At 40.4% G+C, this 72089-nt stretch overlaps 1 protein-coding gene across 2 annotated transcripts; it reads right to left on the bottom strand.

Annotated features, from left to right (window-relative positions):
* Positions 1-15328: 15328 nt before the first annotated feature.
* Positions 15329-29468, bottom strand: LOC6569207 (runt-related transcription factor 3). Of its 2 annotated transcripts, none has more exons than XM_043216109.1 (5): positions 28771-29468; positions 22306-22419; positions 21164-21280; positions 17001-17198; positions 15329-16415 (listed from the first exon to the last, which is right to left on the bottom strand). In XM_043216109.1, exons 1-5 carry the CDS (start codon positions 29339-29341, stop codon positions 15445-15447), a joined length of 1971 nt encoding a protein of 656 aa, XP_043072044.1. In that variant the 5' UTR covers positions 29342-29468; the 3' UTR covers positions 15329-15444. The 2 variants fall into 2 exon arrangements, with proteins under 2 accessions (XP_043072044.1, XP_001995484.2); XM_001995448.2 differs by having other exon boundaries at positions 21164-21265.
* Between the last annotated feature and the right edge of the window lie 42621 nt (positions 29469-72089).

Here is a 72089-nt window from a genome sequence, read left to right as displayed (position 1 = left end):
GGTGTTGAGGGTGTGCGGGGTGTTTGCTGGTTTGAGGGTGTTACTCATGCCGCCAATCGCAGGCGCCAATCGCGACAGCAATTGAAGAAATTAATCAAAGCACCAAAGTTGAGCCAGCAAAATGATTTATGTGCGAGAAAATAACTTGGACATAAAGGTAACAAATACTTTGATAATCATAAATCACAACACGACCCGGCACACATGTAGTGTGTTGAGGGGTTGTGGGGGGGCAAAGGTGTAGAGGTGGAGGTGACGAGGTGTCTGATTGGGGGAGCTGCAAACCGCACACTGGACCGTAAGAAAGATAAATGATATTAAATATGGTAGCTGGAGATGTTGCCAACCAGCACACAGCATCAGATACCCAAAGTCCAAGTTGTTGTTGCTTATATGTATAATGTGTGAAACATATCATTTCATTTCGATGCGTTCAGCAAGAGGCCAAACAAATTGCCTATTGAATGATTAAAAGCCAGTACAGACCGAACTATAGCTGAAGCCAAGCCCTAGTCAAAGGACGTCGCTGAAGGACTACAGGACTCCAGGGCTAGAGGACCGAGCGTATCTCGCAGGAGTGGCATCGCCTTTCATTTCGTATTCGCGTCCGTCCACCATAAATCATCGAGCCTGGGCTCGAGAGTTGCTGCTGCCGGGGCTCGGGGCGGGGCTGCCTCGGCAACATATGAATTAGAAATTGTTACAAGTTTCTCAATATGGGGGGAGGAGGCGGCGTAGGAGGTGCAGCTGGAGAAGGAGGTGGTTCAGATACGGCTATGGACTTGGATGCGAAGGCGGCTGTGGTTTCGGCAGTTTTGGAGCGTGCTGTCAACGCCGCTGTCGCAGTCAGCACGTGTTGACGTGCATGAAATTCTTACGGTAAAGGATTTCATTACATTTCGTGTTGTCTCGTTTCGTTTCATTTGCCCTTTGCCGCACGGCCGAGTCGCCAAGTCAACCACCAGGTCCAAGTTCGAATCCAAGTCGTATTCCTCCCCAGTCCCAATCCCAATCCCAGTCCCAGTCCCAGTTCCATTGCCAACCCGTCATCGCATTGCCTCACGTAGAAGTTGGCCTAAGCGCCTCTGGCATTTGCCCTTAATTTTCAGAGCCACTTTGCCACTGCGACTCCTTCTGCTCGTTTTGAATTTTTGGTCTCTCTCAGTGTTTATTAGTCTACGTTTGGCGGCTGCTTCTCTTGGCCATAAATCCTGCAACGTGTCTTGCATTCAATTTCACGTTTCCCTTTCGGTTTTTACTATATTTCAACATTTGTTGTTGTTGTCGGTTTCGCATGTCAAGTCGGTTGATTACTCGTCTTTAAGTACCAACACTTTCTCTCTAATCCTCGCTTTTTTGTCTCTCTCTTTCCCTTTTTCTTACTCAGTTCCTTTTTCTTTTTAAAGCTCTTTCCTTTTCCTTTGCTGCTTTTCAAACAATAAAGCGCCACACTTTTAATTCGCGTTAGCGTAATCTATATCCCAGCAATTTTCTCTTTTATAGCAGCGTCAATTAATAGTAAAATGCTAAGCAGACTTTAACTTATTTGCAAAAAATACTCCTTAGCGAAAAAATAATCCTTAAATAGTTGGCAATTGAAACTCTGAATCGAGAGAACTGAGTTGAAGTCAGTATAAGATTAGAGCTCAATATTATTATTGATTATATAAGTTATGCATATGATATTTAAAGTTTTCGATTGAAAGATTGTGTCAATCATCATATATTCAGAGGAGAGTATTGCTGAATCGGGCAATTTTGATTACATCGTACTTCCTTAAAATATTTTTGATGACTCTGAATGAATATTTATGTAAGCCATCCCAAAAAGTTGATTGATTTAAAGAATACTGTCTATGAGGGACCAGATAATGGGTAACATTGAGCACATCATGTTTCATTTTGTTTGTGTTTTATGCAACTGAAATCAATTTCGGGGCCTTAGCAACAATGAGTTCAAACCGAAAAGCGGAAATGAGCTTGAAAAAGAAAATATTAGAAGGACGACCGCGGCGACATTTTAAACGTGACTTGTTGACTTTGGCCCTTTCCAGCGACTTCCTTCCCCTACCCAGCCCTTCCCCCATTCCACTGTTGATGCCCACCACCCGAAGGATTCTGACTGAACGCCTGAAGCAATGTACAATATTTGGTTCGCATTTCTCCTACTTATTTGGTTTTCATTCTGGCCGGAAGCAGGCGGCATGCCGGAGGCGCCTCTGTATACCCTGTACGTTAATTCCAGTTGGGTTATATTATTGACAAGTTAGTTAACGATTGATTCAAATGAGATTAAAATACAGTTATTTCAATCCATCAATCCATAAAATAAGGAAAAATTGATGTTTGCTTAGATCCAGGGTATCTTGACATTCATTCCCCACGATTGTACAAATGTGCGCTAGTTGCTGTACGGCATTCTTTTTCTCTTTCTGTTAGCGATTTTACCGCCAACACAAGATTTAATTAAACCAAAGACTTGATTTATGAACGAAAGGATTCGATGTCCGCACTGGCTTTTCAAGTGCAGATCGAGGGGTTGACTGCAGCAGTTGAAAAATGTCGAGCAAATGGGGCGCACGGGTTACGGCACTGAAACAGTAGATACAGTAGCAAACAGTAGCAAACAGCAAAAGCAGATGCAGAACCAGAACCAGTAACAGACGCAGAAACGGAAACAGAAGCGAAGCAAGTGCGCTTAGTTCGCATTGTTGTTGTAATAATGATTTGGCTAACAGAGGCGGGTCTTGGGTTGAGTGGAGAGATGGGAGTGGATGGGAGGGATGGGGAGTAGAGTTGTCGCCTGGTATGTATATTTGTATGTGTGCATGTATGTATGTATGTGGCAGTAGTACAACAGCTGAACGGGCCGTTAAAAGCGTTCTCAGCTTAATACACATAAAGTATTGTTTTGCAGAGCTTCAACTCATACCCAAACCCAAACCCAAACCGAAACTCCAGAGCACCCTCTCAGACGTAGTATTCTTGTCCACGTTGTCGCTGGCAACATTTTCTATTGTTTTAACCCTTTTCTTTTTCTATATATGTATATATTTATGCTGCCAAAGGCATACAGAGGAAAGGGTAGCTACATTTGTGGGCTTTACATGGCATCGACTTAAAAAAAGAAAATTGAATTGAATTTTGCAATTGAGAAATTGTGAAATGTGTAACTTTAACTTTAACTTGAACTTTCATAACTACCAACCTGAATAAGACAACTATTTTATTAAAGCCCAGCAAGTAGCACAGCATTTTCTAATAGAATTTTGTGGCACGCTTCTGTTTAAGATTTCTTATGATTTCTTATTGTTTGATGACCTCTTTTTATAATTTCAATTTCTTATAATACGCTCCTGCTCAACTTTATAAGAGAGTTCCTAATGCTACAAAAGGCCAACATATAAGTATTGCATCTATGTATTTTGAACTTTAAATTAATTTGGTTTAATAATTTATTTAGGTTTTCCTTTTTTTCTTGATTATTAAAGATTGCTGTCATGCGAATTATTTTAATAATGTATAATACAATGGCTCAACCGTATCGAGTTCTGCATATTCTTCGATTTGCTGCCTGTGGATTTGATTGTTAATTATTTAGCCTTTTGTGTCCAAAACTCTGCAAACGTTGTTCAAGTTGTTGGTTTACAGCTGTTGCCATGGCAGTGTGCAGTTTATTAATTTCAGTGCTAAATATTACAAGCAGTCAGTTGAGTTTTGATTTTTGTTTAGCCGAGAGCCACAAATCTGATCTATGTACGACTAATAATTGGGTTAGGGGATTTGTTGGCTCGCTTTGTGGAATGCCTACAGTGGACTGCAAAAATGAACACAGCTCTGGTCAGTTGATTGCATACAACATACAACACTAACAACAACAACAACAACTACTCCTACAACAACTACAACAACCAAGTCTGTACATTTCTCATAAACTTTTCCATTTTAACCACCGGCGGCTTCGACGTCAGCAGCAGTAAAAACTTTATAAGTAAATCCAGTCAACAGCCGCGGCTATAGCCATACCCATAGCCAACTTCTAGTCCAGCCTCCCTGGTCCCGCCTCCTCCCCCTTATGCTTTGACCACCCCTGTTGTCCCAACGCTTATTGTTTACCACAACCTCAGTTTTTGCTAATTTTGAGTATTGCCATCGTAAATCTTTTCATTAAGAAAACTTTGCATAAGTTTTTGCCGCTTGCTGTTGTTGTTGTTGTTGGCGTTGTTGCTTTTGCCTTCATCATAAGCTCACATCCCCCGCCACCCCGCCCGTCACTACCGCTTGGCCATTTCTTTTTGCCCAGCCATCTTTTTGTCGGCGTGTTTTCGTTATTAGTCTGATTAATTTGGCTCTTTTCATAAATTGCCAACAGCATCCTAGCCACAGTTTGCTTAACCACCCCGCAGCGACCCCCAAGCCAAAAGAGATACGTCCTCAGACTCAGCTCCATTACAAAGCAAGTGAAGAAGTTGACTCTCTGTGGCACAACGAAGATTCAACACACTTGTAAGCATAAGCCAACATTTCAGGTATACAAAATATGTCTGTACGTGCTTAGAGGGTTATAAAGACCAAGGACAATTCAGGAAATGTAATTCGTGAATGTTGCCCGGCTGCTGAGTAAGCTGCTTCAGGAAACAATGTTACCCCTTGTGGCAAGTGTATGCCAAAAGCCAGCGGAAACTCAGCTGCGAACCTTTTTCAACTTTTGGACGTTGCTGCTTGTTGTTATTGTTATTGATGTTGTTGTTGTTGCTACTGTTGTTGCGTGAAGAGGCAAACTCTTCAGAGAACCACATCATACATTATCCTAATAAAGGATAATTCATTAGTATTTGAACTTTTTGGCATTTTTTGAAGTCTTTTGGCTGACGGGTCCGAGAGCCATTTTAATTGCTGACGCTTTTGGCCTTGCTGTTCAAGTGCTGCTGCTGCTACTGCTGCTCCTGCTTCTTCTTCTCCATTGTCCTCACCATTATTATCATCAGCTTCTTGCTCTTTTTGAAACATTTGATTTCAGCAGTTTTTGTTTGAATTGTTGCTGTTGTTGCTGGCTGTAATTTTTGTCTTTTCGTATTTTGTTCTTTTTTTTCTTTTCTGTTTTTATATTTGGAAGCTGGCTTGCGTCTATTAAAAATTCCGCAGTGTTTCAATTTTACTGGAGTCCGGATATTTCACGAATGTTTATTAATAAAAATTTCATAAAATCAATAAAAACGGCGGCTGCAACACGATGAGGGCTGCGACGGACCAAGTGCGGGAAGCGCAGGGGCAGGAGTCGGGGTCGGGGCTGGACGCGAGACAAGTGAAGCTAAAGCTAAAGCTACTTGCCGAGTGTGCGGAAATTTGGCAGAGCGAACTTTAAGCTGCTTTGGCTTTATGGTCGTCTTTCAATCTCGTAGTTTCATTAGTGCGCCAACCACTAGCAACCGCTTACCCTATTCCCCGCCACCACCCCTGCCACCCTTAAAACAATCTGTGGCACTCTGAAAAATGGCGTCGTCGTCGCACTTAAGCCAAAAGGTAAAGTGGAAAAGTGTAAAGACAGCGCACAAAGTGTATGTGGTATCTTATTTTAAGCTGTCAGCTGAACCCATCCAACCAACAACCACACCACCCACCCGCACCACCCGTCACTCATTATGCGCTCTGGCATCCGCTGCCTTAGCCTGACATATATTAGTATGGATTTTTAATGGATTTAACGTTAAACTAATGTCGCAGCCTTTCTACTCCCAAGTAAAGTACTACTACAACCATGTGGATGGGTAATGCCGTATATCTGTATGTGTATGTGTGTCTGTTTGTGTGTTTGCTTGCCAAAAACTAACGTTCGCCTGTGGACGGACATATTGTCGGCGGTTAGCGACTTGAAAGGCGATTCGTTTCAACTTGGCAAACTATTAATTTTACTGCTATGCAAACTGAATGCTCGCTGCTGTCTGGCGTAGTTAAGCTAAGACGCTTACTCATTTTTGAATCCATAATTAATTGGTTCTGCAAGTTCTATTAAATAAATAAAATGCAGCATATTCAAATTTTCCATCGAGCCGCAATGTTAAGCAAATCGAAGAAAAATCTGTTTGATCAGTTCAAAATGAAATTGCCTGTTTTCCAGTACCTGTTTCCAGTGCTACCAAAACAATCTCAAACCCAATTCCAGTACGCTCTCCGGCTCTCCGACACTCTGGAGCTACATCTATTGCCTGCCTGCTCGCACGCACGTGCAGCCGGGCATATGCCGAACATTTTCTTGAATAAATGTTGCGGTTAACCACAACTTATAATTGGTTGAAATGCCTTGCGCTCGAATAGAGATGAGGCGACTCTCATTGTGAATGGCTGTGTGTGTGTTTGTGTAACTTACCCTTAAAATAGTTGTATGTGTGCGTGCATATGTGGGGGAAATAATGGCGATATTGTTTGACAATCAGCTATCAGTTCCTTTGCAAATATTCGCAAAAAATAGAAACATAAAAATAAACTTGAGCATTTTTATGTGCAATTGAAAGCGGCGCAAAGCTTTCGAGCTGGCGCCATCTGTTGTCTTGGTGCCACAACAGTGCTTACAAAAAAAAGAAGAAAAATATAACTGGCAAGCAAAATAAAAATTTCGCCAAGCGACGCCAAAGTTGCCGCCTTGGCCAACGTCTTTGACTTGAAGCGCCAAGACACAAATGGGTCGCGACCCTCGGTGAAAGGGGGGTGAATGTCTAAATTAAAAGTTATGCGCAGACGCGCCAAATACTCTACACACACACACACACAGTCTCAGAAATGGGCAACCCTCAACATTTTTGAAAGTGATTTTTTTCCAGCGCTTTTCTTGAGCCAAGAAAAGTTAAGAAAACTTTCCAAGCTTTTCTGTTGCGGCTACTTATGAAAATTGCTAGGTGTTTTCTTTTTTTATTTTGTTGTTTTTTGTTTTCCAACACGCAGGCCAATAGATGGCGCCAGGCGTGCAGTAAGCGGCGCGTCGAAAAGTGCAACGAGCCACAAATGTTTGCTAATAAATAAACATGCGTAATGAAAACTAATGAATAATGTAATCATTTTCCATTTTCTAATTTTGATATTTTAATTAAAATGATTTGCAACTCGTAAAAACCGCAAAACGATTTCAAATCATTCTGCCCGCGTCCCCAAAATGTATTCAAATCATATCATATACACACGCACACATGCATCGCTGCTGCTGCCATTTTGTTTTAAAATGATCGCATTTATTTCGCAATTGCCAAAAATCAAAATCATTTTTGCTGCCATCGTCGCGGCTGCAGCTGCCAAAAACATGCCCAAAAACAATATTTGTTTTTGGCGTATCAGTGTATGTGTGTGCGTGTGTGTGTGTGTGTGTGTGTGTGTGTGCGTGTATGGGTTAACCTTTTATGTGGTAAGCGAAACGAGTTTCGCTTTTTGTACGTTTAGGTAGCTGGAGTGGTCAGCGCTTTGAATGTTTAACTGTTCGAATGCTTATGGCCGACAATCATAGAAATATGCTTAATATAAGGAATATTATAATAATGCACTCAGCGCATTTTATTAAACATGAAATATGATTTTCGCCGCCAGACGAAAATAATATTTGCATGCAAAAAATTGATGTTGTGCCACATCGCACATACATATGCACAATCCATATATTTCCAACAAACCTATATAAATGCATTCATATCTGAAGCCTTAGTTCATGAAATTAAAAATCTTTAGCATATACATACATATATTGTATCCAGGCCAATTTGTCCACAGTCAAAACTGATATGTTTATTAAAAGCAATACATTTCTAATCATGTTCTGAACTTTAAATGAATAATATGTTAAATAAAGTAACACGATTTTCTAGCAATATTCATTGAAATATTCATTCTATACTGAGACCAAAACACACATGTCAATTGCAGCAAATCACAACTCATAAGTCAGACGTTGAACTGAGTTTCCAAATGTCGTTTGCCGATCCTTCCGCAGAAAGGCGACTTAAGCTCAAAAATTCAACATGGCTTACAAAGAATTTTTAAGAGCCTGTCAATAGCATAATATGACTTTCTCAAGAAAACTGACACCATTGTCCGCCTTTAAAATGTGCATGTGCCACTAATGTAGGCAGCAATGCCAATATATAGGCAATTAAAAATAAATTCAAATTATCCAAAAACACAGGGTTTTTTTAAATCCGTGAACGTAAACACATTTTTGGTACTAGCTTCATATCTCGATTAACACGGTTTTAGTTGTGTGTTGTCCAAGAACCTAAAGTGAGGACTACCTGTACTTACTTTCCGTTTAAGGGACGCATCGTCTCTTCAATCTGTCAAACACGCGATTGTGCTATCGGTGAGATATCGTTATATAATGTTATCTGGATGGGATAACGTCATTACAAACATGAATGGATATTTTTTATTTTATTTTGTAGCTTAACTCACTATCTTGCATATTCTATGTGCACTTGTCGCACACCAGTTCTAATTCGCTATCCGTCCAAACAAACATGCAGCTGTGCAAATGCAATCAATTTAGTAGCAAATTGCGTAATTCGACTTCAATACACATTTGCGTTTATTGCGCCTAACTAAAATGTAGCCAAAGTGTCGCCTAGGTGTGTGAGTGAGTCTGTGTGGGTTTTTATATGTGTGTGTGTGTGTGTGTCTGGTGTATTTGTGATTTTCGTATGTAGTCGTGCATTAAAATTAATTAGATTCGAGGCAGTAATTCCAGCGACAACCGCACGAATTAATTGATTCAAATCAATATTCGGCATTTCGGGCCATGCTCGAAAAACTAACCATAAACCGAGCCAGCAGTCCACCAAATAAGGTGACGCCCAACGCACAACTCTCTCTATGGCCAGCATCCAATATCCAACACACATCCACATCAGCTGCATCATTCGCATCAGCAGCGCCAGACGCACAGGCACAGGCACAGGCAGAGGCAGAGTCAGAGTCAGAGTCAGAGGCAGCGTCAGTGGTGGCCACACTAACAAACCATATTGAAAACGTGTTCCAATCGTTGAGAGAGTTCGGTTTGATTTGTCTGACAGTTTTAGCCACTGCCACCCACTCCTGCCACTTCTCTTCCCCCCTCACCAGTTTACAGTCCCTCTACATTTGCCGAGCGGACCGCAGTTCTCTTGTGTCGCGTTTATCTGTCTTGTACAATATTGCAATGCCAACACGGAAAACAAATGCGGCCGATGATTGCCTGTCCACTGGTCAAGGAGTGTGTGAATTGGGCTGTAGATGATTTAAAGAAACAGGAATCGTGCAATTGCAATACATTTCAGTTAATTGATAACGATTTTATAAGGTGCTGTCTGTGTGCGATAAAATGAAACAATCAATTCTTCAATTCAATGTGCAGACTAGGACAATGTTGGTGTATTTTTAGGTAGGACATATTATAATATCCTATACATTTAATTATAAACGTAATTACTCAGGCATAGCTGCAAGAGTTGTTACAAAATGAACATATCATTATATGTTAGCGAAAATTGTATAGACAATAGGGAAAAGAGTCAATATCGATGTTTCGATTAGTAATCTTTGGGAAATGATTACTTTTATACTGTCTTAAAAATAGTGTTGCCAATAGGATTTGCCTCTTTTCAATACGCTTACTGCATTTTACAACACTTGTCACTCATAAAATGTTTGGCAGTTCGCTGCTTGTCATTTTTTTCGAGTGTCGAGAAGTGTCGAGAAAACCCAGTCAACTCCACGAAAATTGCAAAGCAACAAAATGGACGGTAACAAAACTAATCATTTATTGGTGGATATTGATCAAATCTATCCATTTAATCCCGTAAATTTTGTGCCGCAAGGCTTTAATCACGTCAACGTGACTGAGCCGCTGAAAATTTTCCCATCATTCGATTGGGGTCCAGCTCCAGACCTGAGACGTATCACGGTATATTTGTTCTACTTAATAATACGCAGAAGATACCAGGCTTCATATTGCCAAAAACGTACTCGTGGCCACAACTAGGCAAATGCAAGCAAGGCAAAAAATAAAAAGGGAAGTCATTTCATTCAACATCTGGTGAGTACTTCTGATGTGCTTTTATTTTTGCAGTTAAATAACCACATACTTATATTTTCAGTTGCTCATTAAAAAAATACCAATGCATTTCATAAGCGCTATAATAATCTGTCATAGCCAAAATAATAACAAACAATCAAGAACGCTCTAGTCGACTGAACTGATCTACGATATACCCTCCAATAGAAAAAAAGGGCAAACTGTAAAAACTAAATATTTCCTAATAATAAAAATATTTCTGAAAAAATAATAGAAAAAAAACTTGTGTGGCTTATTGAAGTTTTCGAGTTTATCTTGAAATTTTGCAGCAAGGAGAATGTAAATGCTTAGCTTAGCTTCTAATATCAATATATTAATTAATTACTTGAGCCTGCTTCTTGCTTCAAATTCCAAGATACTTAAACTAAAATAATTTAATAATAATACTAATAATAAAAATATTAAAAATAAAAAGAATATAATACGAGGGGGAGAACAATGCATTGATTAAAGGACACAGAAGAAGCTCAGCAATGACAGTATCAGCTGGAGAAGCAGCAAGTAATGCACAAATAATTGGAGCTTTGAGCTCACTCATTCAATTGTATTTTTTTTTCTTCCTGGTACTGTCGGAAGCCGCGTGTGTGGAATCGGAACCGTGTGAATCTGCGAGCTGTGAGCTGCGAACTGTTAACTGTTCACTGCGATTGCTGGCGGGGTGGCTGTCAAAGCGCGAATGCCAAAAATGCAACGCCAGCGAAACGGAAATGTAGAAAAACAATAAAAACCACAGCAAAGAATGCTTTCCATACCTTTTAGCGAGCACATTGCCCCACTCACTTGGCCCCACTCTGTGTGTGCGAGGTGATTGCATGTGTATGTGGCGAGGTGCAAATATGTAGCAGCCGTTAAATATTTGCGCGTCGAGAGTAACGCCAACTGATTTCCAAATGTATAGCACAGAGCGAGAGAGAGAGGGAGAGGGAGAGGGGGAGAGAGAGAGATCCGCCACATAATTTGTGCCGACCAAAATCACTGCAATATTTTGTTGGGCATTCACCTGCATCAGCGGGCCATTTGAGTGCCATTCAAGTTTTCTTTTCATTTGCATTGTTGTTGCTGTTGAATGTTGTTTGCGGCTTGTGGGCTTACAAGTATTTTTAATTTTTCTTTTTTTTTTTGTGCCTTCTGTTATTTTTGTTGCTTTGTTGGTTGGTGTTGTTGTTGCTTGCCAGTCAGTTAGTCAGTTCGGCTGCGTCAATGAATTTTGTGGAAATTTCTGAGGGGCTGGGTTGAGATTGGGGTTCGGAGTGAGTACACTCCATACATAAACAAGTTAAATATATTAGCACATAATTAAAAAGTTTGTTTTGCTGCCTCTCAAGTTGGCGGTGGGGTTGGAATTTTTGTTATAGGTGTTGCTAATTAAGCCAGCGTCAGGGTTCTTCCGCCAAGAAACACACACGCCCATATGAGTGGCTGTAATTGGTATCATAATAAACTGTATACACTCATTCTCACACACACACACACACTCGCACACACATCACTTGCATAATTGAGACACAAGGTCTCAGCAGATGAAGCGACTCAAACGAGATGATTGTCGTCCTGATGACTGGAGAGCTTGGGGGTTGTTTTGCTAAATTCTCAAAGGTCTCATTTATGAATATGTCAGGTGTATTTTCGTACACATTTCGGCAGCCCATTGCTGATTACTATACTCGTTTTGTTTCATGTATTCATCTTTATTATTAATAAGTGTAATTTGTAAAGTTTTTACAAAAAAAAATATTCAAAAACAGCTGCTTATCAGCCTGCTTTAAGGATTACCTTAATTAAAGCAATGAAAAATCGGTTAATATGGCCCTAATACCAAATTTTAATTTAATTTCGCTAAGTGTAAATGTATATAAAAATCTAACATTTTATTAAATAATTCAGTCATTTTGGTTTATAAGCCCTTATACCCTTTTGAAATGTGTTACAGGATATATAAATGAATCTTACTGTATGACAACAAAGAACAAGCATGTTAGCATTTGGCTAGCCATTAATTCAGCGCAGTTCAACTCAGGCACACAGTCAGTCACTCATTCAATCAGTCAATGCGGTTGCCAAGGAACTCCTTGTTGCTCATATGAATAATGTTAATATGCGAGGCACGATAGAGACGGACGGGGCAAAGAGACCAAGCTGAAAGAGGGAAATATGCTTGAAATGGTTTCCTAGTCTCAATGAAGCTTTGCTGCTCGGCAGTATGTGTGGGAGTGTTTGTTTGAAATGTTATCAAACGACGCCAGTAACGGGTACAATTTTTTAATTTAGTAACCCCCATATACACACGCACATACTTATACTCACATCCAGTTAACGCATTTATGCGGGAGGGGGAGTAAAAAATGTTGCCGTTGCATACTTCAGGGCGCCGCCTGACTGCTAATTTGCTATGCAAAACATCTTCGGAATTCTTATAAGTACGCACAAATGAAATAATTAAAAGCTGCACCAGACAGAAATAAAGTAAAATCACAAGTCCGGAATATGGAGTACGGCGTATGGGGCATGTAGCGCAAAATATGTGCTCTGTGAACATTTTTCCTATCGAACTCTAATTAAGCTCCCTTTCTGGCTGCTGGCTGCTGGCTGCCAGCTAACTAACCTTTTGCGGTTATAGCCAGTTGGCTACCATTTTGGCTCTATTTCTACTTATTCCACTTTGTTCAGCTGTGGCTCATCCCTCGCCATGCTTGTGCTCCGCATTTTTATGGACTTTTAAAGTCGGGCGGTAGTTGAAGATATAAACGGGAACTGGTATCGTATGCCATATGCCATATGCCATATGCCATTGTCTGGCGCGCTGGTCGTCGCAGTCCTGCTGGTTGGTTTGCAGCTTAATTGGATGCCACAATGTGAAATAAATTGAGCAGAAAATTACGTAGCCCGCCAATCTAAACCACAGCTAGACGCTGCTCACCGTTCACGATATAATTTTACCTTTGCCAATTGTCCCCATTGTGTTGTAAAAAGAGGCAAGTAATTGCTATGGTACACCTTTCGATTTCTATGGAGGCATTCCATGATTCCAACTCTTCTCGATTTCTACGTTTCGCCATTTTAATTCATAAATTCATTCATTTAGCGTCTTGGAAGTAACTTTTTGATTGACATTTGATTATCACTGCGAATGTGAGAAGCTTCTAATCTCAATATATTCCTCAATATTTGTATAATCTCTCCAACATACCACATAAAGTACACAATTGAATAGAATAGTTAGTTTTTTAATTTCCATAATTATTTTATTAATTTATTTGTTTAATTAAATTGTAGATCTTTTTGGTTTTTTATTCGTTTTTTTACTATTGGTTTGAAATCTCTTGCTTGAAATCAAATTTTGCATTACACACGTTTATTTCAATTAAATACATAGAAATGTAACTGCACATATGCATTATGCATATGCAAAATTCAAATTCTTTGAGCTGATTTGACATTCTTTGCCTTTTTATACACATAGTTTTTGGTTGTTTCCTTTTTGTTTTGGTATACATCAATTACATATACTTTACGATCAGTTTTAAATATTATATGCATTTATTTTAAACTTTTAGAAAAAAAATGTGCTACTGGACATTTGCAAATGAACAGATCTCTAAAACTAATACCACTCTATAGTGGCTCGTATGCGGCGAATGTTGCTTTAATTATTTTAACTTTTTATTATTAGTTTTTCATTGACATCTTTTAAAAATTCGCTATACAGTTCCGGGTGTAGGTGTCTGTGTGTGTGTGTGTGTGTATATGTGTGTGTTAACTATTGAAACTTACATTTCTGTAGAGCCTGAATTCTATATAGCTGTGATGAATCTGACTGTAATGGGATTCATGAGCAATTGCTAAGCTGAACAGCTTTCCTCTGATAAGCTAGGTGTTTAGTAGATTAGAGTGAATTCTTTGCTAACATCATCATCATTATTTTCCACTTAGTCGTTATTCTGAAACTTTTAGCAAATACACTTTGCACATGCTGGAATTCACTTATTTGGTAACCATTTATAAACTATTAAAAAAAAGGTATTACACTTATTTATATTATAGTTTAAATTGTTGAGCTTTTGCACTCAAGTATGATATAATTGTGTTTATTGAGTATGTATACATTTATTTAATAGTATTTAGCTTACATTGCACAGATTTATACACATTTAAAGTACATACACGCATATCAAAGCACATGAAATGAACAGTAAACAAATTCACGAACATGGATTACGGTTTAGGAACTCATATACAACGGCTCTTCGTATACTCTCTCAATCACCCCCTCAACTTCCTTCCCATTTCCTTCTACTCAGTATGTTACACTTGTGAAACTACTAATACATCCAAACAATACAAAAAAAAAAAAATATATATATATATTAAAAAAAAACCAATGGAGAATAAGAATAATAAGAAAATAAATTCTAAAATTCGTATATTATAAACATTGAGAACTACATCAAAAATTGTCATTGTTCCTATTAGATACTTGTGTTCCTAGCGATTGCTTCAAATTCGCGTTGCTTTCTATAATTCGTAATGTGTTTTGGATGTTATATTTACGAGGGTTTTAGTTACTTTTGTTTTGTTGTTTATATGACTATCTTGCGTAGTTTAATGGCTCGGGCATACCGCGGGCCTGGGACTGCTGCTCCCCTTGAGGGTCGAACAGACCCAATACTGTCTAATAGAATGCAGTTGCATCTTTGCACTACACACGAATAGTTAAAAATATCTATACATATATACATATATATATATGTATATATATATATATATATATATGTTAATGTCGCAAAAGTTGTTCTCAACCCACTAAATTTCGTGACGATCTCGTTATGCAATCGTGCGTTTTCTAAATCGTTGCGAAACCGAAGCGAATGCCAATTTTAAAAATGTATTCGCACCATCCATTTGCTAGTTGAGTAATTTATAGCTGCTTTTTCCTTTTTCCTTTAACCATTTTAGTTTTTTGGTTTTCCATTTGACTATACTTGTACGCTATACATACATAGAGTGATTTTCCTTTCTTGTTTTTATTTTTTTTAATAGTTATATACTGGTTTGGAGCCTTGCAGAGATGCAATAAATTCTACTAAGATTTTCGTCGTTTCCTCATCATTGGCATTAAAAAAAAAATGTTTCGCATAGCCTATAATAGTATGTACAGAAATTTACACTCAGTATCCCATGCCCCCACATCCATCGTCACCCCCACACATATCCCCACCTAAATCCCTCTTCCCATTCCCGTTCCCATGCCCATTATCAATACCAATATCTTGGATCTGCTCGTGCTGCTTCTCCGCCGCTTGCCCCTCGAGTTGCTCCTGACACTAAAGGACTGCGGATCCGCACCACAGAACCTGACCTCAATATGGCCTCCAGACGCTGCCCCCATTGTCAGTTGGGTTGTGGTGACCGCGATGGGCAGCGAGCGCGGCCACCTGACGATTGGTGTTCCCATCCTCAATGTTCCTCACCGACGCACCGCAGTTGCCGATCAGCGTGAGATCACCCGGATGCGCCACACCCCCGCCAGCCATTATATTATGCTGCTGCCGCACACCCACATTGCTGATGTGATCCATCACGCTTTGTAGTTCCCCATGCACCGAGGAGTTGGGCGACGCATGCGCCGGTAATGTGTGCGAGTGGAATCCGTGCGCCGACTGATTTGCAGCGGTATACAGCTGCGAGTAGAGCAGGCTGGCGGGCAGAACCGGATACAGTGATCCATTGCAGCCGGCGGTTGTCGCACCGGCACCACCACCATGACCACCAGCGACGCCGACGCCTACGCCACCGCCATAGGCCGAGGCAGACGCATGCTGGGCCTGATTGACAATGCCCGGAAAGTTCTGATTGGTGCCCAGCATGCCGGGATTGCCAGCGCCCGCGGATGCCACCGATGAGGCAACGCTGCCAGCAACGGCAGCACTGCCACTGCCATTGGCTGCACCACCATTTGTTGCACCGCCGCCACTGCCGCTGCCCAAATTTGGTGTATTAGTTGATAGCAGATCCTCCTGCACCGGCGACTCAGCCTGCGAGCTGTCGCTCAGGCTGCGCGGCCCGTTCTGGCTGGAATGTACATTGTACTCGTTGCTGGCATTGGTGTGATATCGTGGCACCAATATCGAGTTACCACCGCCTCCGCTCCCAGCACCCGCTGCACTTCCAGCGGTTGCCCCGCTGCCGGCGCTCGCTCCATTCACCGTCGATGTGATGGACGTCTGTCCGCTGGCGCCCAACAAGCTATGATGCGACATTTGGCCACTGGTAGATCCAACCAGGCTGCTCAGATGCTGATCCAAGTCACTGGCCGTCGAGTCGGGCAGCACTGTGACAAATCACACAAAAAGACAAATGCAATAATAATATATATATGATCTGCACTTTATAAGACACGTTATCGCATTTAGCTCAGTTGAGAGATAGTCTAAAAACAATCTATAGAATAGGCAAATAAATGCAGTTCAAAATTTAGTATTTTATTAGCCGGATTCCTTAATATTTCGCAATATTTCGTGAGAATTGCAAAATTACCGAAAAAATACCCAAATAATAAGGCACAAATATACAAATCAATTTAATTTCCATTTTGCTATCAGTGTTCAATTTTAATAAATTATACATAAATAAATAAAATTAATATATATAGATATATATATATATATATATAGACATATATATATATATAGACATATATATATATATATATAAAATTAATATATAAGTTAATAACTACGGTCAGAAAAACTTTTTGGTCAAAAACAAAGCTTAACAAAAATGGTTAAAAAATAAATTTAAGAAGGATTTCATTTTTATAGTAGTGAAAACTATTTTCAATTATCGTCTCTCATTCTCATGAAAAACTATCTCTGTCTGATTGTTGAAATTGAAACAGAATTTGTGTAGTACTTACTTGGCACACAGTCGCGATTGGTGGCACCGCCAAAGTCCTGATTGTTGCTCTGATCGTTTGAAGAACAGGTGAAGCCCAACGCCGGATTGTTAAACTGCGCTGAAGTGGGCGTGGTGCACGAGGACAGTCCGCTGCTGGCCAAGTAGGGTGAGTAGGCAGAGGCCGCCGATCCGTAGCCCCAATGCGTATTGCTGGCACCTAAACCAAATTGGGACATATCTTTGTTGTTGGTATCGTTTTGGAATCGATTTTTGTTATTGGTTTGTTTTTATGTTTCATATATGTTTCAGTTAGTTAGTTAGTTGATGTGTGTCAGTGAGATGAGATGAGAGTAAAAAAAACAAAGAGAAGAGCGTGATAAAAACTAGAATATTCAGCAGATGAAATATACGGCATGTGTGCATAACTGAAAGGCGCAAACCAAATAGATAGCGATAGTCACTGTGTGAGTGATCAGAGCAAATTGAATGTAAAAGAAATCAAATGTAACAAACAATTATTTGAAAGCGATTCGAAACGGTTCACAAACTATGCCCCATTTCGTTTCGCAACACTGCGTCAATTATCGTCAATAAGTGGACAATACCCATATCCCTCCCCCTCGCAACACCTTATCTACGGCAACGGCCATGTTACGCGTCTACGGCTGGCAAATTTATGGCACATGTGGGCTACTAATTGGAGCCCCATCATGGCCATTATGCGGGACTTCACCATCGGAGCTGGGCATAAAAATTACAAACAAATCTGATGCGACGAACAGCGACCCAAAAATGCTTTCAATGTAAGCGTAACGCGGGAAGCGGTTGATCCCCCAAAATCACAATGTTAGGCTCAAGTAGGGAGTGGCTGGGGACGGGAGGGTAGAGGAAGAGAGTGGGGGGGGGGGGGTGAGGAGGGCAACGGACCTCGGTTGAAGTACAGACCACCAGTGCGGGTCCTGACTCATGCACAGATAATTAGGCTTAATTAATAGCCCATTCGGAAATTATTAATTAGTTTTTATCGGCGACGGGCGCATTTTCGTATCCGGATATTGATTTTGTGGTGGCTTTATTAATGCTATTGGCTTAAATGTTTCTACCTCCATTAATTACGTTGCTTTTTGTGTACAGTTTGTTGCTGATGCTCGTCGTTCTTGTTGTTGTTGCTTTTGGTGGTGTTTGGACTGTCTGATGTTTGTTGTCACACCGATTGACTTTATCCTGCGCATATTTTGCCACTGAATTATTAACAAGAAGTTGAAAGCTCTAACAGTTGATACACTCGCAAAGTCAATTCGATTGTTGGCATGCGTCCTGTATTTCCACTACAGCTCAACCATCAACAAATATGGTCCAGCCTGCACCCCCGCCCCTTCCCTACAGTGTAACAACTAAAAACATAAACACAAAAATCATATATTTTATAGAAGTCATTTGCAAAGAGTCAGTGCGGTGTCAGAGTCGCTAAACTCATAGTATAATTTCCTAAAGTAAAACAAAAAAATGCGTCCACTGGGATCAGAATATATTTGTAAGTTTTCACAAAACCGAATACTACCAATAATTCTTAAAATCTCACAGATATAAGTGTATTTTTTTCAATGCATCAACCAATATCAGTATAAAACGCTTGGTTTTCCTATTGGGGGAGTATAATTGACGAATGCGATATGAGTATGTAAGTTGATGTAGTATATCGTTTTATTTGAATTTTTATTGCGAAATTAATAAAATATATGCCAGTAATTAAGTCAAGCAGCGACTGTCAATAAAATTTGTTGATTAATAATTCAGGCTATTTTACTTTTTGCATATTTACAATTAAATTATGGGTAATGAGTAACAACAGACGCTTTCAGTAATCATTATTTACATACGCACACCACCAAGTGAATATATATATGAATATATATATATATATAACGATATATACAAGCATTTAGTGTGTGTGTATTCTCTTATACATGTATTATAAATAAAAAGGATATATATTTTGTGTGTATATAAATGAGAAGGAGTCATTGATTGCAATGCCGTCCAGCAAATGTCATCCTGTAAATCGCGCAATTTGCATTTTGATTTGTGCGCTTTACGCTAGACAGTGGGGATGGGTCTGGACAAGGGACCGGGTGGGGGATGTTTGAAGGGGTTTTCCAGTGCTACTGACATTGCGACCAAGTGAAAATTGAGCCATTGTTTGGCCATTTTGTGTGGCGATTGAATTGGATTTGATATTTTTAAAGACCCCGCTGAAATAGTTTTCCTCTCATTTTCCATTACTCTTATAGCTGGGCCTAAAATATTGGCTTACAACTCCGTCCAACAATAATTAGCGCTTAATTTAAAGTCAAATAATTGCTTTTTTTGATGCCTTAACGCATCTTAACTTTGATAAAATATTGTACAAATAAAACAATATTAATTTGAAAAAAATAATCGTAAATTGCTGTCACATTTAACTAACGAATTGTCGCTATTTTTTGAATTTGTTGTAATTCAATTAATTGTCATTTTGAACTGAAATTATCAAATTTAATACAATTGAATTTTTAAATTTATAATTAAATATAATTCAAATACAACGCAGACAAGCAAAAAAAAACTTGCCTACTATTTTATTTATTGATTTGTATTATGCGACAAACGGTCATCACAAGAAATTTGGCATGGTAATACTCAGATAGATGTCATCCATATCATCAATTATAGCAAACTTTACCTAACTGATGGTGCTCAGCTACTCAGCCATTCAGAATTACATAAATGTAGATAATTGAGTTCTCAGTAATACTTGAGATACAGGAAACGTCGAAAGATATACTTATTAGAAACGTTACAAAATAGAATCATCTCACGAACTGCCAACTAGACTAGTTTTCATTTCATATGTGGACATGTTCACAGGTGTGTATGCATATTTGATATATTTATAATTCTGTATTTGGCATCGCTTTTGAAATCATAACACACCAACAATAATGCAAAATGTTGACAGACTCACTTCAATACACATACACATGCAAATGCACACACACACACACACACATAAACAGAGACGGTTACGTGCTCGGACAGATAAATAACACAAGCAATGCACTTTTTTTTTGACGCCAGCTTTTTGTGCTGTTTGTCGACTGTCATTGTTGCTTTTGTTGTTATTATATTTGACCAAGGTTTATTTATTTGTATAGTAAACTTTGGTTAAATAAAGTGGCCAACAATTCAATAGCAGTGCATCAACAACAACTTAGGGCAAGGTAAAGCGAAATGTCAGCCAACAGTTGCAAGTTTTTAATTTGAATGCTCTGCTCCCAAACAGCCAATAAATACTTATGACTTCTTCTGGAAGCCTCGGCCTAGATAATCCCAATCATCGTTCAGCTATCAAGTTAGCTGGTTAACTCGACTACCTTAGATACCCTCGGAGGATAGAGAAGAAAAATCATTTCGAACCGATTTGCGCAATTGCTATATTGAGAACAGGGAATTGTGCGGTCGGGTTGTTGTTGCTTTCTTTTTGGTTTTTACATTACACAAAAAAAATAATAATTTAATTGAGCGCCTAATTAATGTAGTCGCTTTAAGCGTCTGCAAAATGGATGTTAAGATTTATTTTATTATCTATTGTATATACATTTATACACATATATACACACACACACACACTCACATACATGTATATATATATATGTGCATATTTTTTTTTCAATTGAATTTAAATTTTTTACATATTTTTATTGTTGCACTTTTTGTTGGTTTGCGTGGTGGCAGCTTAAAGCAGAACGTTGTTTTTGTGATTGTTTTATTTTATTTTTTTTTAAAGCCTGCCAATCTAATCGTTCTGTGTGATTTTATGTGGTTGCATTGGGGCACACCACACAGCCCGCACGGCCCGCCCACCAACTGTCGGAGGCCCATCCCCAATCCCAATCCCAATCCCCAAAACGAACGATTATTTTTGTTGCATGCGGTTATTGGATATACCGTTACTCAAGTATTAAATGAAAAGCAGAAAAATGCTACAGCAGCAAATGCAAGCTGCATCAATTAATACTAAATATTTATAAGCCTTTGATATATGTATTTGATGGATAGTTGAGTGGATAATAAATGAATGCAGGATAAACGCAATTGTACTGAATGATGCAATAATACATATCTGGGCTAAGGGGTACTTACTCTGACAGTTGCCAATCGGAGGCATGCGGAAGCCGGACAGTGGATCCGTGGAGAAGTGGAACGGTCGCTGGCCAAAGGCGAAGTGAAATTGTTGTTGTTGCCCTAAAAGGGATAACACTAAGTTTTTTTCAGTTTTAATTATCTGTCCTTAACTAAATGGTTTTTTTCAGTTGTTTTTGTGCTTATGTGTGTGTGAAATCTATTGGAAATCTTAAAAGCGTTGAATCAATTTCAGAATGGAGTGTGCAAAATGGCTAACAACGATATTTTGACACTTACTCTCTCTCTCTCTCTTTGTCCTTGTCTCTCGTGCCCCCTTTTTCTTATCTAAGCGTTGTCTCCCATTTTCCAGTCGCCATTTTACGGCAGATTGTATTCATTATAAAATAATAACCTTTTGTCTGACGTTGGCGGCGGCAGCAGCTTAAAAACAACTGCCATTTATGTGCATGCGTCCGTGTATGTGTGTGTGGGTGTGTGTGTGTATGAGTGTGTGTATGAGTGTGTGTATGAGTGTGTGTGTGTACCGCAGAAAACTGGCCCCTCTGTTCGGAGGCGCTGCAGTCTGGCAGCAAAGGATATAAATCATGCCATGGATTGAATTGTTGTTCTCGGACTCCACAGATTACACAGCCAACAACGGCAACAAGGACAACAGCGGCAACAGTAGCAACGATGACTACAACTACAATTCTGGCTACAACTGCTGTTAGTCTGGAACTGAGTCTGAGCTGGGCTGTCTTAACATATGCAAAGTAAAATATTTGCATGCTTATAAATATGCATTTGAAGCTGCTGAACGAGGAGTCGACACTGTTTATTAAATACACTGCTGGGACAAGAGAGAGAGAGAAAGAGACATAGAAATAGAGAGAGAGAGAGAGTGAGAGAGAGAGAGAGAGAAATATGGGGAGTGGCGAATAGAAGGTGCTTAAGTGTGTGTGTACTTTGAGCTTTAATAAAGAGTCATTCATTGTGAAAATTAATATATATTTGATAATATGAAAGCCATTTTCGTGTTTTGATTGGTGTGTGTTAGTGTTTGATGTGTGGGCCATTTGGCTATTGGCCATTGGCTCATGTCTATTGGCCATTAGTCAGAAGCCATTGGCCATTGGGTATTATGCATTATGTATACTTACTTGTCTTGGAGCGCGGCTCGCGTGGCCCATCGACGGTTACTTTGATCGCCTTGTTGTAGGTGGCTATGTGTGGTGGATTCGTTGACACGGTGATGGTTAATGTGAAGCTTTTCCCTGCAATGACGCCAAGCATACAAAAAAACAAAATAAAACAAACGTGAGCTTAACAAATTTATGACTAATAGCTCTCTAAATGTAGTCTAGGCACGCGAGCCACATTTATGGCCTCAAAACATCGGTCGATTGTCACATCGTAAAAATCAAAGCAATTTTTGTTGACTATAACATAATAATGTTGTACTAGTTAATAAGGACAGCTGATTGGCAAAGTGGGCCAATGAGCATGCGACTAGCAACAATATTGTCATTTCGGGTTCAAATAAGAACAAGTTTTAGGAGCGGTTAATGAGAAGGACAGTGTAAGAGATAAAATCTTCAAATGTTGCCGATTCTTCACAATTTTAACGAACGAAATATTTGGCCTAAAATTACCCAACAATAAAGGAAATGATAACTAATCTAGTTTGTCAATATATTAAAAATGTCTTTGAAATGGAATTAGCTTATAATCCATTGTATTAACTTGCCAATTTCAGATCATACTGAACATTATATTTTTTTTTATATGTTACGCATCTCTATTGATGATTGCATTTTAGAGCCACATTTTTCTTGGTAAATTCTTTGATTTAACTCAGATCACTCGAGTCTTTACACCTGTTCTTAGACTTTTTGCCAGACGAATTAGACTTTAATGTATTAATTATGGATCACCTTTGGCAAGTTCTTGAAACACCCGACGCTCTGTCGTCCTTTCCACAATGCAAGAATTAATTACAATTCAAACTCATTGTCTGTAACATACGACTCACACACACATACACGTCGCTAAGAAAATACCCCCAATACTCGAAAGCTAAGATTTATTTCATTTGTGCCACACAGTTTTCTTTTAATTAACTTGTTACGCCTAACCCGCCCATACTTGAGAAGGACTTGCCCCAACCCCAGCATGGCTGAGTTCTTTTTGCCATTGTCAAGTGTTGCCAGGCCCACGACGAATTTGCAGCGATTCAATTAAAAGCATTTCAGCCAAACTCGAAACTCCCAACTCCCCAGCCGTAGACATTGTGCCCTTTTTTGTCTTGCCTGTCTATGACAACGTGGCGTATGTGCAATGTCTTCAAGTGTTGCCATTGCCGTTGCCCGTTGCCGCCGTTTGCTTTTTAAGTTGACAAACAAAGCGTAAATCATTTCGGCACACACAACAATAAACCACCAACTCATACACACCCCACACACACACAAACTCACACACACGCAGACTGAAGCTTACACATGTTGCTGGCACACTCCACTGCGCCTGCTGACAGCGTCGTCCTGATTTTGGTGTACATCTTCGTCTCGTTCTCGTTCTGGTTCTCTCAATCGCATTTTTTCCAGTCCCCCCCCAATTGCTAGTCTAGAGTTCCCAACTCAACGCCGTCTTGGTAAAAAAAATGAACTTCGTCTTGAGTTTGTTTGCAGTCGCTTCAAGTGGCATTTTGTCTTCGTCCTTTAGGCATTCTGCCTCCGTCCATTTGCCCTGTTTGCTGCAAAATGCTTTTCCGCATTAAGCCCTCATTGTAATAAAGTTTAGTTCATTGTTGTGCTATTTTTCGGCTATTCTTTCTCGACTCTGACTTGGAGTTGGCATTTTGAGGGTATTACAACATAATATTATAGCGATTAAGAGAATTACACATTCTAAAAAATAAAAGTGATGACATTGATTCGTCGTTCCATTTATTAGAAGTACATGCTTTAAAGCTACAAATTTAATTGATTGAGCTCAAAAAGTTTTCTGTATTATGTATTTAGATATGTATATTTTTAAGTCGCTATAATGAATCTACACCAATGAATATTTTTAGTGATATCAAGTTTATTTTGACCATCTTTATGTGTAGGAAAAAACCAGCATATCTAAACTGAGTGTACCTATGATTCATTTATCTTATATATTCAGCACTTGCAGTCGCTGAGACCAATTTGAATACCAGAAAAAGGCTTCTATCTCCATAGGCAGCTGTAATCAATTATGGTAAACCTGACCCTCAACAATATCCAATCGCTGGCCAAAACAGTTTTGTTGCCACTGCTGTAAGTCTCATAAATCAACAAGTATCAAGGAAAAAAAGGGAAAACGATGCATTTAAAGAAAACTGGAAGGGAAACCAAATAAGCCACAAAATACGTTTTGTGTTGGCCGACTTACTGGCTGGATTAGAAGGCTCAGAATGCTTTTAAGGGCTTACCTCTGGAAAGGTAAAGTGAAATTTCAAATGTGGCTGCCATGTTTGCAAATGGCTGAAAAAACAAATAGCTGGCTATGCAAAGCGAGTGTAGGTGTGGGTGAATGTGCTAAGGCTGTAAAATATGACAAGCGGTGTAAATATTTGAGTATTTGCGTTGGAAGAGATGAGCCAAAAATGTAATTGCCAATAATCCGCAAATTGTAAATTTTAAGACACGAATCGTTTTTGTGTGCCTAAATTGTATGTGTGTGTTTGTGTGTTCATATATGTAAGTGTGCATAGGAAACGCCTTCTTGTGATTTGTGATCCAGCCACAAACATTGACAGACAGGCAAATACATGTGCGTGTGTGGCCTACTCCACTTTGTCTTACACCATGCCACACTTCACACAGCCCCACACACCACATACACCCCCTCCACACCCTTGCATGACACGTGTAGGTGTTGTATGCCTTTCATTACCCAATTGATTTATTACGCTTGTTCTGCAAATTGCCAAGGATTTGCAACAAGGATTTCAGTTATTTGTCAACAGCTTTGATTTTAATGTTACACACGAAATACTTCTTTCATTCCCAACATTCGAATGAGTTTCGAAGTTATTCATGGAGGCACAGAACAAACAAACTTCAACAAAATTCTATGTGAAATTTTATTCAAATTGGAATATATATTCACGTCAACATCATATAAATCATAAGAGATTGACATATTTAATAGATTAATGATGCTGGCTTATAAATGCATTTGAAATGAAAACGCGTTACAAATATTAACTTCAAACTTGGATAACTATCAACATTCAACGTTAGATGATATTTAGAATACTTTTGAATGCTTTGCAGTATGTTAATATATACGTAGATATTTCAAATGCTTAAGCTGCTAATCCTGTGCTTTATCTCGCTGAGATATTTACAAATGAGTTCATCATAACTGTAAGTGACACAATTTAAGGCCCGCCTGTTGCTTTCTTTTCGAACCCCAAGCCCCAAACTCGAACCCCATACAGTTCACCCACAACAAAACAACGATAAGAACCCTAGAAACCAAAAGCAAATTGTGCGCGCTTACAAAATTCTAGACTCAACGCGTGTCCTTTTCACACAGATTGTGCCACCTCCCCACTCCCCACTCCCCACTCCCACTCCTTCCAACTGGCTCTAGCAGTCAAGGTGTCAGTTCGTAGAAGTTTTTTATTAGGGTATTGTATTAAGCCTTGTTTTTCTTATATATTTGTTGTTGTTGGTGTTGCTGTCTTGCCTTTTTAACGCCTTCTTTTGAAGGCTAGAACGCTGCTGAGGGGGCCTCGACTTTTGGCAGGCATTTGTCTTGCCTTTGGTTTACTCAACAGCAACAGCAACAGCAACAGCAACCCAAAACTCTCACCCGATCCGAAAAAATTTTACGAAACGGACGCCCTTTTTGTCGTTTGTGTTTTTATATATGTTTTATATATATATTTTTCTTTGGGGGGCCAACACCGCCTTTCACTTTCAATTGTTTGCCTTGGCTTGGCTTGATGTGACGGTTGGGAGTTCGGAGTGGGACTTGGGGTGGAGCGCAGTTCATTTTGCGGCTGTCTTAAATGGCTTGAGAGAGTTGTGTAAATAGAAACCTCATCGCAGTGAACCCAAAGCTTAACTTGCCATCCTTATCGATAATTTTGATGCGATGGGATGAATTGCGGTGTGGTGCGGTGCGAAGTGGTGTGTTGTGTTGTGTTGTGTTGTGGTGCGGGGAGTGGTGCGTTGCTTTGTGATATGATGCGATGGAGAAGTTATCGACGTGGCAAACTCTCGTAACAATCGCCAACTGGCACCACCGACTGTACACCTACTCCACTTGCCCTTTGTGTGTTTGTGTGTGTGTGTGTGTGAATGCGTGTGTCTATGCATGTGCATGGCACTTTGCTAATTAAAAGTGTAGCCTAGTGCAGGGCGGCGGGGCCAAATAAATCGATGCCTAGGTAATTAAATTGCATGACGCGAGCACACAATATCCGAAAGGGCAACTGATGGGACTGGAGTTAGGGGGGCTGTGGTTAGGGTTGGGGCGCAGTTTAGAAATAGAAGGCGGAGCTATGCTATCCATTTGCTATTTGAATATTGTAATTTGCAGACGAGAGCAGCAGTTGCTAAAACAAAATGGCAGCAGCGGTCAAGTCAAGCGCAGCGATTAACAGCGAATGCCACACAAATCACTCATACGCAGCGTTACGGAAACCAAAGCAAACCACAAGCGAACCGTTGAAATGAACACAAGCAATTGCAAATCTTTGCGAACCCAACTGAATCTTAGGATGTGGATAGTTTACTTATTGTAAACATACAGTAGCGCTGCGGTTTGATTTCATGTGTGGGTTGCCACGGCAAAGCTGAGCGTCAGCACCAAATCAAACAGGGTCTGTGGGCAAACAACAAAAGGCCCTTTGCTTCTTTTTTTTTATTGCGACTGCCTGCCAAAACGAGACGCGAATATGGTGGTGTTGCAGCAGTAGCTGCATGTTCATGTTGCCCACGGGGAAACATAAGGGGAGAGGCGGATGGAGTGGCTCGTTAGCCCAGCACAGTTGTCGTTGCATCTCGCGGGCTGCCAGACGGCCTAAATGAATGGGAAAATTTACAATTAAACGCCTCAATGCGAATGCGAATGCCAATGGGAGACACAAAAATGAGAAATGAGAAGATGGACGCGTCTATTGGCATGCCCAATGAATGACAATGCATGAATCCTGCGGCACAAGGGACAGTTGGACATTGGTGCGGGTCTCCACTAGGACCGTTGCCCTTGTACCCTTTCTCTCTCTCTCCTTTCTCTCTCTTTCTCTCTGTCACAAATGCCGCAGTTGAAGCTTTGGTTTTTGCGGTTCTACCGCAGCGGATGCGTAAGCCCCAGTCCCTCTCTCCACGCCCCGCTCTCGTCGTCTCCTGTGCCGTCTGTCTGTTTGACAGGGCAAAAACTGAGTTGAGTTGTGTTCGTTTGGTTTCGCTTGATTCAGTCGCCATTTCGTTTGGGTCTCCATCTATAAAGTTCAGTTAAAAATACAGGTATTTAACTGTATTTCCACTACCTTTTTTTATAATTTATAATGCTGAGTCAACAACACTTTAACATACGCCACAGTTCATTTCGCTTGACACTTTATTAAGCTCTTTAAGATGAATCCACTTATTGAGGGATGTGAGGGACAGGACAAGACTGTAGAAGTCGGAGCTCGTCTGCTAATGAACTGCTGACAATTTTGTACAGCCCTTTACAAGCGGTTACAAAAGGATACAAAAAGGATGACGGCGTCAAAAAAAAAAAAACAGTAATAGGATAAAAAAGAAGTTATAAATTGTTGGCAGTGCAAAAAGTGGCCGAATAACACTTGGACAAAAGAGATGGCGTTGAGAAGAGCGCACTCAAAACTTTTGCCACTCAGCGGACGGCAGAGTGGACGGGGGCGATAATTGAACAAATTGTTTCGAGTGCATTTCGGCCACAAAGGAAAGGAAAGAAAAGGGCCATAACAAAACCAACAACCACCGACTGCTGACAATTGACTGCTGACTGCTGAGGAGCACTTGAAAAGTTGTTTGGTCACAAAATGATGGATTTCCAACACAAGGCGAAATGGAGATAGTGATAAAGAGTGTGAGTGAGAGGGAGATATATGTATGTTATGTAGAATTTAAGCCGTTAATAGATTGAGCTGACCACAAAACTCTCAGATGCGAAAAGCAGGTAAGCAAAATACTCTTCAAACTTATTGAAGTGACAATTCTTTAGAGCTCCAAGGTATTTAAATTGAAATTTGCCAAATTATAATCAACAAGTACGAATGCTGTAGTCGAGTGAACTCAACTACTATATTACCTTAGCCAAGGTGTTAAATATATATTCTTGGCTAGACTAGTTCTAGGCTTCGACAGACAGATGCACGGACATGGATACATCGAACCGGTCGCTGATCCTGATCAAGAATATATAAGTGTGATCGGGGTTGGAGTTGTTTCCTTCTGTCGGTTACATATTTTTGCACAAAATCATTATACCTTTTCTAATGCTTGTGAAATTCACTTTGGGATTCTACAAAGTGCGTCACTAAATGCGTTTTTTTTTCGTGGCCGCATTTTTTCATGAGGCTGACATATTGACAAATATTGACGAGATACACTCACCTCTGCCGCTACGTCCCACAAATCGTAAATCATTGAACTTGGCCACCTGGTTCTTCATGACGGCGGTGCAGTTGCGCAACTCGGCGCAGTAGTTCTCATCGTTGCCGGCGCGCACCGTTACCATGGTGCCGTCCATGATGTCACCCAGGGAGACGACCTTGAAGGCCACCGGCAGCGTCTTGTTGGAGCGCCAGTGCGGTGGCAGAACGGTGCAGACGAAGAGGGGGCTGCTGGTTCTTATCAACTCACCGGGATGTTCGGTAAGGAAATCGCCCAAAGTGCGTTCAGCCAAAATGTCTGAAGTCATCTTGGTGTAGGCCTCATTAAGCAGCTGGGCTGGTGTTGGGGGTGTGTTTTGCTCGGTGCTGTTGTTGTTGTTGCTACTCGAGCTGTTGTTGTTGTTGGAGCCATTTGTGTTGCTTGTGTTATTGTTGTTGTTGCTGCTGCTCGAATTATTGTTGTTGGCAGTGTTGTTGCTATTGTTGTTGTTATTATTATTATTGTTGTTATTGTTGTTGTTACTATTGGCATTAGATGCCGTCGAATTAGTGCTTGTGGTTGTCAAATGCATCTTTTCGCTGTTGTTGTTACTGTTGTAGTTAATATTGCTGATGTTGTTGTTGTTGTTGTTGTTGCTGTGTTGCTGCTCTGTGCTATAGTGATTGTTGTACTGTAGCTGTTGATGATGTTGTTGTTCTTGTTGTGGTTGCTGTTGCTGTTGTTGGTGGTGGTGCTGTTGCTGTTGCTGCTGCTGCTGTGTGTGGTGCAAGTGATGTTGCGAATAATGTGGAGTGTGCTGCTGCGGCTCTTGCTCAAACTGCTCCAGATGTCCTTGAGAGTGAGCCTGCACTTTTTTTAGACGCACAATCTTGTCGAATTTATCCAAAACGCTGTTTGATTAACGAAACTCGCTCGCTTCCGTAGCCAGCTAAAAATAAACAGGCACATCAAATAGGATTACGATACGATCTCAGGATTGATTTTATCCAAAGCAAAATTGGAAGAATTAGTTAGTCATTAAGTGTCTGACTCATGCATATAATAATCTATTGTGTCTCTACAAAAGTATTTAAGCTGAAAAGAGCTGTATTGAAGAGTTCGTTGAATGAAAATTAATATATTTATATAAAGTAGGTATCTACGAGTATGTGCCCATATAAGATGCACATGTAACTTAAAGTATCTATCAGAAATGTCATTTCTATTGAATAAATCGCATGTCTTTATTTCAAAATGTAAAATAATTTGCTAACATATATTTTTTGAAGTGCATTTCTTAAATATATTATATTTACAAAAGGAAGCAACAAATCTAGTTATTTTCGTAAAAAGGAAAACAATATAAGTAAGAATGCTATAACTCGATTACCATATTTCACTTTACAAAATTTGGCACACCCAAATGTAAGCAACATGCAAATGCAGAGTATACAAATACTAAATATTAAGCAACTTAGATGCGTATGCCTTTAATATGCTGGCTCTTATTTCTATCAGAAATCTAAATGTATTGATCAAGAAACGGAGGCAGTTAGCGATCAAATGAAGCACACTTGACATGAGCGGGCCATACGAGAACCGGAATTCCTCTAGCAGTTATAATTTCTCAGATCCGCCTGTTCATACAGACAGACTAAACCGTATAACAACTTACAAGTTCTCGATGAGTAAGTGATAAATAATTGATTTTAGACTGTAAAATGAATTGTGCAAACTGCGGGGTATTTGCTGAGATTAAATTGACTTAAATTTCAGCTTGTGTTGGCCACGAAATTTGCAGAGCCATCATGTTAATGTCTTTAAATCACAGCCAAACGGCATTTTACATGGTCATGTTGCATAGTGAGTAGTGAGTAGTGAATGGTGCTTGGTGCTTGGTGCATGGTGCATGGTGCATGGTGCATTGTCCATGCAGGTCCTGGCTTGGACTGGCTGGTCGGAGGACCGAGTGAGCCAAGTGAGCTGCCCGGACAGCACACATAAACACAAATCAATTGTCAACCACTCGACGCTAGGGCAATGGCGTCATCATGAGTATGAAATGGTTAACGTTGAGCGTTGAACGCTCAGCGGAACGCAATTTGCGTTGCACTTTTCAATTTCCTGCAACGCGACAAAGCACATTGGTGCTCGCTGGGCTTGGGGTAATAGGCAGACGGAATGAACGACAGGAACTGGCACAGGACATGTGGCTAGCTGTGGCATGCAACTATCCAAACGCAAATCTAGTCCTCATCCGCGTGGACGACATGCAACGACTGCTCCTTGCTGTAACCAGTGTCAAAATGATTGTGGACTCACGGGTGAGAATTTGTGGTTTGATACTTGCATATTTTGTCACTTGTCGACGCTCGTCGCCCAAACGTCAACCCAGCCACCACTGCCCCACTCACCCACTCCCCCATCCCAACAGCCCAACATTGCAACAACATCCCATCATCAGCATCAGTCAGTGCCGGTATATCCACATTCCGTCTCCAGTACAAGCAGGCACGCACTGAAGCAGCCACCGTGAAACGGGAAAGGGAAAAGGGGAAATGAGGTGCGGGTGTGAGGTGTGGGTAGGATGTATATTCTGACCGCATCCGCTGACCTTGTCGGCGCAGTTGTCATTGTTGTTGTTGTTGGGTCATGTAACAACTTTAAAATTCCTAGCTGCAGATTTTTCTTCTGTGCCAACCTCGCCCCCATCGACGACGCCACAAACAGTTGTCCAGTTGCCTCCCTCACCCCTACCCCGACATTTTTCCCCAATTTACCCCGACTTCAGTTGACCGATAAAAATTACTTAAAAATGCCACAGCTCATGGGTTGACTTTTGGCCAACAAGCACAACAAAATACAAAAAAAAAAGAAAAAAGAAAAAACGCTGACAATTGGGAATGGCAATGACAATGCGTAGGGGAATGGGAATGGATATATGGGTATGATAAAGCGCGAAAGGAAATCGCGGCGAAAATCCAACGGAAGCCAAACGTGTCGGCGCGTGGGCAGCAAAGCACCAAAAAGCAACAAAACAGAAACAGCGGACAACAGCAGGACCAAAAAAAAAAGAAAGAAAGAAACAAAAAAAGACAGCAGAGACGGCACATAATGGACAACGGAGGTTGCGTGTCGCAGCCATTTCGACATCCGACATTCTCCATTCACCACTCTCCATACAGCATTTACCATCCGCCATCCGCCATCCGCCATTTGCCTTTTATTGTAAATTTACTTTATAAAGGTTATTACCAAGCCATACGGAACAGGAGCGACCGGCGGGTAACAGTCGAGCTGGCTCTTGTGGGTTGCTTAATGATCTACCCAATACTGGCCACCCAAATAGCGATAGATTCATGTGTGTGCCGATTGATGTTGCTAAGAATGAAAGGCCTTTCTTCGTTTTCATAGAAGATCTCGGGAAGCGTTTCAAAATCAAATATTTGCAGAATAATTCATTTCGGAAAGTATATTTTTAGCAGAATGAAAATAGCCCAATTGTAATCTAAGCAAATCACTGACAAATGGACACATTATTATCCATAAATACCAACTCATTGGTCGTCTTATATTTCTTCTCTTGGTAGTAGCGTGTTGCAGCAGTTGGACAAGCCGCACTTTATTGAATTGTGGACAAAAGAAAAGGCAAAATGTTGGCCAGCTTAAACTCTGCAGGAGAAGCGCGCCATAATCCGCGCTTACCATCATGGCACCATCAAGGAAATTTCTTCTTTTTTTTGGCCAGTGCTGGGTCACGCGTGGTTTGTCACCTTGTTGTTGTTGCTATTGTTGCTATTTTGTTGCTGTTCGTTTTTCATTTTTTGTGCGACTGGCAAAATTTGTTGTTCTTGTTCAAAGGCAACTTGCTGGCTTGGGGCTAAATCAAAATTCATGGTTTTGTTAGAGGCGATGGCGATGGCGTCGCTGCTCAATCCCGCATTGGTATCAATAGCCGGCCAACACACACTCACACACATACACTTGGACGTGAGCAGACGGTTTACATGCAAGCTTAACCCTTTGATGGCCCCACACACATGTACAACATGTAAATTGTTTCAATTTGCGGCATTTGCCGTAAAGCTGCGCAATTTTCAACATGCCATGGATACGCTGCGACTATGTGTGTGTGTGCGTGTGTGAGAGAGTTTGTGTGTTGTTAGGTCATTCTTCTTCTCTTTTTTTTGTTGCTCATAGTTGGCATGACCATGTACGTGTCCAGCTGTTGTGCTCCCACAAAGCACTCGAACCCAATACGCACCCGAACCCAAAAATACTAAACTTGTTAAATGTTATAGCTACATATATGTACATTTATGTATATATACATATACATATATATTCATGTCTGTGTGTGTCGAGTAGGTGTCGTCGATGTCTCATCTAAAACAGCTACTGATGCGGTGGCTGCTGCTACTTTGATGTAGTTAAATTTTAATTGGACTTTGGGTTTTTATTCCCCGTCTGTGGTATTTCATGAATGCGTGTGTGTCCAGCTGTGTGTGTGTGTGTGTGTGTGTGAGCAAGTGTGTGCTAGCAGTTATATTATTTAAATTTTAACATTTTATGTTAACGCATTCTAGGCAGAAAACGACGAAACTTGCCCAAAATTCTTTAACAATTGCTAATTTCGAAAGGGTCAAGAAAATAGCTTAGCTTGAAATTGAGAACTCCGATAAATTTCAGTTTCAAAGTTACGCAAGCATAAATTGTGGAAACTTCAACTATAAATTTTGAAGATAATATGTGAAAATGTTTTGCTAGCAGCAAACTATTTCTTATTAATATTAATGAATTTTCATACCGAGCATATACCACACACTAGAAACATTATGTTATTAATATACATACTCGTAGTGTTATTTATGGAATTTTTCTTATAAAATATCCCACAGCAGTAAGCATATTTTGAGCTCGCTTTTAATGAAAGTAGTATGTGTGTTTTTATTGCACTTACAATTTCTTATACGTGTTTGAATTGATAGCCTGAAAATGTTGTGCTCTTTGCTTTAGCATTAGCATGATCTTAACTTGCATCCATGTTGGAACATCAGGCAATCTGTATATGTTGACTTCTGTTTACGGCCTCTAAATTAACAACATTTGCTACTAACTAACAGCAAATTAAGCCATACATTGTTTATAAACGCTCAAGAGTCTTCCGTGCTCAACGAGGCGGGATGAGGCAGGTCGAAGGAGGCTGTCTGCTGACTGGAGAGCATTGGATTCACTTTAATGCCTAAATCAACTAACTTTGCGGGCGGCAAACTTATTTCCGGCATGCCGAGAACACTTCCCAGGCTGCAACACATACAATCCAATAGCACACACGCACAGGCACACATAACCACACACGCAGACACAAGGACTGTGCAGAAATCAACAGCCAAAGAGAAGACACCAAATTCAACCATAAATTGATACAGTAACACGCCTCTCAGTCACGCCCCTGGTCCTGTCCCTGTGCATGTCGCCGTTCTAAAATGCAGCAAAACCGAATTGCTGCATTTGAGGACGATGCAGTGCAATGCAATCCTTCCGGCTGCCCCCTTTGTTGACCGGCAGCCTGCCTGCCTGGCTGGCCAAAAACTAGCAACCAACAATCCCAAGTTTTCGGTCAACTTTGGGCCAAAACAATGCTCCCGGGCAAAGCAGCAGGCGCCAACCACCAGTCACCAGCCAACAGCCACCAGCCACCAGATCGAGGACTAAGGGAGCAAGCCGAGAACCAAAAACTGAAAGGCATGAGGCACGCATCTTGTGTGACTCGCTCTCGTCCTCGACCTCGTCCTCGTCCTCGCACTCGCACTCGCACTCGCCTGCAGACTGCATTAATAACGTGCAGCGGCACACGTCCTATCTAGATGCATGTGCATGTGTCCTTTAGCCCATTGCCTCTGCTCTATGCCTTATGTGTCCTTGGTGTGCTCGGTGTGCTCGATGTGCTTGGTGTGTGTGCACGCGTGTTGTGCACCAAAAAAAAGGCAACGGCTGCAACTGCAACTGGAGTTGGACTTTCTCTGGTCAATTCGCGGTTTTGCTTGTCACTTAGCCGACGCGCTGCCCAGCAGCGTTACCCGTTGGCCATTTGATAAACGACGAAGAAACAAAACGATGCCAAACGAGATGCCGTCACACGAGGCACAGAACGAAGTGCTGCCACAGCCAAAGCCACAGCCAGCTGCAACTGCTGCTTGTTGTGTTGTTATTGGTGTTGGTGTTGGTGGCCTCCAGGCGACAATGTGACGACATTTTATGTCCATTGAATTATCTGGTGTCCGAGGGCTGTCAACCCCGACTGAATGACTAACTGACTGACTGACTGACTGAGGTAGCAACTGCTTCCCCTTAGCAACATTAAGCCTAATGACCCTGTGATGCTGCATGTATAGAAACATAGTTTTGGATGAAATCACCTTTTACAAGATTCTGCTTGATATACAAGTTCGTTACTTGAATTAAATCCATTAATTTGGTAAAAATTCCATAACATAAAGAAATAAAAAATATAATTTAACTGGAGATCCATCAACATCAAAATTATTTCTGTGGTTTACAGATATCGTTATTTAGTACTGATAACAGTTGTGATAAATCTTCAGATATCAAAAAAAGGGTATGTGAAGTGCATTATGTCAAATGTGAGCATTGCGTAGCCGTCTGTGCCAAGGTTTAAGTGGCGTAATAAGTCCGGATTGCTGTCGTTGAGAGCTGCCTAGGTTGGAGTTCGAGTTCGAGTCCGAGGTTGTGTTAGAGTGGGAGTTGGAATTGGAGTTGGAGTGGAAGTCCTTGTTTGTTTGCGCCTGCCCGCAGCTTGCTTTGGCTTTTGCTTTTAAGCCCCCTCCTTGCCCAGGACCAGGGACAGTAGCCGGAACAGTTGGAGCACCAAGTGGAGCAGCACTAGGAGCCAGCAATTGCAGCCGGTTGCCGAAGCAGGCTTTTAACATTTTTGAGGCTCGATTGGATTTTACACAGGCCTCTGAGTAAAGTGAAAAATTGCATTTTGAGCAGCTGTTGTTGTTGTTGTAGTTGTTGTAGCTGTTGCAATTGTAGTTTACTGTTTGCAACTAAACTTGTTGATGTTGTTTTTGTATCTAGTGCTGCTTCTATTGTTGTTATTATTATTGTTGCTGCTGTTGATGAAGTCGGCTTTGGTTTGGTTTGGTTTCATTTGGTTTCATTTGGTTTTACTGGTCAGCCAGCCTGCGGCTGTCTGTTATTTTGAAATACTCGTTGAGTGGCTCGTTTGCGGTGAGCATGCATGTGGCTGGGACCTCATTCCATATGCCATATCTCACCCGCACCCAGCCACACCCACCTGCGTAAAACTGCACAGAATATCTCCGTACCCAAAAAAAAAAACAAACAACAAAAGAAATTAAACCAAAGCATTGTTCATTTTTCGACAGCATTTCAAGCGATTTATTCAATGGAAATAGCCAGTAACACCCATTAACAGTTTATTAGCACCTCAAGAAGCCTCCGCCCGCCCCGGTCACTCTGACGTTAAGTGTGAAAAGCCACGCCCATGCCTGTGGATGTAAATGCAATATTGCATTTCTACGGCAATTAAAATGAATTTTCCGGTTGCTTGACACATAACATAATTTGCATATCCGGCGCCTGACACGACCCCACACCACCTTCACACACCCCACAACCCTTGCAACACTTGATGGGTCGCCCTGGGGCTTTAGATTGTTTAAATGCATAAATGATGCATTGAATGCAGCTTCCACTGCAATTGTAACAGCAACAGCGACAGCAAAAGCAACAACAGTAACGACAACGTCAATGGCAACGTGCAACCGCAGACGCATGCAACCCTTGAAGGCGCCGCCCCTTCTACACACGCCTCCCCTAAACACCACTAAGTGTGTCTCCTTTAGATTAAACTGGTCAGCCGACTGTTGTGAAATGTATTTACCCAAAAGATATTTCTTAATTTCTTTTGAAATTACTTTCGAAGTATCTGACGCTAAGGCTGTAAATGATATTTATTTGCTGATGATCTTGCAGGAATCAGGACGCATCAGGAATTATTTGATTTATAAAACTTCACTATAAATCAAATAATACCTGTTTGCAAGATCATAGATCTGGTCAATCCATGGAGTCGTACAGCAGTAGGATAGTAATATATTCAATATTTTCATATTCATATCATTTTCATATTCATATCTCAAGTATTCTATTCTATTCTAAACTCGTCAAAGATTGCTGACTTCTGCTGTGCAGTGTGGACACTTGAATGTGCATGTTGCCACCACTGTCGTTGCAACTCACATCTCACATATCATTGATTTAGCCTCCTTGATGCTTTTGGTCTCAAGCTTCCAATGCGCAAACCCAAACAACAGAATTGACATGACGGCATACACACACACACACACACACACACACACACACACACACAAACACACACACACACATACACACACACACGCACACACACATACTTTGCGAGTTTGTCGAAATCACCGAGTTTAACAAATTAAATGACTTCTAGTGCGTACATTGTTTTGACACGGATGTCCCCACAAATCCAGTGCATGTCCTTGCACTGCTTGGGTTTGGGCAGCGTCTGGGCTTTGCCAAATTGCTGTTGATTGCTCTCAGCCACCACACTTGCAGCTGGGCGCCCACCTGCAATGTGCATCATTTGACAGGCAACAATTCCTGCCGAACTCCCGATCCCAATGTGCAGCAACCCCATGCAGACCATCATCATTTAGCTTGGCATCGGAGCAGAGGGAGGGATGCGGGGGCTGAGGCTGGAGCTGGGGCTGGGGCTGGGCATTGTTGTTGTGGTTGCAGAGAGAGGCGGGGTATGGGAAGAGACGCCCTGCACTTTACATGACGTGTTGTCAAATACATTCCACACTGCACGACTTTAATCATAAAACTAAAAGACGCTTTTATGCAGCCATCTGCTAAAGAGTTGAGCAGATTAACAGCACACTGGCTGCCCTGCAACGAAACGAACCGAACCGTACCGAACCGAACTGAACGGATCCGCCGGACCACCCAGCAATCCAGCGGCCACCTTTGATACGCATCATATTTTGTTTTTATGGCGTTTGTCTTGCGCCGTTTTTTTTTTTTTTCTTCAGTTTTTATGCCTATATAAATACACAACGGGGGCAACAAGTCAAAAAATAAAAACAAAATATGAGAGATGCAAACTGAGTCGTGTGACAGGAGCCGTGTGTACGGCATCCTCTTTTGTTTATGGCAATAAAATTCCATTCAATATCCATAAAAACTACAAACAAACAACGAAAACGTCAGCAAAAATATAAATGAAAAATGATATCCGAGACAACCATGCACATTCATGAGTGACAATGCCATCTGTTTGGGTGTCTTTTAGCAATTGGTAAGTTTTGTAATAACTAAGTTCAACGCACATGTTATTCAAAGATCAAATATATTCTTAAGTTTAAGTTTTTATTAATAATTTATTAGCACCTTTATCTTTAAGTTTATGCACATCACGTAACTCAAATCACAATCAAAAAATATCAGAAATATATATTTAATTTACTGTAATTATTATTTTACTTGGAGTTTCTGTGATCAAGGTTTCGACAAAATCCCCTGATATTTGCAATCTATACGTTACCATAATAATAATCACTATTTGTGTATTAAAGCTCGCTTAAAGTCAGTTTAAATTTGATTCTTAATCACTTCACTCCACATAGTCAAATTTACTGGTTCACTTTTAATAATTTGTACACTGATAAATTAAAATTGGATGCTTCACATAGTTCACTTGTAATATGCCGTAACATATTTGTTATTTACACACGCGTTTGATTTTCCTTTATTATTTTTTATTATGATTTTCTGTCTTTTTTTTCCGTTTTTTGTTTGTTATAGTTTTGTTTTTATTTGCATTTTTTATGGTTTTCTCATTGTTTGGGCTCCACCGCAGCTGCGAACGCGTCGCGCGTGTCTAAAACTGAGTTTGGGTTCGAGTGTGTGAATGACTGAGTTTGTGAGTTTGTGTGTGTGTGTGTGTTTTGACTGTCCGGCCACATGTGTGTGTGTGTGTGTTTGTGTGTGTGGTTCTGTTGTTATTGTTGCCATTTGAGTCGCCCCGTTAACTTGCCGCGCCTTGTGTGTTTGTGAGTGTGAAGTCTCTGACGTTCAGCTAACCAAAATTTCATTGGATCTCGGTGTAAATTACACACATGCCATTGGATATGCGTGTGTGTGTGTGTGTGTGTCTGTGTCTGTGTGCTGCCAAAGCATCGTTTACATTTCTGCTTGGGCATCTACTATCCTATGTAGCCACATTTGAGTCGTTTGCCGCCTTTGATGATGAGTGTTAAATATTTTAACGGCGTATTCTATTTTTTGTTTGTTTTTACTTTTTTATGTTGGGCTCCTGCGAGTGAGCAGGTCTCAAGAGAGCATGTATGTGTGTGTGTGTGTGTGATCTACATGTGAGTTGCCTGCTTTGTAATTTGCCGTAAGCACACTCGACGCACAGAGTAACTCACTCAGCAGCAATTCGACTCGACTCAACGTCTCTCAATTAGCAAATTAAGCATTCCCCTCCTCTAACCGCCCCAACACACACACACACACACACACACATACACACATACATATATGCAGTAGCAACAGCAGCAGCAGCAGCAGCAAATGTCACTCTTGGCAAGGGTTGCAAAGTTGGAGCACTTTGGCTCCGGCTCTCAATTTGCTCCCATTTTGCACTCGACTCAATTGTTGGCGCTGGTTGGACTCCGCCCCCGTTGCTCACGATCCCAGTGCAGCTTTGCATACATGCAGTGTGTGTACGTGTGTGTGTGTGTGTGTGTGTGTGTCTATATGTGTGTGTGCGGTCAGTTTTGTGTTCTGCTCTGTTTTATTTTTATTTATTTATTTTTTGTATTTCTATTTGTATATTTTGGGGATGGTTTTTGTTATTATTGTTGCTGCTGCTGACTCGTTTTATATTTTTGCAGCAGAGATTTTATTATTTTGCGTATGTTTTGTGCAGCATTTCGTTTCGTATTTGCAAATCACGCAGTTACCGCCCCTTACCAGATATGAGCTTACCCTCTCCTCCTTCCCCCCTCCCCAAATGCAGCACGAACTGTGCCACAAATGCCGCCCACAGCATTTTGCGGTATGTGTGCCCCAGAGAGGAGTCGCAACAGGCTAAATAAAAATTGAAAAAACAGCAACAACAACAAAGAAACCAACAGCAAACCTGGAGGCTGGCCATCGTCGGTGTGGTGTGGTGGTGCGTTGTGGTGGTGTGTGGATTGTGTGGTGCGGTGCACCGGTCGAGCCAAACTGGTGCCAACATTTTTGTGTGCAATTTTTAGTTAAATTATTTTTACACTCCCACACACACTCGCACACCGCCATCCATACACACATGAGGAAAAAATGTAGGCAGGCAAATTCGATACAATTTCTATTTTAGGGCCAACCATGAATAAGTGCGTGTATGTGCATTTTAGTGCGTGTGTGTGTATTTGTTGTGTTTGTTTTTGTGCATGCACTTTTTGCAAACTGCAGTTGGGTTATCGGTTTTGTTGTTTTTGTTGTTGCTGTTGCAGCAACAAAGTGGCAAGTGCAGATTTGAAGTTATTACCAAAAACTAACCAACGTTTTGTGGGTTTGAAGTTGTGTGGAATAATATTGGTAGACCTAAAACGCCTTTGGCTTTTCTGTTGTTGTTTTGTTGCTGCTGTTGTTGCTGCCGCACTGCTCTTGTTGTAAATATTATGTCGATTTTTGGCACACACACACATGCACATTTTTAATATTATCTTGCATTCAAGGACTAAATATTTATTTTTAATTGGATGAAAAAATGCAACAGTTTGCAATCACATAGTTTAAGCAACTCCCTTGCAAATCAGTTGCAGAATTGGAGAATAGTGGAGCAAAATGGGGAAGCTTACATTTTGCATTGCTATATAAATGGAAGATTAATTTTTAGACATTTGTTCTTAATAAACAGCCTGGAATACGTTTTAAAGATATGTTCCTTTTTCGTATACTAACTTAATTTGCAACTGATAGTTTTTTAAAACTTTGTTTCATATAACTACAACTAAAATACTAGTTTACATAGCATTTGTAGATAAATACACTTTGCGAGGTCCAACACATATGCAAATATTTTTCTATTCAATTTGAAATGTGTTTATATCACATAATTATTATTCATTCACTTCAATTATGCATATTGCAATGCTTTGAGAGTTGCATTCCGTTTTGGACACATTCACTAGTACAGCAACAACTCGTTCACTCTTTTTAAAAGCACAACATACTTGCTTATCAATATTAATATTTGGTTTAACTTGCCGCACAGTTCAAGGTATTAAATGCAAATACTAACGTAAGCAGAAAAATTATAGATTTAAAAGGATCTGTGTCCCAAGAGTCGCCATCCACTTCAGCATGAATTTTAATATTTCGTTTTCAAAATTAAAACAAATCAACAAAAAAAATGATTGATCTTGCGCATATGAAAATAATTGACTTACCATTTAATAAGATACTTGGTTAAGAGACTTGCAAAAAGTAAATGAGTAATTTAAAAAAAAAAACATGGTCCAAAAAATAGAAAAAGAACTTGCAGCAGGAATTTGCAATTTACATTGTTATTTTGTCCATAAGATGCAGCCCAAGGACTATGTGCTGAACACGTTTATAATTTGTAGACACCGAAAAAATGTAACGGGTTAACCGCCAAACACACACACACACACATAAAAACAGCGCCAAACAAATGCAGGAACAGCAGCAGCAACAACAATAAAAACATCAACAACAAGAACAACAGAGATAGCGACAAAGTTGCGTTGTTGGTACAAAAAATTACGAAACCAAAAATCAGCAACCAAATATGTGGTTGCCACCAACAAAAGGACTAACAAAAGGCATCTGAGAATGCATATGTAGAGCGTGCACAATGGATAGATATCCTGTAACACGAACAAACCCTGAATCAGACACATCGAATTATGTATTGAATTTTGACAACCACTGAGCTTAAATACGACTATTACGGAATAACAATAAATATAAAAGCATATTGTCGTGCAATACCCGTTTCTGCTACAGGGTATAATACAGCACACACTCACATGCCATCCACCTGGGTGGACTGGGATTGGGAGGTTCTGTGAGCGATGGGCAGCTGAGATGCTTGGCGGCGGCCATCGTCAAAGGTCGCGCTGAAAAAACAGGACAAAGCAACAACAACGAAAAAAGAAAAAAAAATGCATTGCAGTCTATCGCAGCAGCAACAGCAGCAACAGCAACAGCAACAACAGCAAACGGTCAGTGCACAGTCCCGGTTCGCAATCCATGGGCCGTGGCATAATAAACACTCTGGCAACACGCGTGTCCAGCATTGGTGGCTAGAACAATAAACGAAGCGGGCGTTCTTCCTGTTGCTGTTTCTACCGTTGCTGCTGATGTTGCTTTTGTTGCGTTTTGCGCCTGTCTCATCAGCAACGGCAACAGCAACAACAGCAACAACAACAACAAAAACCCGGCCAACAAACAAGGATAAAGGTGTGAGAGCAAACGAGGGGCTGACAGCTGTACAAACGCAGAGCTCTGCAAACAAGTTGGACACAGGGACGTGAATGTCGGACAGGAGAGGCCAGGGGCAAGCAGGACGCGTTTGGTCAGTCGGCTGGTTTCCGTTGCACACGCCGCGTATGCGTAATGTGCGAAAAGCGCAGCAAAATGAAAACGAAAAATCAATAAAAAAAAAAAAACAAGAAGAAAACAAGCAGAGAAACTGCAGCAAAACAAAAAAAGAAACGTATTAATAAAAAATAGACGAAAGAAAACGCAGTGCAATGCATAAAAATGCAAGCTCATGCAGGCAGGACACGCATCCGGATTCAGGCAACGTGGCACAACGCTACCCACTCCCCTCTCCCCGTTCGACTCATCACTCTTCGGCAACAGCCTCAACCTCAACCTATGGCACCTTTTTGCTGTTTGCAACATTCAACGTGTTCATTGCAGTCAAACTTGTTGGCAATGCTCGCATGCAAGAAGGCGCACGTCCTGGCTCCCCATTCGCAACACTCTCTCACCACCCCTGTTCTTGGTCTTGTTCCTTTTTAAGGTTTTGCATTTTGAGGCCAACATTGAGGCCACGAACTGCGCTGCCTTCCAGCGCTGACAACAAGAGCAACAACGCAGCCCACAGAAGCTGTTCCTGTTTCTGGTTGTTCTGGTTGTTGTTTCGCTCTTTTATCTCCATTTTTCGTTTATTTTTTTACTTTTTTTTATCATTTTATTTCTCTTTTTGTCGGCCTCTTTGTTTGGCCAGCATGTAAATTTATGACGCTGGTCAAGTAGTTGTGCCAGTTGGCTGTTTATACCCTGCACTCACTGCAGTCAATCAGCTTATTTTGTAAAAAAAAAAAAAATAAGACAATTTCAGTTATATTAAATACATCGGTCATAAATCTCGATATACAATCACATATATATTTATATTTTTGTTCACACTTTCATTTTATTACACAACGCTTATTGTCGCCCAAAAAAAAAAACAAAAATTGCAATTCAAATAATAACTTTGTTTACACATTTACGACATTATGGCTTCAATTTCCATGCATTATCTTGCTTATAGCTTTAGTTGTTTTTGAAATAAAAAGCAGCATACATATTCTTGGAACTAGAATATAAAGTTCAACCTGCGACTGAGGACTTAAGGGTTTGACAGCGTATTTAAAAGTCTAACACAATTCATAGGTAGTTTTCTTTTTTTTTTGGATTTTTTGATGCTTGCATTGCTGTGTACGCTGTGTGATTTTTGTTGGCCAGTTTGCCAATTTTTTAACAGCTTGTTAACATTTTGTCGCCTATCAATGCGTAGAGTACGCCCGGAGCAGCCAAAAGCACGACAGTTATCGTTGGGCAACTGATCTGTTTGCGGTTGTTCGATGGGGGACAGGTGTCCTTCAATTGGGCATGCGAGTGTGTGTGTGTGTGGGTGGGTGTGTGTGTGTGTGTGTGTGTGTGCGTATGTTTGGGTCAACACAGTGATTCCCGTGTGTTGTTTGGCTTGTTCCCTGTGATTCGCAGGATTCCCTGGTTGCCTGGTTGGCTGTTTGACTGTTTGCCTGACTGTCCGTATTCCCATATTTCGCGTGCAAGGAAAATACGTTAATGAAGTGCTGCTCGAGAACTCATTATGCATTTTGCTCACGTTTTACATTTTTAATTGCATTTTGTGCCCATTGCCAGTTGCCCATTGCTGATGAATGCCGACTCTGTTCAACTATAACGGTCTACTAGTTACCTCCTTGCATCTGAGTCCTTTCATTAAACGTGGCGCACGGTGAGCGATTAAAACGACCGCCGAAGCAGCAAATCGAATTAATTTTTGTAACGTGAAAATGACCGCATCAAGCAGCAACAGCAAAATCAACAGCGACAGCAACAGCGACAGCAACAGCAACATTAAAAGCAGTTTGCCAGGAAAACAGGAATCTGCATTAAATCCTTCGCCGCACAACACATTTAAGTTGATGATTAAGCTGGCCGCTTTATACGGCATGTCTATATATATATATATATATATATATATGTATATATATATATACATTGCGTCGCTCTATGTAAGCAGGAGTATGTGTACATTATGTGCTTAAGCACATAAAGATGTAATGACCTGTATACATGACCACCATCACCATCAACACCACCAGCAGCAGCAGCACCAGTAGCAGCACCATCAACATCAGCTGATCTTTAGGAGCGCGCTTTTGGTTGCCGCTTAATAAACTACACGAGTCAGTGGAGGCGATGTGGGTGTGGCATGGTGCATTTATTTTTTGTATATATTTTAAATGCTTTTAATTGAAACTGCGCAAAACGCGAAAAAGGATGCAACTGCAGCAGCGGATGCTGCAGCAGGCCGAATCACAGAGCTCATCGCCAGCCAACAGGCATATTTTAATGAATATTGAGGATTAAAGGAATTTGCGGATTTTCATTGAATTATGCATTTTGGCCGCTCGTCCAGGCTGCGGTCTCCAGTACCAACGGCACTAGCAGCAGCGGCAGCCAGCACCACCAGGACATGGGCCATCGTATATTTCTTTGTCGCACGCGATGATTTATTAAGTCATTAGCACTTGTGCGGCTACTGGTGGCGGCTGCCCACGCGAATTTTGCAGAAGCAGAAGCATGCAGCAGGATGCAGCACGATGTGACCATGTTTCTGTGCAAGCGTATCTGTGTAGCGTATAACTTGTAATTCTTATTAATTGTTTGTTGTTGCTACTGCTCCTGCATATGTGTATGTGAATGTGTATGTGTATGTGGTCGCATATTGTTCAATATTGTTCACGGCCTGGCATCACAGCGTCTGCTCATTAAGGCGCAGGACATTAACTGCTTTACCAAAATGCACAGTCATCTTTATACAGACACTATTCGAAGTTATGGAACTATTTTTATGTGTCTGCAGCTTGTACAAAGCTTATACTAACTCATTGTTGACTAACTTAAACAATTGAAGCATTAACATGATTGAAGCAAAATTTGACTTGGAAAACTAAAATAAAAACTTTTGAAGAAAAAAAATGAAAACATGTACAGCATTCATAATGTTCATGCCATAATTTTTAAAATATTCTAACTTATGATATTGTTGATAGGCAATTCTCAAAACATTTGCTTAAACTTGAAGTTTTTTAAAGTATTAATCAAAATGTCTTATTAGCGAGTACAAGTCTAGCCCTGCGAGTCATGTAATAATTTAATGAAAATAATCAGATTTTAATGCCAAATATCGCATGAGAATCGGAAAAGTTTGCATAAGCTTCAAGCCAATCTTGTAGGCCATTTAAGATTGTTCCGGTCACATTTCCAATTCGGTTAAAGCTTGTTCTGCATCTCGGGAATTGAGCTCATTGAATGCGAAGCATGTTGTGGGGTTCACGTGTGTGTGTGTGTGTGTGTGTGTGTGTGTTGTGGGCAGTGGGCAGTGAGGAAGTGTCTGCTCTACTCCAGAGAATGTCAGAAATGCGTGTGAAAAATAAACGAGATTTTCGCAACGCGCTTTTGATATTTTTGCATGACAGAAGCCAAATGAGAAAATGCGATTTTCCGCATTGCTCCGGCCAATGACATGAGCATGAACATGGCGGCAATGGCCACCGACAGCCGCCAGGCGATGTCCAATGGCCTACCAACTTAATGTGTTGGCGTTTCCTGACACACACGCACACATCACACATACACACACATACGCACACAAGCATGTATACACATGATGAGCACACTCACAAAGACAGGCGCAGAGATAATTTATACAATTTGCAGCAATGCGTTTTTAATTTAAATCGATAAAAGTTTCATTCGCACAAAAACAAACCAGACGAAGACAACAACAATAACAATACAATGCAAAATAAATTGCAAGCAACCCCAATACAGTTCAAGCTGCAATTGCAATTCCAGTCCCAATCCCGATCCCAATCCCAACTCTATTCAGCATTCATTCCGTATCTGAGTCCTGGTCTCCATTTAATATCCATTCATAGGCAACAACTTTTAATTATGACAGGCAATAACCTTTAAGAACTTTTGTTTACAAATAAAATATTTTATTTAAAAAACTTCTTTAACAATTATTAAAATGGAATAATTGCGTTGGTTTTATCATGTGATTATCTGCAATAGGAACAACGTTTAAAAACTCTTTAATTTCAACAAATAATAATAAATAAAAAAAATATTGCGGAGAAAAAATAGAATAAAAAGAAAACTCTGAATGTGTTTTAAAAAATGCCGCATAAATGAATGAAATAAAAAGAAGAATAAGTATAACAACAAATGAATTATTTTTTATTTATTTTGCCATATAAACTACCCAGAAGTATGATTCATTCAGAATCAGATATACTCGTATATCTGTAATGCATTCTTACTTGCAGACTTTTGTATTATTGCTTAGGATCACATTTTTTCTAGCTATAAGATGAGTTGTAATTGAGTTTAATTTACGATATATGTATATTTATAATTTTTTTGTTAATATATACTTGATATATATATATCATATTCATGACGAGCATATCGGTTGGCATTTCAAATTGGGATTTTATGTGTTGTTGCCTGCTCTTTTTTTAAATAAAATAATTGGCCAGCGTGTGGCAGCTGCAACGAAACAGCGCAATTGCAATAAATACACACACACATATATATATATATATATATATATATATATATGCATCAAATTAAATCTAATTTAATTAAATGTTTGGTGCAAAACAAACCGAACGTGCAACTAACGCCGACGGGTGCAACAAAATGTGTTGCCTACATTTCAGCGTCGGCAGCGCTTGTGCCGAAATTGTTATCCTTTGTTGTTGCAGTTGCAGTTGCAATTAGTTTTGTTTTTGATTTGACTGCCTTGTCACACGTACACACACAGACACACTCACACATGTTTGCATATGTGCTCTTGTGCATTTGTATTTGTATTTGTATTTGTGTTTATTTTATTTTATTATTTTTTCTCTTTTGCGGTCAACGAGTTGGTTGACCACTTTCAAATACAGCTAAAGCCAGAGCCATAGCCAGAGCCAGTGCCACGCCTATGCCCATGCCCATGCCTCGATTAAAAATAAAAATACATAAAAAAAAATAAAAAAACACAAAGAACTTGAGTGGTGAACCCGTCTGATCTCCCATCGCCTGTCGTTGTTGGTGTATTTGTGTTGATTATATGCACAATATTTGTTGCCTACTTTTATTTGCATTTTATTTTTATTTATTTTCCACTTTTTTCTTAATGCTCTTTTTTGTTTGTTTTAAAATTTCACATGGCTGTGGTGGTTTTTTTTTTCTTTCGCGTTGATCTGTTTGTAGTTGTTGTTGTTGAATGCCTACAAAGTTGATTTAAACGTTTTACACCCGCGTGCCAATTTTTTGCCTTCTCACGCGGTGAGTTATTATTGTTGTTGTGTTGTTTTTCCCCCGTTTTTTTTATTTATTTTTTTTTCGTTTTTTAGTTGGTTGACCGTTGGGTTAACCGTTGAATTATCAATTTCGCGGTAGAACTTGCGGTGCATAAGTGCGGTTCACCGATGAGTTTTCGAAGGTATCATATTATACACATACTATTGTTCTGTTGTTGCTGCTGTTGCTGTTGTTGCTGTTGTTGCTGTTGTTGCTTGCATTGTTGTTGGCCGTTTGTCCGAGCAAAATGAATACGTTAAATTTTAATTAATTGCTTCAAGTAAAAATTGTTCATTGCGAGCATTTTGCGTTTGCATTTTGACATGTGAAAGTGGATCATTAAATGCTCATCTTAATCACTTGAAGTGCCTTAATGTCGAAATAACATACATATTATTATGCAATATTTTGTATCAAGATTTTCAACCAGTTGACGAGTCTCATCACTGCCAGTAAGTTTTAGATGGATGTAATTCTATATAACAACAGCTCGTACAGTAACTTATGTATTCATTTTTGGAGTTGCAGTTCAACATCTTCATGTTTGCTAATTTATACATTAACTTTACGTGCAGTATCTATTTCTGTATACATTTGACTTTTATATGTACTTTCTCCAATATTAACAAAATGATCTGAAAATTATAATCCTCGTATTCAGCACTGAGGTAAAGGCGACACAATATGGCAGCCATATGCTGCAGAAGACATTTGACATTAATATACAAGTACGAATTATTTGTCCGCAAAGACGACTTTGCGACATATTTATAATAAGAAACACTGAAATTCTTCATTTGGATCATAAGTGAATTTATGACTGTAATTTTATTACATGAATTTATCAAATTCAAAGAGATTCAAACACACAATAGAAATGATTATTTAAATAAAATCCATATAATTGTTTATATATATATATATATAAATGTATATATATATATATTTCAGGAATATACCAAAATGAAGTCAATTAAAGTACGATCTCCAGATTAAATATGTTGCTACATATTTATACATACCAAATAAAGTACATAACTAGAATTGCTTGCATTAAATATTAAAAAGTATATATGCAGATATGGAGCAGAAATTAATAAATTGTTCAAAATAACCCAAAAATTGGCAAATATTTAAATACGAATGACAATTTCTTATAAAAGACTATCATAAAAATATTTAAAATGTGTTCGTCTGGGTTGACTTACACTCTAAAGAACGCCCAAAACAATATCATTAAAATTGTACAAATAAATTCACAGAATATTTTTGTTTACTAAAATTTAATTTGCAATATATAAAATGGCAGTCGAGCAAAGTTGACTTATTGATAGAAAATTTATGAAAATGGGAAAACTTACCTTTTGACAGAAATTTGCAACTGTCTATTAATGTCGCTGCTGTCGCTGCTGATGCCTACGATATTGTTTACTGTATATTTAATAAGATTTGTTTTTTGCAATTAATGCTTTGCAATTCTGAGCAAGAGCTGCCGATGGCAGAGCAGCTGTGGATGTTGCAGTTGCTTTGTTTGGTTGAGTGATAAACTTGCGATCTGATCAGAGGACGCACTTGATGCAGACCATAGGGGAACCGTTCAACTTTATGAAGAAGACACCAACACAAAAAACCACACACAATTGCGTTTGTATTGGCAAAAAAAATAAATAATATTGAAATTGACGTTGTAATTGTTATCGAAATTGAAATTGAAATTGCAATATCAATCGAATTGACAAAACGGTTATCTTGTTGCGCATAATACTAATACGAATACGACGTATCGAATCGAATCGAATCGAAATGAGCGCCCGGAGCGGAACGGAAACGCGGCCGCCAAGTTAGTGGTCAGAATGCAAAGTGACACATGGAGCTCCAGCTCCAGTTGCTGTTGATGATGTAGCTGCTGCTGCTGCTGCTGCTGCTGCTGTCGTTGCTGCTGCCGATGATGTTGATGCTGCCGATGCGGATGCGGCCAATGCTGCTCCGTGTTGGCTCCAACTGCATTCGGCAATACCGAAGCCACTTTGAGCGCGCCCGATTTGTGTGTCGCCACGCAATCGCTGCACTTGCCGAACGTCCTCAAACTCCAATGCCCCAACACAACAAACGGTAAACGCGACCAACGAGAACCGCACGAACGAGAGCCACGACGAACTAGCACCGACAGACGAAGCTGTGATTGCCACACGACCAGTTCAAGTCCGTGTCCGTTTAATGTTGTTGTTGCTCTTATTATTGTTGTGGAGTTGCTGTTGCTGTTGCTATTGCTATTGCTGGCTGTGGAGTTGTTGCTGCTACTGCGTGCGTGCGCTTTGAACCGGTTAACAGCACAATTGCAAATGATAACACGCACACAAAATGCCCGATGAAAATTTTCGAAATTTTCACACAAAAAACTTTTCAAATTTTCAAAGCAGCGGCGACGCCGTCAACGTCGCTCTGTCTGTCTATCTGTCCATGTGTATGTGTGTGTGTGTGTGGGCGTACATACAACAGACCACACACACACATATGTATAGACTCACGCATGCCGAGCAAAATACACACACACACACGCACACACACTCATGTGTGTCTGTTTTTTTTGGTTTAAATAACTCAAAAGGGAAATTGAGTTTGAGCGCAAAATTTTGAGCGAGCGCCCCCAAAACGGATTACGTGTGTGTTTCCAGATTTATGCAACAATTAAAAGCGACGATAGATGTGTGTGTGTGTGCGCGCGCGCGCCTCAACGGTAAGCGGAAACGGAAACGCAACCAAAGGCTCAGCCATAAGCTGGAGTGGACTACGAACTTTGGTCACTTGTGCAGCAAAAACAAAAACCAAAAAAAAAAAAAAACAAAAAACAGCAAAAGGTGCACGAGAAGAAATCAAATTTTGAGCATGTAAATGGGAACTTGGGGGCGTAAAAAGTGAGGAGACCATTGTCAGGAGAAAAAGGAAGCGGTGTCCACGTTTTGGGGAACTTAGAGGTCAACCCCTCTAGCATCCAGCTGGTCACTTGGTCAAGGGTTGGCGCCACTTGCCACTCACTCGGCTTCTTCTTCTTCCCCATCGTGAACGGCTTTCCCTGTTTGGCCCCGTTCCCGGTTTTCAGGGCTATCCGTTTTCACTCATTTGAACGGTCTGAAAATCAGGTTTCATTTCTACACAAAATACATAAATTTTGCATCATTATCAAACGGGTTTTGTGCGAACGCACAACTAGAGATGAGAAAACCACCCAAATAACCATCCACTGTGGGTGGAAATAGTAGGGTGGTGTGGTGTGGTGTGGTGTAGGGGGTGGGGGTGGAGCAAAAGAAAGACTAATGTTTATTGATGGGCAATTAATGACCTGCATCTGCATGTGTGTGTGTGTGTAAGTCCAGTCTTGGCTAATCGTACGGTAACATTACCGATGCCAACACTCATACACACACACACACACACATACCACATATCCCACACTCATGTGTGTGTTATGCTTCCATTGAGAAATGAATCACCGGTTGCTATTGATGTCTATGCCAGTGCCCCTGAGAGCACTGCCCAAAATCGATGCATATATGTACATGCAAATAGTATATCGTCAGTAGTTGGTCGCTTTAATAACACATACATACATACAATATATATGTATATATAATATATATTTATATTTATATATATATATATATATAGTCGCCTGAATACTTAGAGAATACAAAACGCCGCTCAAATTATATACAACTCAAAAACCTGAGCGAAGAGTTGCGAGCGAGTAGTGTGCGAGTGAGTGCGTATTAGTGTGTGTGTGTGTGTGTGATAGAGTGTGTGTTGTAGTTTTGCATATAAAATGAATTTTAAACTATTGGGAAAACTATCGCATAGCCAGCGCCATTTGCCGCATTAGTTTGTAGTTGCGTTTCGACTAGAAACATTGCGGGTAGTAAAAGTTGCAAATGTTAGCTCGACGTACACACTCACATACACACCGCCATCCCACACACACACATACACACACCTACAAGGCCTGCTTAACTTTGTACTCCTTAGCCAGCGATAGTTTTGATTGGAGGTGAGTGTATGGGGGTGGAGTGGATTGAGCGGGCATTTGTGAATGTGAATGTGAATGCAAATGTGAATGTGAATGTGAATGTGAATACGAATCTGAACGTGAATGCGAATGTCAGTGTGAGTTTGCGAGAACGAGAGTAGACGAGACTGTACTTGAATATGCAAGTGCCGAGCACATCTCTATTTAAATTGATTGTTCTTTATTTTCTATATATATTTGAACGACATACATGTGTAATATTTTTTAAACATGTGCCGCACAGTGCCCAACTGCACTTGAAAACGGTCATTAGGTGGGAGAGTACATAATTTAGCCAGTGTATAATATATGCACTGATGGCGTTCATCACTGGTAACCTGAATTTCTAAGACAAACAATTGCTGATAAGTGTTTAAACACAATTCAGCACAATATTAAAACAATACCCATTTCTGATATAAGCACAATTTTAAGACAATATCTATCACATATAAACATAATATTCAAATAATGTCATATCCCAACAAATTGTCACTCATTATCATGATATATATGTATGCTTAATCAATATACATATATTTATATAGATATATATATATATATATATATATATATATATAGAAGTCTGCAGATTATAAAATATCCATTCATTCTTTTATTCAATTTTCATTCACAAAACTTTGATTTTCAAGTCATATTTTTATCTTAGGTATTTATAATGCATGGGATTCACATTTGTCGATATTCCCTTAAGTCGTATGATTTTGCATATTATGCACATCTCAAATATCGCTAGTATATTTTCACTGGCCAGCACAACGCGTGCTGCACCACTGTGCTGTTATGAGGCCACGAGTGTGGCAACAACAGCGCGGTTGTTTTCACATGTGCTGCAAGCATCAAGCAAGCATCGTCCTCCTGCACCCCACCTTGCCGCCAGACGCTCGAACTTTGTATTGAGATTCAGTTTTAGCTTCAGCTTCAGCTTTGGCTTCAATGAGCATCCCAGCTCGGCCAACGGACCATCATCAGCATTATGCTTGCACACACACACACACGCATAACGGCCGCTATGTCAATGCGACCTTTTCCAACTTTATCAGTCCAGAGGGTGGAGCGGATTGTGGGCGGGGCGGATGCGGGTTGGGTCAGGTGGCATTTGGGCCACATACGCCGCGTATTTCTGATGGGCATTTCTAATTTTCAAAGTTTCAAGCATGTATGTGAATGGGTGTATGTATGGGTGTGTATGTGTGTGTGTGTGTGTATGTGTATGTGTATGTGTGTGTGACTTGACTCGACTCGACTGTGTTAATGATTAGAAAAAGCTTTGGCCGGCTCTCGCCTTGCATTGTTGTTATTGTATTTACTTCCCGGCAATTAATATGTGCAACATGCGCGTTTTAATTTAACGCGAGTCCTGCATGCCCCTTATGTATATATGTTTGAGTGTGTGTGTGTGTGTGTGTGTGCGTGTGCGTGTGCGTGTGCGTGTGCCATCCCCTTGCCGTACCAGAAACCCTTCCGCAACTCTGAGCCGCAACTTTTGTTGCTTTTCTGCAGCAAATTTTAAATGTTTTTCCACGCACACTCTCGTTTCCGTACCCATGGAAAACTAAATGAAACCCAACCAGTTAAGCAAGTTTTACACAAAAGGACTCTGCTGGATGCATAGCTGAGGCACGATATGTGGAGCGATACGTGGTGCAGTGCTGCATTTAAAGGGCTCCTTCTGCGTGCCCAGGTGCACGCACATCAATTTGCAAGTTCCGCTCGATGCCGTGCCTTTCAATAGCTAACAGGGCAATAGCGAGGGGCTGCGGCCTCTGCTCGGATCCCATAGAGTACAGCGGGCATTTTAGCCAACCATGAGGCCAACGAAATTTGCGAATGGAGCTCTGATATGCAATACTCGCAGCATACGCACAGTTCCAGTGCATACTTGGCGATACAAGTAGTAGCTGAAACAATTTTGATTATGCTTGGTTGGAGACCGCATACATAATTTTAATAAAGTGCTTTACATAGCTGCTTGAAGGCTGTTTGCGGGTAGATTAAGCATTTTTGCGTGCACCAACTACAATCCAATTCCAATCATCTGCGAGTTTATTCTGGAAGAGTCGCCTTTGGCCATCAATCCATCTTCAGCTTCCTCTCGGAGAATTTTCAGTTTTGTGGCTTGTTTACATTTTGTGCCACGTGGCTGCTAACAGCAACAATAACGGCTTATGTCGACTAACTTGGCGAGTGATCGGCTTTTCAAATACCCTGTGCACAAGAAATTGAAAAACCTTAAGTCACTTTAAACAAGCTGTACAAAAAACGTATCGTAAGTTGTAATAAATACAATATATTTGTACTATGTGCGAATGGATATTTATATATTTAGTACGCTCAATTAGTTATTGTTATTAATATGCCACTGATAAGCAACTGTTGGGCTCTGCTATCTTTTGGCAACAGGGTATTAGAAATCAGCATCAGAACATGCGCCCCAACAACAGTTGAGTGCGCAAAAGGGGAGCCGCTGAGCATTTGCACTCAATTTTGCATGTGGCATCAACTCAGCGGCACAGAGTTGTCAACGCTTCGATTGCCGCCTAAGGCTAGGAGTCATACACTATTTTGTTGTTTGTTTGCCTACCTATCTACTTCTTCTTTTAATCAATTAAAAATTGAACAACAATTTTGTTAGTTGGTTAGCCAGGCTTATTCATTCTGCGAGTGCGTTGTCAACCCTATAACAGATGAGATACTGTCGGAGTAAATTGCACAACGCACTCATTCCACCTGCTTATGCACAGTTTATACTCACTCAAATCGAGTGGGGCACACACACACACACACAGATAGAGCGAAGCGGAGCTGAGCATCCCCTGACGCCGCTTTGGCTGCGCAACAGCGGGCGGAGCAGTCGTTTTTCTAGTTTATTTGTGTGCCTTTTTCTATTCTGTGCTCCGTTGGGGCACGAGAAAAATGGGATCCGCTGATTGGAAGAGGGCCGCCAACGATGTGCGGCGATGCTTTTATAGTTTTTTTTTCTTTTTTTTTCTTTTTATTGGGTAAGAGCTGCCAGCTGTATGTGGGTGGCGATGTCACCGACCCTCCAACCTCCCGCCATCAACAGCAGCTGCACTTTTGCGGGCGTATGCCACTGGCTGGCTGACTGACGGCCTCGGTGGCGCCTCCGCGCGGTGTGCGGCATTTGTGGGACTCTTGTGCGCATACTTGTGGGTGACAATTTTTCTTATTTTATGCAGCATCAGCTACACTTTGGGCTGATTTAGTTTGCCCTATCTTTTCGTCACACATACGAAATTAGAGGTACAATAAAATAACATTGAAATCACACTCAGCAATCAATCAGTCAACTGTTTGGAAAATAATAAAAGTATAGATGTCTGAGCTCATTATGCATATTAAATATATGTCAGACATGATTTGCAGATATCAGTGATTTGTAATATAAAGATATTAATTGATACGATCATCCTATCTATCTATCCCAGCATTTGCCCAACTACCTTCCACTTTTTTACTGATACTTACTACACAACGTTTGTATGATCTAAAGTATAATATATTAATGTGAATATCTTGGCTAATGGATATATTCGGAGTTCGTATCATATGAATTTATTTACCTTTTTTTTTAATAATTGCAGCGTCCTTGACAGCCGTTGCAATCGATTCATTTTGTCGCCGTCTGCCGCCATTTTTGCTGCTCTAGTCTAGCACCGTGTGATACCCCTAACTCCGCCCTACCCGCGCACCCCGATGTGCCCCTTGATTCGGCAGATATGCAGGCAGTTTGCCGTCGCTTCATTCGCTTTATCGCTCGTCTAGTTTTTGTTTCATTTTTACGTGTAGTCAATTCGGTAGGGAACATGCGCAGACTTTTTTAGCCACACCTCCCCCAACTGCCCGCAGCAAAAACTGCAAGTGGAAAAGCAGCACTGACTTCCTACTTCAACTCGTTCTCGTGCTCGTCCTTGTCCCAATGCTCATCCTCATCCGCATCCGCATCCTCATCCACAGCCTGCGCCGTCGCTTTCTATACATAGACGAGAATCTCGTTTGTGGCGTAGGTCGGGCATGGCATAGCTCCTGCTACTGCTGCTGGTCGGAGGGATGGAGTTGGGGACGAAAATAAATGCAGTGCAATGAAAATTGTGAAAAATAGAAAAACGAAAGTATTCGTGCTTTTCATTTGCTGTTGCCCGTTTCGCAGCTAGGTCGGGGCACGTCTCTAAATGGAGCCCCCTAGTGGCGGTTCGGTTTGATGCGATGGTGGTGCGGCCTCCAGCGTGGCTGTGGTTGGCTGCCTCAGCTTTTGGGGGCGTCTAACAAATAAAACAAAAAAAAAAACAAATGTAGCCATAGCATTTGAGGTAGACGGACGGACGGACGGACGAGGGGACGGTGGGGCGGAAGGAGTGGACGGGGGTTAGGGGCATCACTATTAGTGTAGCATTAATTAGTTATGGCAGACGATTTTGAGGTTGCGTTTTCTGCTGAAAGCTTTTTACTGTACGTCAACAGAGCGCAAAGATAAAGCACATGTGCCGCTGTATGTGCGACTGTGTGTGCACCAGTGTGTGTGTGCGCGAGTGTGTGGGTGTGTGTGTGTGTGTAATGTGTCATAAATTAAAAAAAAATACCAAGCAAAAGCTAGCGAACTCGTTGAACAGCGAAAGTTTCCACAAAATGTTGCTTGATTAGCAACCCCCATTTTGAGTATGAGTATGTGTGTGTGTGTGTGTGTGTGTGTGTGTCGCTTTCACATCTTTCAATAGATATTTTAATTAAATATTTATTTTCATTCTTTCAACCAGGCAGAACAAAGCATACCACCTCCCCACGCTCCTTTGTGCCTGACTAAAGGATTCGCTTAGTGTGGAGCACACTTGAGTGGCTTTCAATTAGTTGCGCCACAACTACAACAGGCGTCTCGTCTTTATGAAATGTACTCCCTTACCCCGACACACACGCACACACACACACACACAAATTTCTCCACTTTATTTGGTCATTTATTTATTTAAAAAGCAATAAATTCATGGCAAGTTTTATGCGAAAGTATCTGGAAAATTAAATGAGCAGCGCTCCCAACTTAGCTCTTTGGGGTTGGTCAGCTCGCCTCCCACACCACACCATGCCACCCCACCCCCGCATGCCAGTCGCTAACTAAACCCTTTCCCTAAGGGTGGCTGGCTACCATGTACAAGTCAATGGTGGTCAGCAGTCGACGGCAATGAAAAACAGTCTCGTGTCCAGCCTCAAATGAAAGTCCTAAGCTCAAGGCAAGTAAAAGCAAAGCAAAGCAAAGTAAAGCAGAGCAAAGCATAGCAAAGCAAGGCGAGCTTTCAACCCTTTCAAAGCCACCGCACATGCTTAAGAGACGAGGAGTGAGGGACAGGTTGGGGAAGTTTAGGTTGGCCTTCTGTCCGTCTGCTTTTTTGACCATTCGTTCATTATCAACACCAAAAACTAAACAAAATTATTTGCCTTGGCGGAAGTTGGCAATAAATTAGTTGGGTTACACAGAGAGCCAGCGACAGAGAGAGACAGAGAGAGAGAGACGCAGAAAAAGATAGAGTGAGGGAGAGGGAGAAGGGCGCCCATCCGACCTTCTTCACATAGACCGTGTCCAGACATCCGCCATAAAGCATTCATAAATCCCAAAGTAAACTAGAGTGAATACATACACACACACATACACGCACACACACACAACCACACACACACATACACTGCGAGTGAGTATTCGCCGACTCTTGTGTAACATGCGGTGGGGTCTACTCATTCATCCGTTCATTCATTTAACTCCTGACCATATTCTGCCTCCGCTTTTGTGTGTTGCTGCCATCGCACTTTATGTGTGTTCCACTTGGCCACCAACAACGCGACGCACCCATTATCCTCCCGCCTCATCCACTCCGTCTGCCCCTGCCACTGGCTGCGTATAGTTTCACTTTTGCTTTCAGTTCGAGCCCCTCGGCACTTTGCATATGGCTCTAGCAACGGCAAACGGAGTCCAAAGCTCCTCACTGGAGTGCAGCATGGATGCCATCGCCAACGCCATTGTCGTCGTCGTCGTCGTCGTATTGTGTGGTGGTACTGTGTTCAATGGGGCCACTGGCAGTGTCCACTTCGTTAGTTGTATTAGTGTGGCGATTGTTTGAATTATCTCTTTGTGAGACTCCTTGTGTGTGCGTGTGGCCGTTTCTCCGTCTGACCAAAATTTCCATTCCTGTAGACTTGAATTAACCATTTTGAAAAACAATAGCCAATTTTGTACAATCTGGACAAGGTCGAAAGCCTGCAGTGCAAAACTTAACATATCGAACTATTTGGCAAGATTTGTGACAGAATTATCCATTTCGAGTCGAGTGAGCTCTGATCGTGTTAAGTGTCGCCATCTACAGCTCGTTTCCATTCGCATTCGATTTATTTATTCCGAAATTGCTTAAAAGTATGCAACATGTTTCGCTCAGAATACTGCACCCAAATGTAGGCAGCAGAAGAATTCATTGAAAATAACTGCATTTTTTGTAGGGTATACATTAATGGGAATGCGTGGAGGAATTAACTACAAAAATTCCCATTCCCAACATTTGCCAAGAATATATTCTGAAAGCTGTCGAACAGTGTCAGCAGCTTATGAATATAAGTTATATAAATCAGAAATATATAGCATATATATTATTATTTTTAAAAACATTTGAATGAGCCCTCATGGAGTAACATCAGTTAACCTAACCAAAATCAGTCCACATTTCCAACTATATATTCATATTACTTTGTCTATATTTCATCTATATTATGACTCTCTTCAAGAATGTTAACCAATTCATTAAAATTAACAAGCAAAAAATATGCCCAAAATTCGATCTTATTTTGAAAATCAGACCAGTCACTAATATCAGAATGCTTCTACAATTTTGATATTGGAAGATCGATGTATTCTAACTTGTTATTTCTAGGAAGTTTAACAATGAAATTTCTTTGTACACTTTTTAAATGTAATTATTGTAAATCGTTTAGCTCAAGGCACCTGAAATAGGCCGATAAATGTTGTTATTGCAACAATATCAATAAACTGGCGCAGCATAATAAAGATGGAAAGAAATAGCATTGCATATAAAACAGTTTACAACTTAACCATTTAACCTTTAGCCTTAATAAACAATTAGCAGGGCTCGAGGCACGGTTGCCGCTTGCCGCTTCGTGTGTGGGTGCCACAGGATACATGTGTGCATGCATGCGCCAGATGTTGTTGCACCAAAAAGGGATCAACAAAGGAGTAAGCTGATGCCGAGACGGGAGCGCTAATTGAAACTCATCGAAACGCGTGCGCAACAACGTTTGGCGCATGCCATTTCATCTGCTAGAGCCCCACCAAAACTGCCACTCACACACACACACACACACACACACTCTGATCTACTCTATAATCCTTAGAGTCTGCTCCTCTTTCTCTCCTGTGCCTGTCTGTCTTTTCTTTTGGCTCACTCTGTATGTCACGGTTCATTCGCGGCGTTGCGCATCCTTTGCACGCTCGTCCAGCCGGAACTGTAAACAATAAATACCAACGCTGCTCAGCCTCGGACTGATCCCCTTGCTCCCTACAAATCCAACAGTTAATATTGTTGTTGCTGTTGTTGTTGTTGTTGGAATGCCCATTGATCGTGCGTTAATTGATTTATTATAGGTCTGCGCCAAAACGTCTTCTTGTTGGCCCGTGTTTTGGGCTCATAGCTTTATTAGTGTTATTAAATTTCATCTGTCTTTGTTGGCACTCTTCGGGCTAGGGGTAGTGGCTGTCCTGCTGTATCTTTTATGTTTCCTGTGCCGTTGCTGTTTGAACAAGATGTAGGCTGATCGGCAGTTGTTACAATTTTGGCACATGGAATACGAGGAATTTGTTGAAATTCTTCAATTGAACTGTTAGTTGAAAACAAATAGCCGAGCAATATGTTTGTTTCATAAAAAATGAAATAACATGCTGTCAGGATATTTTTCTGGTCCTTATTGTTACCTAATGCCATTATCGACTCCTCAGCTGAGACTCAGTGCAGTTTGGCCCACGTCACGTGTTTTGTTGCGGGCGAAGTTTTTATTTTTTTTTTTTTGTTTCTATATGTTTTGGGTTGCTTGAAAATATTTTTAATTAATTTCACGCCACAAGCTGAAGAGGCTTTCTGGGCAAACTATCGCATTAATCAAGCGGGTTAACTTTCAAATTCAGCAAACAGCAAACAACCCATCAAAGTCGATGCCAATGACGCTGATAATTTGTCAAAAGTGACAGGGCGCGAGACAACTCCTCTTGCCGAAGCGTCGTCTGAGTTGTCTCACTTGTCACTCACCTCTCCCTCACTCTCTCTACCTACCCCTGTTGCCCTACTCTACTCTAAGCCCACCCAAAAACGTCCATCTATGTATGTTGCACATGTGAATCTATATATACATATAATGTATATCTGCCTTTATGTATGATTGCACGGAACACTAAACTATGAGGCTTTTAATCTAAACAATTTAAAATTAAGTTTTTCAGCGAAGGGTGGGGGGGGGGGGGGGGGGAATTGTCAGCATGTATGCATAAGTGTATGTGTGTGTGTGTGTGCTTTGTCTGTTTGCTCATTAATTATGTTTGTGCAGATGCTTTGCTGTCTTGCAGAAGCCGCTTGAAGTTTTATGCGCTCAGTTGAAAGAGGGCAGTGCTTAAGTTACAAATTAAACTAAAACTAACGAAAGAAAACTAAATAAATAACCAGCTCTAATAGTCTCTGAGGTCCACGTGTTCATCGTGATCAAGAATATATATCATTTATGGAGTCGTAGATGCTTCCTTCTACCTGTTACATACTATTACACAAACTTATCACTCTTTGTAGCCATTTTCCATCAGTTCAGGGCATAATAATACAAATTGCTTCTTTTATATCTAATCAAGCATAAAAAAAAACAAAAGCAAGTCTAACCGGTGTAACTGTAAAAGAATCTAATGGTATTATGTTTGAAAATGCGAGAAAATGTTGAGAAATATGACAACAAGCTAAAAAAAATGTGGTTCGTCAAAGCAATAAAAACAATCACAAACAATTTTAACAAGCTGACTGTGTAAGTTATATGTACAGTCGTAATTAAACAATTATATTGCGGTTTTCTTTGTGCTTAAGTTTCTGTATGAGCAACAAAATGTGAGAAAAAACTTATTTAATTGAAATTCGAACTAAATTTAAATAATGAATTTCAGTTTTGGTTTTCTTTACTTTTCTCAGCACAGTTCGAGCGTGATAAATTGACAACCGGTGCCACATTTTGATTAACGTTTAACACTATTTGAACTTGATATTCAAATTAGATTTGTCGAAACTCCATTTTCTTGTGAATGAATTGGATCATTCCATTTAAACTGGGCCAGGCTGGCTCAACAATTATCCCAATGAGTTGAGATGGGGATGTTGGATGTTGGGATTCAAAATATACAAATCAATGATCAATTTTTGACGCTTAAATACTTAAATCGCTTACGCTCTGATTTGTCTGCGTGCTCACCCCATGTCCTTGAGCAAAGTCGGAATCATTAGTTAGCCAGCGACTCGGTACTCAGTATGCGGCACTCTCCATTAGACAACCCCCTAATCCCTCTGTGCTCTCACTCGCCGTCGGTACATAAATCATAGTGCAGATCTATCAGCAGTCGGAAACTTTGACATTTACAGCTCGGTCACAATATAGGACACCCAGCCAAAAACCATTATAGAAGCGACAGGATCTCCATCATCAGATTTGAAATTGGATAGGCAAAGTTCCGATGCCGCCAGCGAGTCTGGCATGAGAGCCGCATCATTCGCAGTAGCCGGATCCCTCCTGATCCTGATCCTGGTCAAGTGGGCGGCCAATGTTTGTTGGTTGACCGCCACTTGCAAGGGCCGGAAGCAGATTTATGCACACTTACTTCAAAAGATCGACTGCGATTGCGAGACATTTGTCAGCTGACATGAGTGCACCGGGCCAGACAGCTTGGCGGCTTCAAGTGGCCACTTGACTCAAAATGCCTGCAACAACAACAACAACAACAAATACAGCGGCCATCGAGCGATCAATATCCTTACTCGATCCTGCCCAACGGGGCCTGTCACACTAAGAATAGCAGCCGATACCAATAGCGACCACACAAGGCGCACGTGGCGGTCCAGTCTTCCATTTCAGAGCTGCATGCGGAAGCGAATCTCCGTTTGGGATTCCTTTGAAGATGCCTGCCCAACAAGTTGCTCAACTAATTTCAAAACTTTGCAACCCGAACGCAGCACATTAAATGTACCTCAGTCGAAAGTCTTTTGGCTACATCATGGAGTTGGCCAGCACAAAGAAAAAATAAAAATAATATAAGATATTTTAAATGGAGCAACATAAAATATTGAAATAAATAACAAGCCCAACGAAAACATCGCAATTGCTTTTGTGTAGCGACAATAATTGTCGTGAAAGAGTTAATTATCAATATGCATTTGTAAAATATTCGTGCTTTAAAATTAATATTAAAATTTAATCAAATTCCACAAGCCACTTAAAAAAAGTGTCCAATAAAAATAATATATTATAAAAATAAAAATCATATCCCCAGAGAAAAAGGGGAATATGCCAGTGCTTCTTTTGTACTCAAGCTCAAATAGAATCAAAGCAAGGGTATTCCAATCTGCGCCAATTAAAGCATTTTTTCACTGTCAGTCATTTTTCTTCATTTTTTTTTTTTGTTCAACTTATTTGAAACTCTTGCAATTAAAAAACGGCGCTGAACAATATCGACATAATGAGCAGACAAAGCAGCGCACTTTGCTGCTATTATTGCTGTTCGAAACATGTGTAACAATTCATTAAATAGTCTCACACACACACACATGCTGAAATAGACAACACACAGACACACGCACAACATATGCTAAATACAAAGAAGGGTTACAAAAGAAAATTAATGCATGTAATTCGCAAATGCGCAAAAAACGTCTGCTGGATTGAGAGAGAGAGAGAGAGAGAGAGGGGGGGAGAGAGGGAGAGAAAGAAAGAGAGACGAGACAAGTGGTTGGGGCGACTCACGTAAATGAGTGGCTTGTGTTCACTTTTTGGGTGGCTCACTGTCTACTCCTTGCAGGCAGTTGGCAGCAGGCAACTGACAGCAACCAAGGCAAAAAACCAAGTGGCATTAAAAAGCCAATCCCTGCGTTCGCTTCTTTTTTAAATCCCGCTGCAAGGGTCTCTACTTTTATTTAATGAGCAAAGCAACGCGCACACAAACACACACACATACATATGGACACATACACACACATCAGAAATGCACGAGCAAGCAACCTTGCCACAACCCAACATCCTTTGCGTCGTGCTTAAAAGTTGCTAAAGTATTTTTCCTACACACATGAGTTTGTTGTTGTATACAAATCGATTCTAAACTTAGCCAGGAAAGACTACACGGTCTAACTGACGATTGGCCTTTCTACAGACCTTTGAGCCCCTTCCATCCCTCTACTAAGGCACTACGCTAAATCCTTGCCACGAGTAGTTTCATTAAAGCGCTGCTCAAGCTATCAAAATCCAGTGGCATCCATCAGGGGGGATTGTTGAGCATTGCTAATTCTTTTTTGAAGCTCGTAATACTAACGAGCTCCCCACAATGTTTATCTATTTATGTATATTACTCACTTTTAATTGTATATAATTTAATTTGTAAATGTAATTTTAAATTATATATTATTTAAACTCATTTAAAAATTTGAATGTTTCTAGTCAATATAAAGCAAAAATAATCAACATTAATAACTACAACTAACTGTGCAATATATATGTGGATGTATTTAAAAATCGGGCTGACAAAATATTTGATTGGAGCGGAGCTATGAATTCTACAAATATATTAAGACCATACAATTTTTAAGCTTCTCTTTTCGACAAAAAAAATACTTCATTGCTGAGAATTATCAGAATATGTATCCCAAGAGATTGAATAGTTATAATGCCATAAATTGGGAACGGCATCTGATATTCTTTTCTTGGGGTAAGAACATCCCTGTTAGAACGAATGACACATTCAAAACACCTAGGATAGGTTGCAAGACTTTTGAGGCACTCAACTGTTGCTCATTCATACAAAACATTAAGTACACAAATTGTGCATAAATAAAGAAACTATAAAGATACATTAGCTTTTTATTCTCAGCTAGATACAAAGAATGGTGGCAGTTAGGTATTATATTTATTGCAGTTGCCATTGTTGTTGCGGCTTCTGTTGCAAATTCGTTAATTTGCCATTATTATGCAAATTCATAGTGGAGAATTATAATTTATATTCAATGATGCTAAATGTTGATCAAAATAATCGATATAAAAATAACCATCAAAAGCAATTTAGTGAGTTACCCAAAAAATTGCACCGTCCACCGTCCACGCAACCAGTGCCTTGAAACTTTTCAATTTGAGCAGCGGACAACAAAATACAAAGGCGACACCAAACACAAACAGGCAGCAGCAACCCTTTCGCTTTTTAAGCCAAGCGGCGAGAGCCATGGCGCCAAAGCTTTCGCCATTTTAAATAAAAATGCTTGTGCTTGATGGCGACTGCCGCCAGATGGCGTGACCATCGCCTTTTTTCAGCGACTTTTAAAGCAGTATTAAACACAATTTAATTATTTAATTGCATTTATTGTCCAAAAATGTAATACATATATTAAAATTAGTTTGCTGGCAGTGATTTAATACTAACATAGCTTAGAGTGTAACTTGGTACTTTTTGTTGCCAACTGCCAGCATACAAAACAGCTTGGAATGTGTTACAAGTGTTCCGCACCAGATGGCGCCAGTGAAAACTTCTTCAAGTTTTTGCGGAACTTAAGCAAATAAGAAATGTTTTTCATTTCAATCAAGTATCAACGATATTTACGATATTAATGATTTGAAATTTAGTAGGATATACAAGTTCTTGTTTTTGTTAAGTTGTTGTTGACGTTAAGCTGCTTCTTGCAACCACACTTGCAACGCTAACAACTAACCGAACTTCTAAATGCTGTTGCATGGCCAAAACCTGAAACTGTGGCAGAGAGAGTGGCAAAGAGAAAGAGAGAGAGAGAGAGAGAGAGAGAGAAAGAAAGAGAGGGAACGGTCCCAATCAGACAACGGCTACGCCACAAAGCGTGGTGTCCATGCGTCTGTCCCTATGCATCCGCAAAACGACCAGAAATGCTAACCAATAGACCAACCTACCAAAACCGAGCAGCCCAGAGACCATCCGCATTGTCGGGTTGGGGTAGCGACTAAGTACAGCAGAGAGACACGAGTTTCAGTTTTGTGCGTGCGTGCTTGCAAATTTTTGATTGCAATGCAGTTGCATTTGCAGTTGCATTTGGAGCTGCAGTTGCTGGGAGTTGGAGAGAGCTAGCAGAGTTTGGGTTAACTGCTCACCCACGCAACGTTGGTCTGCCTGGCTGGCAACGGCAACAGCAACGGCGGCAGCTCACTCAACCGGAAATTGGAGGTGTGCGGCAAAACACGACGTGACGTGACATTTCCTCTTCGTCAAAATGTCAAAATGCAGTTACAGCAGCAGCGAAACGCGACATGAAGCCAAACAAAGGGCAACACTTAACTCAGCAGAAACAACAACAGCAACAGCAACAACAACAACAACAACAACTACTGTGCAAGAAGCACAAACACAAACTTACTGCATTTTTTCTTATTAATGGGCTACGCTATAAAGCGTCTATTCATAGTCATAAATGAAGTGAAAGTTGTCTTACTTTACACACATACGTCTAATTAAAATGGAACCACAACTGGGACTTAAGATAAGGGACCAATCGATTTGTCATAAGTGGTCCAAGAATGGCTTATTCACCACTGCAAACAGTTTAGAGGCCGACCCAGGGACCGGATTGGAACATGCTAGAGAATAGGATAATGAAATCAAAGGAACACTTAAAAACGGAATAGTTGATTGAATGGGACAAAATAAGTCATAATGACATCAATAACTTAGTGAAAGAAGGCCAAATAATATTTAGAAACCACACTCGACGTTTACGTTCTAAATACTGAAGCTAATAATGCTCTTTAATATTAGTTAGCTTAAAAATGTGTGCTATAAGTTAGCTCTGTTTAAAATGATATAAATAAAATTTACTATTATCATTCAAAAGGTGATTTATGGTGACAGAATCTGCAGACATCTAATTACAAAGCAGAAAATATTTACGGTTTGTTAGTTGCCTCTCATTTCAATTATATTTTCAGTTAAAAGTAACTGAAATCATTTAATTGTCATACATCAAATATTTCCAATCAACACGCACAAATTGAAACACAAAAGAGTGTTTGCAGTACAAATGATATCTAATATTGATTAGGCATATCAAATCCAATAGTACAAGTTGATAAACACTTGCCAAAATATATATAGTTAACTTAATGCGTATAGCTGGCACTGCAAAATTACGACAGCTGTTTGTCAGCTCTCTTAAGCTTGGCCACGCCTATTTCTTATATACTTTTTTTCGATGTGTATTAGGGTGCGCTATGCCGGTGCCTAGGTGCATGCTTCGCTGCATGCTTCTTACTTCTCACAGGATGACGCGAACTTCGGCCCCGCTAAAGATGTCGAGTTCCAAGTGAATGGCCAGCGAGTTGGTCAACCGCAACGGGAGACCAGAGACCGAACAGTGGAGAGTGCAGACTGGAGTGTTTGAGAAAGCACGAACAAAAAAAAAACATAGAACATAAAATTGATTAGCCAGTTCCGAAGTGGCGGGAGCGACGTTTAGCAGCTTGACGCACTGGCGCGGCCAAAAACGCCGGCGAATTTCGTGACAACATAATTACATAATTAGCTGCTTCCAAAGCGGTCAGAGTGGTTAACAAAACGGAAGAGCCACACGGGTAGTGGCAGCGGCAGTGGCTGGGGCAGGGGCTAGGCCAGGGGCAGGGGGAGAATTGAGTAAGAGAGTTGTGCGCTTGTCAGCTGTTTGAGAACCCAAATGCAGCGAAACTAGTCAAAGATGATTGAATGCTGACATTGAGCCAGCCTCAGCTGTCAAGCGCATTTGCTAAAATGCATTAAACCAACACACAACCACACACACACACACACACACACACACAAACACACTCTCAAAGAGAGTGAAACTACAAAGCAAATGTCAAACTCAAATGGAGCCTGGCCAAGACAATAGGCATATACAGGAGCCAGTTATCAGTACACTCACAAAAAAAATATGCCTAATGCCAAGCTAAATTTTATTTGCAAACAGTGAATTTCTAAAGCGAAATGATATTTTCTCCCTCCAAAAATCATGGTTATTTTTGGAATACACATATTAAGCAATATTTTTCCAATATTTTCTGGAATGAAATTCCAAAGACATATCCAAAAAGAGTTTGCAAGCATATTCAGATATATATTATTTAATTCAATATTGTTGATTAAGGAAAAGATTTTCTACTTTTCTCAAAAAAACTATTTTAGAAAAGAAAAACTATTTGAAATATTTTAGACTCTGTAAGCATTTGTTTTTGCTGAGTGTAGCAACTAGGCAAAGACACTTGGCTAAGCGGATTACTGCAATGGGATGAGAATCGAGGTCGATGTCGAAGTCGGCAGTTGGAAGTCGGAAGTGCATAATGCATCATCTTGCATGCGCAGCTCAAGGAATCAGCCAGGAAAAGGACAATGCAGCTAACCGTGCGCAAGCGGCTCAGCTCTGTTTCGCACAGATAACGGCGGCAAAAAGGACACTGACACCACCACCAGCAAAACATCATCTTCATGGGAAAGTCGCATGGTGACACAACCTGTGTCAATGCAGCGGAGGCAAGTTGCAAGCAAACAAGTAGCACTGAAGCAGATTGATTACCCAGCCGATTACGATGCGATTAGGCAGTGACGACACTGATTTCCCATGAATGAATACTGGCCAAGAGACATTTAAGCATTTGGGCGGCATAGATGAGAAGGTCACGTTGAGAAACAGCAGGCCGAGCCAGAGAACCAGAGTAGCAGAGGGAACAACTGATCCTTGGGGGACATTTCATTTAGGCCGCTTATGCGTCTTAACCTGCCTGCGGCTTAGCTGCGCTAATCCTGCCGCAACAACATGTTGCTAAACAAACTCACGCACACAAATGCACCATAACCCATAAAGGCCAAAAACCCCTCTCAAACGTTCAACTTTGTGCCACTTGCTGTGATAATTTACGAGAATGCACGTTTCACAATGCGAATAACCCTTTAAAAACGATGCGCGTAAATTGTGATTAAAATCGCTGGAGCGCCATTTAACCGCGGCGGCCATTACCAAAACCCCCAACCCCCAGCAACCATGCCCTCCCCTCTCCCTTCCGCTTCCCCTATCGCTCAGTGGGCCCATTGTGCGTTCGGGCACTTTATCAACATTTCCGGCAACGTTTTATGGCCTCCAAGGAAATTCACTTGACAAAAAGGCAAAAGGAAGGGCCTTTCCAAATTGAAAGAAAAGTTTTAATTATTTTTAATTTTCATGATTAGTACTTTGCGTTTACAACAATCTCCAACCCCAGATCCCAGATCCCACAGTCCCAGATACCAGACCATGAAACCCAGCCACGCATCCCAATACCCACCAACACCACCACCCAGCATCCATAGGCCCACAGGCCCACAAGCCGGCTTGTTAATTAAGCGCAACAATGGTGGGCGGGCTGCTTTCTCTCTACTACAACTGCTTGTTTTAGCCGGATTGGTGATAATGATAATTTTCGCACTTTTCCTTCAAGGCTGGAGGGGTGGCGAGAATGCCATCCCCCACTCCCCACCCCCACTCGGCCACGTTTTCTTGGGGAGCTCTGCTGTGCCTGACACAAGTTAATGAGTTTCGCGCTTTTGCGCCTGGCAAATGCCACCATCGGGTGCACTTAATTCTCAACAACTTCAACTCATTCCCTCTCTCTCTCTATGTATCTCTCCCCCTCTCTCTCTCTCTCTCTGTCTCTCTATCAGTTTCCATCTGTATCTTTCTTCATCTGTCGCTGTATCTGGCTGCTATGCGGCTACCCCCAAAAGCATTTTGGCTTTTGGGCAATTTTTTAATTGTTTCTTTATGCTAAGTGACAACTGGTGGGTGGCGAGTGGCGAGGTGGCAGATAACAGTTATCGGGTTGCCAGTGGCGGGCATTGGACGGCAGTCGCCTCATTAATACAACTTCACAAATACCTGGCAGCGAGCCCATAAATCAGCTGCCGCTTTAAGCCTTTTGCCCGACAACTTCTTAACGTTTGCCCAGTATTCCATGACAGGCGCCGTAAAGTAAGCGCATTTGGAATGGAAAGGAAAGAAGACAGAATATGGTATATGTGTCAATAAGTAAAAGTGCTTCTAAGCATATGCAGAGACTATTTCAAACTTATTTTATATATTTATAAATTGATTGCTGTTGAAAATCGTTTCAATGTCGACAATTTTGAAAGTTTTTGACCCATCACCAATCTTATCTTTCGACCCTTCATATAGGTGCTGTAGCAACTGGCAGCTACAACAGCATTTGTAATACCCTCTGCGGGGGTATAAGAAAAGTATGACTACAATTGAAATACCAAATCAGTTTATAGAAAACCCGGCTTGGTCAGTCCATTAGGATTTTTTGTTATGACTTTCAATGTCGATTCCTGAAAAAAAAACTAACTAATTTAAAGAAAGAGTCCCAAAAAAGAAATACCATATGGAACATGTGTTGACCTTTCTTTCAATTGTGCAACACAATTTGTTGCACGCCCGAATGAAAGAAAGTACAGAGAGAGTTGCCGCCACAATAAATTAGCTGCCTTTTCTCCACCTGCAACACCGCCACCGCTTCTGCTCCTACTCCTGCTCCTGCTCCTGCTCCTGGTCCTAGCCAAGGTGTGATTCCGTTGAAATTGAGTGCCCAGCGCAGACATTGAGACACCAGAAACAAAATTGTAACAAGTCAATTTGAGTTTCATGTGTGCCGCCGTCAAAAAGAATGAGAAAAAAAAACATAATGGCAAACGGGTCAGACAAAGCGGCAGGTCAACTGACCAGGACCCGGGCCAACAATGGGTTGGGCTGCCCATGGGTCAGCCATTGACATGTTTTTGGAAAATGTTTACAAAACATTTGGCATTTGGTAGTCGACTCAATTTAAAGCAAATCAAAGTCCCATTGTCTCCCAGTGCAAAACCGATCTGGCAAATGGGGCGTGGGAATCGCAACCCAAATCGGATTCGGATTTGGATTCGCAATTATCAATGCATAGGGAAACGTAACAAAAGCCTAAATCGAAAAATCATAGCAAGTGAATTAGTCAAGAATATATTCAAGAATACATAATTGTGAATGATTTGTATGGTCATTAATTTCAACTTTGTCCCCTTTTCGCAACTATATATATATCTATATATATATAAAATAAGACATGATTTAGTATTATATAGCACGCATATACATCTATATATTATTATTCAATATTTGTGGCTCGCCAAAATGCGGCCACAATTTAAAGCGCCGCCCCGCAGAATGGCCATACTATAAATCAATGGAAAAAACAACGAAATAAACAGCAACAGAAGACTCTACGCTATATATATATATATATATATATATATATATTATATATATACATATTATATATATATATATATATATGTATGTATGTATATTATGCGAGCGTGTGCACTCATCTGTATATTCTGAAACGCATAAATCTTGAGCTAATAATTGTCCATTTATTTATTCTTTTTTTTTTTTTGTATACACTTTCTGGGAGCTCAATCAGTTTGACATTGAATATGTAATGCCTTAATTTAAGTCTAGAGGAATATTGCAAATATTGCATTTATAATTTGTACAAAATTTGCATACCCTATATGACTGCATATTGCAGGTATATTTTACAGGGAACACGCCAAATGGGCAGACAACATGCAGAAAAGCTAATTCTAAAATCTTCTCATTCAACTTTCGACAATTTTTTTAAACAAAACTTAATGACTTACATAGCTAACCTGAGGACTATATTAAGTAATAAGGTAACGCCAGCTAAGTTAAGAATGGTGCTTTTGTAAAAAATTAAATATATGGTTACTTAGATGCCAACATAAAAATATATGTAAGTTCACATGTTCATAGTAGGATAATTGAGATAGATAATTTATATAGCCCAAATCTATGTCAAATGAAATTTTCGAGTGTATTAAACATTCGACATACAGTCAAAAGTTATAATTTATTTCCTTCGTTTTTTTGCCGCCGAAAATGACAAAGTTTATTTGGTGGTTTTGGCAGAATTCGTATTTTTTTTTATAAATTACTGAAATGGTTTTGTGGACATGCCAAATCTGTGAAATAAAGACATAAGAACATATTCTATAAGCAACAAATAATATGGGATAAAAAATACTTTAAAATATATTGTTGTCAAAATAATAAAGCAGCTTCCTGGAAATATGCACTAGCACAGTCAATAAAACTATTCGATATTGAACTGTTCTGCATTCAAATGTAGAATTTAACTGGCTACTTGACTGATCTGTATTTCTTTTTGTTTTTTTTTTTTTTGTTTTTGGTCACACTAAACGAATCGAGAAGTGTAAATTAAGACATCAGACTCGGGGACGTCGATGACGTCGTAAATAATGTAAATCAAACTATGCAGGCGAGGAGCAGGAGCAGCAGATAAAACTGTTAACGGCTTTTGGAAATCTATTGACTTTGGCCAGAGACAAAAGCGACGTTGACGTGACAAAAGCGGCAGCGCAAGCAACTGACAAAGGACACAGTACGCAGGACGCAGGATACTGTGAAGGTAAGACATAAACGAAGACATCACATCTTCGTCTCCGCATTGTCTGATACAACTCAACTGGGCGCTGACAACAAAAGGGGGCTGATCGTGTATACAGAGCAAATGCTTCTAACGCGAAAGGACATTGTTGACTTTGGCCATTTGTTGTTGTTGTTGTTGTTGTCTCTATAAAATTTTCAAAACGCCAAACATTGTAGGCATTTGGTGAAAAATGTGTCTTGTCAACATTTTCCTTCTATTCGAATGCGTCCATTGTTCTAGAGGGGTTCGGGCCTCGATTCCCGAATAGTCCTCGGGCGTCGGAATCAATGAAAACTGCTGAATGAAAATGTGATCCTTTGGCGAGCTGTGACAGTTTTTGGGCTGACAACAAATGCAATGTTATCCCTTTGTCGTATATGCTACTAAGAATTATGTTGCCGATGCAATATATATAAAAAAAAAACCTAAATAGAGGGAACAAAAAAATTAATGTCCT

This window comes from Drosophila grimshawi, unplaced genomic scaffold (genome assembly GCF_018153295.1).
Source record: "Drosophila grimshawi isolate 15287-2541.00 unplaced genomic scaffold, ASM1815329v1 contig_848, whole genome shotgun sequence".
Lineage (NCBI taxonomy): Eukaryota > Metazoa > Arthropoda > Insecta > Diptera > Drosophilidae > Drosophila > Drosophila grimshawi.
The sequence above is the reverse complement of the archived record's forward strand: the minus strand, read 5'-3'. Positions and strand labels throughout refer to the sequence as shown.

Excerpts from the sequence above, each read along its gene's own strand:
- LOC6569207 (XM_043216109.1), bottom strand. The coding sequence starts at position 29,341 with ATGCATTTGACAACCACAAGCACTAATTCGACGGCATCTAATGCCAAT. Across the intron at positions 21,281-22,305 it reads CGAGCCGCGCTCCAAGACAA|TGTTATCCCTTTTAGGGCAA; the intron begins GTAAGTATACAT and ends AAAAAAACTTAG. Across the intron at positions 17,199-21,163 it reads TCCGATTGGCAACTGTCAGA|GTGCCAGCAATACGCATTGG; the intron begins GTAAGTACCCCT and ends AATTTGGTTTAG.